At 35.0% G+C, this 72,089-nt stretch overlaps 1 long non-coding RNA gene across 1 annotated transcript; it reads left to right on the top strand.

Annotated features, from left to right (window-relative positions):
• Nucleotides 1–29,977: 29,977 nt before the first annotated feature.
• LOC309661013 lies at nucleotides 29,978–61,667 on the top strand. The gene is made up of 2 exons (XR_014263791.1): nucleotides 29,978–32,576; nucleotides 61,548–61,667. It is a non-coding gene; the product is annotated as an uncharacterized lncRNA (long non-coding RNA).
• Nucleotides 61,668–72,089: the final 10,422 nt, after the last annotated feature.

Below are 72,089 nucleotides of genomic sequence, written 5' to 3'. Positions count from 1 at the left end.
TTACAAAAGCATTGTCTAAAAGTTGTCATGAGTATACATAACTTAAGAGAAAAGAGAAAGGGGTTTCTTGTATTCAGAAAATAGAACATTAAAGCATCAGCAATACTAAAAAAAAATAACATCATTTTTGATCAGTTAATTCTGTCCCATGTAATCACTTCTTATTCCATTCAACAGTAGGTTAGCAATCTCCTGAATCTATCTGCTCTCTACTAGAGTTCTGGAAATCCTGACTCAGTCCAATGGTATAATCTTGAAGTTACTTAAGCAATGCCATCAGAACTGTAGCACAAGAGACCCTGGTATAGTCCGTTTCCATAGGACTCTGAGACAGTCATCCCTTATTAAAGATGAAACATTCTGGCCTGTATCTGATTTGCAAGCACTTTCAGGTAACCATCAGAGTAAAACAAAAAAATCCTTCTGTAAATGACAAAAAGCTAAAAATTTCTGTGGTTTACTTATTATTGATAATTTTCAGAAGTAGAATATCTGCTGAGGGTTCATCACAAAAATAATATAGCTAACAAGGACATTTTTGAGGCATTCAAAACAAAATAAAGGTAATCCAAAAAGGGTTTAGACAAAATATCTATAAACATAATGAACCCTATTTTCAAAGAAGAGTGGATATTATATCTAATTTACGAATATGGAGGAATATAATCTTTACAGAGGAAAAAACTTCAGATATAATGTATATTAACTCTGAGATTTAACATACCATGAACATATCATATGGCTAGACTATATAAAAAAATGTCAGTATTATCAGGAATAGAGATTAAGTCAGGAATAGATCCTAAACATCTGTATATTAACAAAATGCCATAGATAAGTGATGAGAATCCCCAGTTGAAAACCACTGATCTAAAACATATGGGATTCAAATAAAAGGGGTAAAATTGAGTTATTAAAAAAACCGAAAAAATGAATTTTATTGTCTAATATTAGGCAAAGCAGCACTAAGACTCTGATAAATAGAAACATAGGCAGGAATGCATTGATAATCTCTATATAGAGATCACATACTTTCTGAAATATTAATGACTTTTTATGCAAACAACAATTTAACATAGGGAATGCTAAGCAACTCTTCTGATTTGAGAACACTTCCCATTCAACTCGCATCATATCACATACCTTAATTGTTTGTAGTACCTTTTCTACAGGATGAAAAAACAATTCTTTTGTGATTCTCCAGGGACCTCTGGAGAAATCCTCTGGGAAATCTCAAATGCAGTTTTAGGTGCAAAATATATCATTTAGGATTTGTTTCGGGAAGGCAAAGATCTCAAAAGTTGTAAGGAGATCTGAACACTTGATTAAAGACGATCATAAGTTAGTGAGAAAATACATGGCTATGTATTAATCAAAGGGTCCATAAAGATTTTAAAAGTAAACACAGGAGGTACATGATATAAAGAAACTTCGTTCTTCTTAAGGTATAACGACTTGGCTCTCTTTAGTAATCAAGGTCATGATAAAGTCAACATAAAGCACAATAATTTTTTCTGATAAGACACAGAATTGTTGCCTTCTAGGCAGGTTACTCAGAATGTAAAGACAAAACTTTAAAAAATTCTTAATAAGACTACACCAATAATCCAAGAAACTTTTATTTTAACAGAAAACCAAATTTCAGTTTTGAATCAGTATCATATTTGATTCTAAAATTCTTTTATATAAATACACCAATAAAACTTCAGCCAGCTAAAATAAAATCCCCTTTCTGCAAACTTTCTACAACTTTCTATATATGCCTTGGAACAAGCAGTCATTTTACTTTAGGACAAAACTTTTTTTCCTTAACAAACACACATTCTCTATACCTTGCATGCTAAAGCTGTCCCTTTCTGCCATTATTTCTCCCTGTAGATTCTTATTTACATATACTGATTACAACTTATGACTGCAGTAACTTCTATTTCACAGAGAAAACTATCAAGTGGATAATTATGAACCGTCACACACAATATTTTGTAGCACACAAGCAGAGTTTACAAATATACATCAAGTTTTTATAGCCATTATTTACATATAGTACAACCTCTTAATTTGGCCAAAATTAGCATGTTCATTAATAGACTCAGAATATATATCCGGTATATGTACTATAAAAATAAGAGGCAAAAAATATATACCTGTTACATTTGGGTTAGTTTCTATAAAAATACTTTGGAAAGTATTAGAAGTTGAATTTTCTTACTATCTGGGAATCACAGGAAGATCTCATTTTTGTGTTTATTACTAAACCACTAAGAATAGCCTTCCTTGAAGAAAAAATTTACATACAATAGTTTGATAATACCATTTGAGGGTTAAGAAAATGTTCAGATATAACATATATTTGTGCACAAATATACACATGCACATTTATAAACATTCAGATATAAACAAATAGAAAGCATTTCAGTTTTTGACCATAATTTCCAGTTTTTAATTTTAGTCATGAGTCAGGCATAAACACAGAAATACTAATCTCACTGTCTTATATAAAGGCTCTGGCTCCACTCTTTGCTCCACCTGTACATTTTCACCAAGATCGTGTTTTTAAGCAGATGGGATAAGTTAAGGTGACCTAGCCAATACGAGAGCTAAAGTGTCCACACCAATACTGAAGAATATCTTTAAGATTTCTTTTGCCTTGATGTGTAATCTCATGAAGGCTGTGGACTCAATTTTGGGTGATGGACTGAAGAGAAAGCAAACAGCAGTTTGGGCATCTCCAAAGCCCATCTAAGTGGATAAAAAATTCAGCATGTTTCTACTTAGCTTTTTATGCCTCAGGTGAATGCGTTTAGGGTCCCTGGGCATCTCAAAAGCTCCTGGCATGGGAGCTTGAGTACCTATAGGAGTCTATGAGCCCAGAGAAAAGGAAAAGTCTGGCAGAGTGGATAGATGGGTGCAGAAAGAGGTAGGGATGTTGATGGAAATGAATTAAGGATTCAAGGGAAGGTCAAAGGTTGTGAAAAGGAGGGAGGGGGAGCAGAGATGATGGGAGGAGAGAGGTCTTAGAGGAGCCAGTTTGAGGACATACCAAGTTCCCAAGAGGTCGTTGAAGTTCTGAATGACCTTTAATAAAATGTTGCCATCTTTGAATATATTGAATTGAGTTAGTGCCATAATGGCAATGCATGCAGTGAGAAATGAAGGGTGCCAACAGACTGGAAGTTACCCATGGGATTAGATCATTAAGTCTGAGATACTGTCTTAAAGGAGCTAGAGAAAAGCTCCATTCAAATACTCCCTTGTAGGATCCCCATCCCAGGAGCCAAAGCAGCTTACCCTTCATCCCCGAGTGCAATCCTTAATCCAGGAGCTGAGGGAACACTCTTGCTCAATTCTCATAAAAGGAACAAAGGAAAACCAGAAAAGTCCTCACAAGCCAAAAAAAAAAAAAAAAAAAAAGTCTCTTTGCCCAAAAGAATCAAAGCACATAATTCCTTATGCTTTTCTACAGATAAGACATCTAGAGTACCAGATTAGAAGTGTAACTCACCACCACGGATCCTGATTTTCCTAAGCAGGAAAGGGCACAAAGTGTCCACGAAGCTGGCATAAAGACCTGTGAGAAGCCAGTGGGGGGCACAGGGGCAGTCAGTACTCCATCCAAGTCTCAACAACAGAAAACTATCAAACAAAATAAAGAAAATCTGGAGGAAAGACTTTTTTTCAAAGTCTACTGTAAAAGGATGGCCGTCAGACCTGCAGAAGTCTCCACAGTCAGAAAGAACCGGCTTTTCTTTTACAGGGAGGGGTACACAAGGCTTGAAAAACCAGGTGTGGGGAGTGGGATGAGAAGGGGGCATGACTTTTGATTAGGGACGTTTTTCTCTGCAGTCAGACGATTCTCAAGTGCGGCCACTAAAGGAGTTTTTCTGTTTCAATGTTTGTTTAATCTCAGGGGCAAGGGCAGATTCAGGGGTCTCTGGGGAGGAGAGAAACCTAACTAAATTTTGGGCATTTTGTCCAGATTGGTCAGGGGACACACAGTTCAGCTAAACACTTATGAAACAAAGAATGGGAATTTGGAGGGTCTGTGCCTGGCCTCATCCTAGGTAAACAAGGACATTATCCTCAAGACTTATCTAATTCACCTGCGAAAGGATGTTTCTTTGCAGTAAACCATTTCCTTGAATTCAGAGTGGTAGAAGTTTCTAAATCATCATAGTTTTCAAGGAGCACAGAGCTTGGTAAATTTCAACATTGCCAAAAGTATGAGGAATTAGGAAAACATGTTTTATATTCTATTACTATTTTAAACATCCAAATGGTGTCTATCTTCTTAATATGCCATTGACTATCTTAAAATCAATAAATTCTTATAAAATTAAAATATTTCTGTCTATAACACTCAGGTTTAGAAAAATAACAAAGGAACTTTAATGAATAACAATAATTGTGACTCTCATAAATATCCAAAAATTTTAAAAATCACAATTAAATACAACCAAATGAAGAAGTTAACATAAAATTTTAAATGGTGAAAAAAAGGTTGAAATCATTGTTTCTATGGCTATATGCATACTCACTAGAGAACTGCCTCAACTTTTTCTTAAAATTCTCATGAACTTACAGAGATAATAAAACAGTCATGGCTTTCAACCTTAGGATTAGTTTCACTTCCAATCTTGCCATTCCAGTGGTTTTAAGCATAATGAAAAATTTAACAATAATTAATGGATCTTTAAAATTTTTCTTCAATTGAAGGCATATGCTAATTACATCTCTGCTGGGGTAGAAGGAGGGGAAGTGTGCAGAGAAGAGATGTACATGAACTCACCCATGATGTGAGCATCTGTGAATAGCTCTTTCCAGGCAGAGTACATAGTTGGCAAAGGCTTGATATTAATAGTGATTTGCTCGTAACAATGTTTACTTCAATTCTGGGCCTATGACTAGATTTTAAAGCATGTTCTTCATGACTAAGAAGACAATTATTCTGTCAGGCTCACTAACTATCATGAGATATTTGATTAGCAGGTTGAAGCTTTTTTAACTATCTGAAACTGTTATTTCAATTACACTTTAACTTTTCATTATCTTGACTCCTAACAATGCCAAATACATCTCCCATTTCAATTCTTTTCCCTTAAGTCGTATCTGTCCTTTTGTTTTATTTCAAGCAGTAAGTCTATTAAATACTATGCAGAGTCCACAAATTGCTACTAGAAGTACCTATTGCCACTAAAACAATCAACATCAGATATTTAAATCTGAATATCTGGATACGGTATATACTGGCTCCAAAATGATACTTTCTATAACTCTTTTTACCAATTATAGAAATAAATAATTTAGAGAAAATAGTGATAATTGAACATTGGAATTAGCATCAGTAGTCTCAAATAAAATAAACAATATTTCTTTCTCAATAATTTCTTAAAACCTTAATTGAGAAAGACATTTCAAATTTAACTCCAGTTGATAAAAAGCTTTATGGAAGAATGAATAAAACACTTCACTTGAAAATTAAAAGAATGCAGTATTTCTGGTTTTGTCATTTCCTGATAAGTAACCTTACTCAATCGTTTATTTTTTAATATATGCCAAATGGGGTACAATATCTAGTTGATAACACTGTGAATACTAAATCGAACCATATCTGTCATACAGCCATTGAGATAATTTGTAATATTAATGACATTAGTTAAATATTATCTATCCCAAAAGTCCTATTTAATTTTTAATGAAAACAATGTAGTTAAATATTTGATTAAAATGGTTGTCTCATTAAATATAATATTTAAATTATAAACTGGTCATTCTTCATCAGAATTCCCAAGTGCTTTTGAGGCTGAGAAGGTCTGAGCAGATTTCCCCTAAAACTGCAGTTCAAGGTACGAAAACTGGTATACTCTTTAATATCCAAATCACTGTAAGTGCTCCTCTGCTGTTATTATAAATATTACTAATTAGAGTCCATTCATTCTTTTGTATAGTCACAACACAATATTCTGTCTTCCCATTGTACTCCTCCCAACCCTCAGAAACCCTGACATGGCCATCTGGCCAGACTTCTGCTAAAATGACAACTGGGGATATTGTAGTCCCTGAAAGGCACTTGAAATAGCAACCATGGCAACTAAACACCATGACCCAAAACTGGAGTCTTCATGGACACAATGAAGACAACTTCCGGGCAGTCCAAGCCTTCCATGATGCCCAATAATTAGCCCCAATACTGCCAGCCAATTAGTGGTATTGAGACTTTCCTTTCCTGATGCGGGACAGGAATTTTTTGAAGTTTTAAAACCTTTAAAGACTGTTTAAGAACCTACTTTATTTTCTCTAGCACTTTATCATAGAGATTATGTTGGGTTAGGTTTTTCCTTCGAGACAATAAAATTTATACACAGTGCTCAATCTTTGGTTCCAGAGGTTTTTATTTTCTTTTTAACACCCTACAAATTCTCACACACGTCCCACCTGCTTAGACTGCCTTCTCCCAGTGCAAATCCATCTTGTGAACTCCTATTCAACCTTCACATTTTGGATCAAATATCTACTTATCTGGGAAGGTTTATATGAGATGTCTAGACAGTTTCTGTAGCATTTATCATTCCTTTATAACAGTTGTTATATTTCGCCCTGTACAATGGTGATGAGCATGTGTTCTTTGTATCACAGTTGAATCTTCATACCTACCACAGTGCCTGACACAGAAGATCTTAATCAATGTTGATTTAGGAAGTATTTATTTAGAATTTACTACGTGACACATGCTATTTTAGATGCTTCAAATAGAGCATTTAAACAAATAGCAGTTTGTTTGTATGTGTGTTTGTTCATTTTAACCTCTGTGGAGGTCTTGGCTGGCCTACTCATCCCAGGGACCCTACCATTTCCCTTTTGTCAGGGTGAGATTCTAATGGTCCTTCTCTGTGTGAAGTTCTAATGAGTCCCTTGGGATGTATAACTTCACAAGTTGGAGCATACGATAATCTCTGGTCCTGAGACTGTGGAGTTAAATAGGAAAATAGAACGTTTCTATTCTGAGGTGCTCAAAAAGAACAAAGAAATGCCGTGGAAGAAAAGATAAAAGCAAACACAGTCACGGTCAGTCCAGAGACCCTGGCTGATTGGTGAATACTGCCAGGCAAGAAGTACTTCAGCACAGAGCAGATTTCTCCTAAAGCAAATGTTCTAAACTGAAAAATGATTCAAATAACTTACAGAGGAAGTAGAGGAAGAAAACATCTACATGGACCCTCCATACATAAAACAAGTCATAGAGGCGTCAGTCTGATGGAAGCGGACAGGAGAGAGAGCACAGCCCTACTTCCTCCCTACCGCTTCACATCCTGAAAGCCCACCATCCTTGGGGTGGATGATCAATATTGGAAAATCACGGTGTATGACTTGCATTTGTGTATGAACAGAAATAGGGTTGTTAAAGGGGTTTTGTTAAATGGTGAAAATGGGACCTTAGTTTTGAACACGTTAAACTGTCTTGTTGGTAGACTATCCTTGTATAAACCAGAGACTTTTAATCAATCTGATACGTCTGTAAAATCTCCACACCAGCTGTACTTGACTAAGGTGTAATGATGCTCTTGAATCAGTGGAAGTTAAGGGGATAGAAGAGCTGTCACTACTCTATAGGAATTCAGAATAACTCAAAGATTATGCAGTGACTCATGCTATATTTCTCTTTAACGATCATTTAATAGCCTCTAATTCGTTATATGATAAAATGCAAAAATCTTTTTATGGATCATTAGTCAAAATAGGCTAGGCTGTCTTGTATTAAAAATTAACCCCAAATCTCAGTGGATTCACCAAATAAACGTTCATTTTTCACTCACAAATCCAACATGGGTCAGGTACACGCCTTCATCTGTAACTATACAATACGGATTCTTGGTATCCTCCAAGGTCGCTATAGAAGTGGAAGAAAGAACATGACAAAAGCCTACTTGTCTTTAACTGTTCAGACCCAGAAGTGACTGTTTTATATTATCTTTATATGAGACATGTCACATGTAACCTTTGTACTTTTATATCACTGCTACAGAAAATTATTTGAATAAATCTAATCCCAGGTTCCTAGAAGAAGAAGCTAGGAAGTATATTCTTCTGAAGCAGCTACCATGAGTAAAATAAAATGAGATATTTCAATGCATAACATTTTCTCTTTCATGTCTGGTACCTAAAATCTTTCTTGATCTACCCTTTGTCTATCTTCCAGCTTCATATTCCTCCATTTTCTTTAGCATTTTTTGTTCCAGCTATAAAAGAGTACTTTTAGATGCATCGTGCTCTATTTCATGATTTTATGACTTACAAAATGCCTAAAATGCCATCTTAACTACTCCCTCTAGCCCCTCTGTTTTTCTACAAAAATCTTACATATTTTTAAGATTAATTTTCCACTCTCTACCTTGCAACTACAGAGTCAAGAGCTGTTATCTGAAAGTTTATTTATGGTATGGTGTGCTGAGGACAAGATTAGTCAGTGTTAAAACCTAACAGAAGAAAGAAAAGAAGAAAGGAAGGAGGGAAGAAAATATGGAAGGGGAAAGGGAGGCAGGGAGGGAGGAAGGGGGCGAAGGAGGAAGGAAGGAAGGGAGAGAGGAAGGAAGGAAGGAAAGGAAGGAAAAAAACAACAGAAGGAAAATATTAGATTTTGTGTGAAGCTGGATAGGAAACAAGAGCGTAAATAGTTTCTGCACGTCGCAACTAAAGATCCCGCATGCTGCAACTAAGACCCGATGCAGCCAAATAAATAAATAAATAAATAAAATTTAAAAAAAATTAGTCAAGAGCATAGAGAAAATAGGGAAAGAATAATTTGGAAAAGAATTTAAAGTCGGTGTTCAACTAGAGGAAGTAGAACCAATGAAAAACAACAGACTTAAATAGAGATACAATTGTACAATAGACGAGAGAGAGATTTATTACGGGACATTAGCTTATCCAATTGTATTGATAGCTGGCTAAACAAGCCCAAAGTTCACAGGCAGGCAGTACAGAAGGAAGGATTCAAGGGAAGGGAAAACAACTGCAGGCCCAGCTGCTGCTTTATGCAGCTCAATGAAGTGAGTCAGCAGACTTGCAACAATGAAATGACTGTGGAAGTACCAGAATGTAGAAATATTTTACAATCTTTTTTCCCTCTTAAGGATTCTGATCACCAACTAAAATTCTGGTCATCAATTCTGATGCGTGAGGAGTTTTCTCCACACATCCAAGCAATTCTCTCACACCAGTGGGGTGCCCTACAATTTAACTCGGTTCTGACATCATCTTCCTGGAGACAGCATCAGATCTTACAAGACTGCTCCCCAGCCCCGCTTCTGCTGCCAATCGAAAAGTCAGGTTATCACCTATGCTTCTAACCAAAGGGCTACAGATTGGAGGTGCCAGTGACTCCCTCCCTGTGTTCAATTAATTTGCTAGGGCAGCTCACAGAATTCAGAGAAACACTTTACTTACAAGATCATTAGTTTATTACAAGAGGATATAACTCAGTAATAGCTGAATGGAGGAGACAGATAGGGCAAGGTATGGGGAAAGGTCATAGAGCTCCCACGCCCTCTCCAGGCACACCACTTTCCTTGTGTTCACCAACCTGGAAGCTCTCTGAACCCCCTTTTTTTAAGTTTTTATGGAGACCTCACTCCATAGCCATGATTGATTGAATAGTTAGCTATTGGTGACTGTTTCAACTTCCAGCCCCTCTCCCCTTCCCAGAGGTCAGGCGGGTAGAACTGAACGTTCTCCTAGTTCCTCTGACAGTAGCTCCCATCCTTAGGTAGGGTCCAAAAGTCACCTCATTAGCGCAACAAAAGACACCATCATAGCTTGCATCATAGAAAATTCCAAGGGTTTTAGAGCTCTGTGCCAGAAAGTGGGAATAAAGACCAAATATATCTGTATCATCTATACCTATAGCTATATATCTATATCTATGTATATAATTTTTAAATCACAATATCACACCTGTGTTGCATGCAGTCTCTAATTTTTAGTCCTTCTCTAAAGGGCTTCCCCCTAATTAAGCCAGCCTACCCAGGATAATCTCCTTTTTGAAGAACTAAAATCAACTGGTTGTGCAGACTAATCAGAAACATACTAGAAAGGGAGTTCTGTGGTTTGTATTTCAGCCTAGCCAAGTTGACACATCACAAAACAATCAATCTAAATGCACAAATACTGGATGTACTAGAATAAAACTTCTCAGAAGCATCCTTGACACTGTCTCAGGCAGAGTGAGGCGCTCACTTCTCCTCCATCTGATACTGGCTTGTATATAGAGTCTATCATTGTTGTTTGCATGAGTTAGCGTTGTATAAAGTTGCTGCAGACACTGAATTAGTGAATACTGAACCATTGCTCCCAGGAGAAACACAGGGTTAGGTTCCTATGAGCCTCTGGTCTCAACAGTTTCATCAAACAAGATGCTATTTGCTTTATACATGTTCATTTGCAGTGCTGTTGAAAAACAAGCCAGTCTCATCAGTGTGGAAAACTGCTTTTTCTATATAACGCTTAGCAGGTATTTAAAAAAATTCTTTTTCTACAGCTTCTTGATCTGTAGAACCTGTGTTGCTTTTTCTGAAAGTTTAACATTTTCCATGCTGTATCACCTTTTGAAATATGCAAGCCAGCACTAGCCAAAAAGAATTTGAAATTTTCCTGATCCTGGGTAATGTCTCTGTAAATTTCTTTGGCTTTTAATGTCACAACAATGTTATTCATTATGCTATTTTTCCTCACTCATGACATCTTAATCCACAAATTTAGCCACTTTTCCATCTTTTCCATAGCTATAGCATGCCCTGCATACCCTTTGTAGCCATGGAAGTAAGCTATCTGCTTTACCTACGCTGAAGATGCACATTAGTGAGAGTGGGACTTAGAGTGACAGTTGCTTGAATATGGTCCATGGATAATACTGCAAATGAATACCAAGCGTGAAAATTTGTTAAACCTCATAAAATTTGTTAAACCTTTATAGAAGCATTTCCGGTGGGTGAGATCACTCATATCACCTCCTTCAAACTGAGCAGTAGCACATATGTCCTGTATGGGCTTCAGATAGCACTGGAGAGTGTTGAAATCTACAAATATTAATGTGAAGAGAACTAGAAGATAAAGCTATATACTAATACAAAGCTACGTCATGTTTATCAACAACTTATCCCTGTCTCAACATAATACCTTGAAAGGTAAGTTGTCTAATGGTATATTTTATACAATAATTTCCAGTACATCACACGTGCAATAAAACAAGAGTGACGAAGAAATATATGTAACTCCCTGCCTACCTCAACCTAAATGTAGGAGAAAGTGACAGAACTACTAAAATCCAGGGACCAGGGACATTTTAAACACCCAATTCACTCAATTCTATTCACTGACACAATTGTCTATAGAGTCTCTGCTCTCTAGACACACATACAAATTAGCTGCAGAAAGAACTATTGAAGCTGAAGAAAATTGTCTTCTATCCTTTCTGGGCAAAAAGGGAATAAAGGTGTGACTGGTATTTTACACAGGAACAGGAAAGTCAAGTGTAGTTGTTCTAAGCTATTGTATAAAAATATGGTTATAGTTACATGTGTAAGTGCACATTTCCAAGTTTTTATTTAGAGTGAATATAACACTTTGTAAATAGAGCTGATATTAATAAAAAACATAAATATAATTTATGTTATAGTAATTGCTTTTCCACCTTCTTTCAGAATAGCATACATCTTTTTCAAGAAAGAGCAATTTGGATTTATTTTGAATTTTTTTTCCATTATGAGAAAATCACCTGCAATTTGAATGTATATAGTAGGACTTATTCTTGAAGAAATATTTTAAAGTGGTCAAAGTAGGTTGTGGGTAGCTGAAAAGAACAGTAGTTGGTTGGCTAACAAAGGAAAGGACCAGAAATGTCCTGAGTGGCACAATTTCAGAGATTCAGTACAACCTAACTGTCCCCCAAATACTTCCCCACTAATATTTACCATACTATCCAGAATTTCATTCATTAAAGACATTGTTTTGGGCTGAACCATTGTTTTCAAAAGGTCTTGATTCAAAAATATGTAGTAATAGTAGCAGTAATAACAACAACAATAATAATAAAATGATGTTAACCTACCATATACCAGGCATTCCTGGAAGCGCTTTATAAATCTTTTTCCCTCTACCACATTTCCTTCCCCATCATCACTCTCAGCTAATGAATTTGCTTTTCATTTCAACGAGGAAACAGGAACAATAAGAAGAGAACCCTCACATGCCTCAACCACTGCATTTGTCTACGGAGCTGCATCTATACATTCACTGTATCTGCCATCCTGTTCTCATAGAGACACTAACTTTGCTCTTGCCTGAGTCAACCTCTTCTCTTGAGATATTAGGATATTTCCTATGCTTGCCTCCTATTAAGGCTATCCCTCCTTTCACTCCTACGTAATCAATGTTTCCCTCTCTACTGAATCTTTCCTTCAGCGTGCAACCCTGCTGTTATTTCTTCTATTAAAAGAATTAAAATTCTTCTTAATTTCACAACCCCTTCAAGTTACACCCCCATGGCTCCCCTCCTCTTTGCAGTAAACACTGATGATTTTCCACTTCTCGTCTTCCCTCCTGAACTCATTCCAATTTGACTTTCACATCCACCCCTCCACCAAAACAGCTAAGCTGAGGTCAGCAATGACCTTTACCTTTCAAAACCCGGTGATCAAGGATTCTATCCAGTGGTCGATCCAGTGATGGCATAGTCCCTATGCTATTTTAACTAGCAACAACATTTGCCACACAGAGTTTATCACTCTGTCCTACCTACCTCCATTCGTTTGGGACAGCACACACTCCCAGTTTCCCTGCTCCCTTCTCTGCCCTCGTCTTCTTTGTTTCCTTTGCTGGTTCCTTCTAACGGAAAATACTGCTCATCATTTCGGTGCCCCGGAACTGAGTCGTCATCACTTACGGTTTCTCCCTCTTCTCTCTTGGCGATCTCATCCAGACTCATGACTTTAAATATTATCTATATGCTCCTGACTCACATCTTTCTCTCTACAATCTACACCTCTTCTTGAACTCAAGTATTAAATATCTAGGTGCTTAGTTGACACCATCTTTGGGCTGTCTAACTCTATATACCATTGCTTCTCTAAAACGGAGTTCTTGATTTCCCCTAGCCCCAAGCCTGCTCTTCTCACAGTCTTTCACATCTCAGTAAGTCTCTACTCCTTGCTTCTAGTTTCTTAGGCCAAAATCCTGTATCCACCTTTCTCCCAAATGCCACATACATCAGCAAATTCTCTCAGGTATGTTTTCATCATAGGTGATGAAAGAATCTGACTACTTGCTACAATCTTTGTCGACACCCTGACCCAAGCACCTATCAGTTCTCACCTGGTTTATTGCAGTTGCTTCCTGTTTTCTGCCTGTGTCACACATACCTCCACCAGCTACATCTACTGTCCATGCAACAGGTAATCAGAATGATCATTTTAAGACATAGTGTATGTCATTCCTCTCATCAACACTATCTTCCTAGTTCACTCAAATGTACAATCAAATCTTGATCTCCAATATCTTTAAATACCAAAGTAAAAGAATAAAGCCCAAGATCATCTAGATCATTTGTATGATCTTCATTAACTTATCTGCTACCACTTTCTCTCACATCTATTCTAGCCACACTGGCTTCCTCTTTGTACCTTGAACATCCTGGGCCAACTTAAGCCTCAGAGGCTTAGAACATTCTGATCCCTCTACATGGAACCCTTGCTCCCTAAATATCAGTTGGCTTGCTATGTCATCTTTTCCCAAATGTCTATTCAGTGGGGCCGCCTTATTTAGAATTGCACCCCCCTCCACACACATACACCCCCCTTTTCTTTCCTATTTATTTTTTTTCTACAGAAACTGTCACTGTCTGACATACTATTTATTTTACTCATAGATTTGTTCATCTTTCTTCCCCTACTACAATGTAAGTTTTATAAGGGAGATGGTTTTCTCCTTCTGTTTGTTGCAGGATATTGGATAGGACTCTGACATTTTGCCAGCACTTGGTAAATACTTCTTAAATGATGATGATTATAACAATAATAATGATAATAATAATAATAATAATGGGTACCTCTATATTTCCTGTACTGTTTTTACAGGGTTATTCAGTTCTCTCAAAAAGTCTCATGGTAGGTATTGCTATTCTTATTTATAGACAATCTCAAAGAGCTTAAGCAACTTGAAAAAGATAACAGCAAACAGGGTGTAAAATTTTGAACCCAGATTATGTGTGTGAATGTGTGTGTGTGCCTGTGTGTGTGTGTATTTGTAGAGAAAGAAAGTGAAAGAGACAGAAAGACAGAGAAAGAGAGACAGAGAGACCAAGGCTGCTTCTCACCCAGATTCCTCTCATTCTGAATTAGCAACTTTTTGCAACGATGGGCATTTGTTGGTTAAAAGAGTTTTAGGCCACAGCCATAGTCTTAGTTCTATAGTTCTAAAGCAAATTTTCTTCAACTCTTCCTTCTTATTTATTCACTTCTTCTCCTATATTTACTTCTCCTTTACATATAAACAGAAAATGAGCTTAAAGAACAAGTAAAGTACATGATGGCTTTAGACAACATGGGAGTAGAAGATAACTTAAAAAAAACTATGAAATTAGAATTCTCAGATACATATTAAAAGATATTGTATCCTTAAAAGCAGGAAGGGGAGAGCAGGACTCAATTGAGCTGGTTTTCACAGAGTAATAAGTGCTGTTGCTAACTTCTTTCTAGCTATCAGGAAAAATGGTGTTGTTGCATTAAGTAAATACATAATAGTATCAATTAATCAATGTAATTTGAGGTGTGCATGTGTTTAGTGCCAAAATCAAAACAAAAAGTCTATGCCCAATTTACAGGTGCCCAAAATTACTTCCAAAAATAGTAATTGTCATTAAATGATTTACTAACAAGATTAATACATTTTGTTGAGCGATGCTTTTACAAAACAGGCTTTTAATCTGTTGTTCTACTTCACCGTAAATTTTTAAAAATATGATTTAAGAAACTTATTTCTGTGTTCTCAGCAGTATTTTAAATAATTTATTACTTCAGTTATATTTGTTTTGAGAGTAAAATCTACTGCCCAGTACAGCCTTTATGTCATTCTTTGTTTCAAGAGTTTATATCTTAATGTCGCACGTAAACCAAAGTCCATGAAAGCCCACAGTGATTATGCCAACTCAGCAATATTTTGTTGGCACTTATTTTTCTTTCTTTTTATTTTCACATGGGAACTTTACAACTTCTAAGGTGTAAAGAAATTTTTAAAATCATTCTTAGACTTCCAGATCAAGATTCTGGGATGCACACCAACAGGCAAGTGTTCTTGTAAATCCCCACTGTAAGGGAGGTGTAAGGTACAAGGGGGAAGGGAGCACACAGTGAAGGAATGCAACTGTATTGTGGCAGGGGAGTTACACACCAGGACTTGGGTGGCAATGGGGGTGAGGGTGGGATGGCAACAGAGGCAACTGAATCAGTAGTCTCTACTCTTTGCTGAAGGCTTATGAAACACCTAGTTTGAAGTTAAGTGTGGAGGTGAAGAATTAAGTATGAGACTGAAAAAATAAGGATTAATTAAAGATTCTTCTGCACAAAAGATGCTCCACAAATTATTTCATCTTTACTTTGCACTAGAAGTTCTTACATATGGGGGAGGGGTGCAGTCTAACAGCCAGCTCCCTGCCTAAATACATTCAGATAAAAGAGGTGGGCTCTCACACCCTGCTTTTGTTTTCATGACGTTTCCCACCAAGGGGGAAGAAGTTTTGGAAAAACAGTTATATGTATACTGCAGCACAGGAAATTCCCCTTGACTGCATTGTGAAATTCTGTCCAGTCATTCATTCCAGAAAATGAATTAACAACCAGGATTTATCACATTGATTTGGAACACAAGCAACTTAAAAGACAAAGACCAAGATGGAGAAGCCGACCCTGATGTATCAGAGACAACGTGGGAGTAGAAGATAACTTAAAAAAAACTATGAAATTAGAATTCTCATATACATATTAAAAGATACTGTATCCTTAAAAGCAGGAAGAGGAACAATGAGAAGAAAATAGAGAATTCTTTAAAAACCATACATATAAGGATATCTAGGTGACCTTGGGTTTGGTGATGACTTCTAAGACACAACACGAAAGGCTGGATCCAAATAATTTAAAAAAAGATAAAATGGATGTCATTAAAATCAAAATCTTCTGCTCCTTGAAAGGCAAGCTACCGACTTGGAATAAATATTTACAGAACATGTACCTGATAACAGACTGGTATCCGAAATATAGGAAAGGCTCTTAAAACTCAGCAATGAGAAAACAAATAACCCAATTAGAAAATGGGCAAAAGATCTGAACAGACACCTAACCAAGGAAGATATACAACTGACAGATAAGCATATGAAAAGATGTTCCACGTCACATATCATTAGGTAATTACAAACTAAAGCCACAGTGAAACGCCACTACATACCTAATAGAATGGCTAAAATCTGAAACACTGACAACACCAAATGTCAATGAGGATGTAGGGCAACCGGAACTCTCTCACTCGTTGGTGGTGAAAATGCAAAATGGTACAGCCACTTTGAAAGACAGTCGGTAGTTTCTTACAAAATTAAACATACGCTTACCAAAAGATCTAGTAATGTACTCCTTCGTATTTACCAAGTGAGTTGAAAAGTTATATCCATACTAAATCTGCTCTCAAATATTTATAGTAGCTTTATTCATAATTACTAAAAATTGGGGGGGAACCAAAATGTCTTTGAGTAGGTGAATGGATAAACAGTGGTACATCCAGACAATGGAATATTATTCAGTGCAAAAAAGAAATGAGCTATGAAGCCATGAAAAGAAATGGAGGAGCATTAAATGAATATGAATAAGTGAAAGAAGTCATTCTGAAAAAGCTTCATATTATATGATTTCAACTATAGGACATGCTGGAAAAGGTAAAAATATGGTGTCAATAAAATGATAAGTGGTCGCCAGGAGTTTGGGGGAGGATGAAGGGATGAAGAGGTTGAGCACAGGGGATTTATAAAGCAGTGAAACGATATGAATGATGCTGTAATGGTAGATACACATCATTAAACTCATAGAATATATAAGACAAAGAGTTAGCCTTAATGTAAACTACGCCTCAACAAATGACCCAATTTCATTTATTTTTATGGCTGAGTAATATTCCATTGTATATATGTACCACATTTTCTTTATCCATTCCTCTGCTGATGGACATTTAGGTTGCTTCCATGTCTTAGCTATTGTAAACAGTGCTGCTATGAATATTTGGGTGCTTGTGTCTTTTTGAATTATGATTTTCTCTGGGTATATGTCCAGTAGTGGGATTGCTGGGTCATATGGTAGTTCTATTTTTAGTTTTTTAAGGAACCTCCGTATTGTTTTCCATAGTGGCTGTATCAATTTACATTCCCACCAACAGTGTAAAAGGGTTGCCTTTTCTCCACACCCTCTCCAGCATTTATTGTTTGTAGATTTTTTGATGATGGCCATTCTGACCAGTGTGAGGTGATACCTCACTGTAGTTTTTATTTGCATTTCTCTAATAATTAGTGATGTTGGGCATCTTTTCATGTATTTGTTGGCCATGTGTATGTCTTCTTTGGAGAAAAGTCTATTTAGGTCTTCCACCCATTTTTTGATAGGGTTGTTCGTTTTTTGATATTGACCTGCATACCAAGTGAAGTAAGTCAGAAAGAGAAAAACAAATATCATATATTAACGCATATATGTGGAATCTAGAAAAATGGTATATATGACCTTATTTGCAAAGCAGAAATAGAGACACAGACGTAGAGAACAAATGTATGGATACCAAGGGGGAGGGGGGGGATGGGAGGAACTGGGAGATTGGGATTGATATACATATGCACTATTGTACTATGTATAAAATAGACAACTGATGGGAACATACTGTATAGCACAGGGAACTCTACTTAAAGCACTGTGGTGTCCTAAATGGGAGGGAAATCCAAAAGGGAGGGGATATATGTATACCTAGGCTGATTCATTTTGCTGTGCAGTAGAAGAGACCACAACATTGTAAAGCAACTATACTCCAATAAAAATTAATTAATAAAAAATGTTAACTATAGACTTTATTTAATAATAATGTATCAGTATTGGCTCATCAGTTGCAATAATGTATCATGCAGTGCAAGATGTTAATAGGGATAACTGTGTGTGTCGTGTGGGTGGTAGACGGATAGGAGAATTCTCCAAACTTTCCATTAAATGCTTCTCTAAACCTAAAAGGGCTTCCCCAAAACAAAGTCTAATATAAAAAAATAAAGTCGTATATGTAGAGTTTTATATACACACACACACACACACACACACACACACACACACACACGTCCTTCAATATCTGCGGGGGATATTGTTTCCAGGAGCCCATGCAGTATACCAAAATCCATGGATGCTCAAGTCCCACAGTCGGCCCTCTGTATCCCGGAGTTGGCATCCAGGGATTCAATCAATCGCAGATGGAAATTTCAATCCTCGGTTGGTTGGTTGAATCCTTGGATGGGAAACCCATGAATACAGAGGACTGACTGTATATATATTGAGAAATATCCACTTGTGAGGGGAACTGGGCAGTTCAAACTGTGTTGTTCAAGGGTCATCTGGAGAGAGACAGACAGACACAGAGAGAGAGACGATTAGTTTCAATTTAGTTTTGTCTTAAGTTCTGGGAAATATCTTTGATTTTATCTTCCAGCACTTTTATAGGCCGGTGCTGTAAAAACCAGTTTCTAGGAGGAAGACACAAAAGGAAAACAAACATTTTTTAAGATGCTCACCCTCACCGTAATTAAATTTAATTTTTTCAAACCAAGATATGCCATTTTTCATCCATCATACTGTAAATATTTTATAGTTTCATATTAATCAGAGTTGATGAGTGTGAGAAAATTGTCACATCTTATTCACTTTTTGGATATATAAATAGATTTAACATTTGTAGAAAGCAATTTATAATATTTAGTCAATTATAAAATGCATGAATAATTTGGTCTAGTAGTTTTGCAGTCAGGCATTTATCCTAATTTTTTCCACAACATGTTCTCCAAAGTAGGATTTCTGGGACAAATGATTTATGTGTATCCATAGATACAGGGAGATGCCAGCTAAGAAGACCAGATGCTACTGTCCTACAGGCAGTCGCCAGCAACTTAGGCAGGGCCGTCACGTAGTGTGAAGCACACCACTGTTACCACACCCAGATGTAAAGCCAGTCATGACTCAGAAGTTTTGTCCACAGGAGGCATAAAAGAGAGAGCTATGAAGCTTTTCCCAAAATAATCAAAACAGCGTAGGGCATTTCAAGCCTAAGGGAGCTCTTAAAGACATTAGAAGTTTTTGGTTTTAATTTTTTTTCTATTTCTTCATTTATTTTGGCTGCGTTGGGTCTTCGTTGCTGTGTGCGGGCTTTCTCTAGTTGCAGTGAGTGGGGGCTACTCTTCGTTGCGGCGCGCAGGCTTCTCAATGCGGTGGCTTCTCTTGTTGCAGAGCATGGGCTCTAGGCGTGCGGGCTTCAGTAGTTGCAGCACGGGGCTCAGTAGTTGTGGCTCACGGGCTCTAGAGCACAGGCTAAGTAGTTGTGGCGCACGGGCTTAGTTGCTCCACGTCATGTGGGATCTTCCCGGACCAGGGCTCGAACCCTTGTCCCCTGCATTGGCAGGTGGATTCTTAACCACTACACCACCAGGGAAGTCTGACATTGGAAGTTTTGAAACAAAGGAGTTAAGATGAGACTTGTAGCTTCATTAAAGTTATAAGCTAAACCACCTCTTTTTTTAAAAAATATCTTTATTGGAGTATAATTGCTTTACAATGTTGTGTTAGTTTCTGCTGTACAACAAAGTGAATCAGGTGTATGTATACATATAAACCACCTTTTTACTCTGGTGGCATCTTCCTTCTGATTCTCCTCTCTCTTTTCCTATTTAATTTTTCCCCTCTTATGGTACTGTCCATTTTTGTTTAATATTATCTATTCTTTTGCTTACCTCTAGGAAATTTCACCCATTCCCATTCACTCCTCTCTCCATGTGTATCACCCACAATCCTGCACCTTTTAGTTAAGAAGCTTTCTTGAACACTAGTCCTAAATATCCAATTTCTACATCACTACTCAATTCTACATTGCTATAATAGTGATCCTACTGTCTTCATGCCTTAGCTCAGGTTTATTCCATTTCTTGCCCATGTTATTTCAGAGATATACTGACCAGTCATCTGGCTTTTAGTTTACACACTTTTAATCTATCAGAGTGCTTTCCTGAAACGAAAAATTGATCTTATCATTGCCTACGGTTCTCATTTTGTAGAACTTCAAAATGGAACTATAACGTATATGTACACCACAATTTGCTGATGATGTTTTTCTCTTTCATGCTTTCTGGTATTATTATATGCTAATAGAATTTGTAAAGAACACATCATGTCCTCTTATTTGCTGTTCCAGCCTGATTAGGACCTACTGAATTCAGAAAATCTCACATTCTTTCTTAAAAATGTGGTTTAGTTCTGAAATGACTGACCTAATTTTTGAGTTATTTAATCATAAAATCTGCCTTGGTCTATCAAATGGGGCGGAAAGTATTGTTTCCTCTATATTATCACGTTATTATTGTCTAAAACTGCCAATGTCAAGGATAAAATTTTTTTACATCATGATGTACCAAATAAGAAATTAAAAGTATGACCTCAGGAAAATGTTTTAAAAATTATGTTTCAATCATATTGCTTCTGTAAACAACTTGATTCTACTTGATATCCGAGAAGAAAACAACAACAACAACAAACATTCAAACTAAAAGCCTAGCACTAGAGTCCCAAGTCCACCACCAAGTGGTTGCATGAATAGCTCAGGAAAAAATACTTAAGTCTCACTCTCATCATCTGTAAAATGAATTTGTGAAATAGATAAACCTAAAGCTCTCCTCCAGTTGTATGATTTATTGGCTTATTTTTCACATGTATATATTTTGCCATGGCAGTAAAAACTATTCTATATTTTGTTCTTTACTAGAATGTATTTTCTCAATGTACTCATTCTTTTCTTTATCCTTCTCAAATATTGTTTTTGTTTGTTTTCTGTTTAATATGTATATACACACATATATTTATATATATATACATACACACATGTAATCTGTTATGCCTGTGATTATACAGGTCTGAGTGAAGGGAAATAAAATAATTCAAATAATTCAGATATTGTACTTGAGACAAATAAAAATGATAAATAAGTAGATTCAAATATTAAAGTCCCCAGGCAGAGAGCTAGCTAGAAGTATAAAAAAATCCTGAGAACCAAGAGACAGACCTCTCGAAAACATAATCTAGACCAGAATTTGTGTTTGAAAATCAAGGAAAACCTTCAAGGTTCAATTTCTGTCAAATTGACTTTCTTGTTGGTTTCCATGAAAGTTTTAAAGGATTTTCCAGTATATCTTATATGTCCTTGTGACAGGAAAAATAAAAAATTGTAAATATGTATGGTGATAAATGTTAACTAGGTTTATTGTGGTGATCATTTCCCGATATATGCAAATATTGAATCATTATGTTGTACACCTGAAACTAATATGTTATAAATCAGTAAAAAGTAGGGCTTAAATGTTATACTCAGAATGACTGGCAAAACAAAAAGAAAAAAAAGCGAAGTAAACTATGCGATTGATTGAAAACTGGAAAAGTATACTCCAAAATGTTAGTTGTGGTCTTCTTTCTTGGGTAGTGGAACTGTCGATTGCTTTTAGTTCTGTCTTTCTTCAAATTTCCCAAAATATGTTCAATAAACTTACATTTTTTAAAAATCAAATAGAAGAAGATCCACCCACCAGGAGCCAAAAAGGAACATAGAAATAAATATGCCTAGGTCAGAAATTACTCTGTGGGCCAGACTAAGTAATTAACCACCAGTGTTAACACTTTACATAGAAATACTTCAAATTCAAACCAAACTGACCTGGGTGGCTGTCTTGAATACTACTATTTGGACTTATACGTCAATTATATACAAGGACTTCTTTGGCATCATATTTCTTTTGTTATTTTTCATTCCAATGAGAAAGTATAAAAGTTTATTTAATTTAAATTGTTGAAAAAATATGGGATGATAAAGCTCTAATTAATAAATTAATATTTATTTTAATAGATAGATAGATGTCCCTGTGACTTTTAATAACTTGAGAGATGAATCCTGTTTAAATATGATCATGGTTGCTGAATTACATAATGTATATATGCATTTCGAAAATGTTTCACCAGTGTTTGTTGATTTTGGAACAGACAGTTGAAGGCTATAAAGTTCCAAAAAGGATATAAGTTCTGTTGAGCTGGTTTCTAATATGAAGTATGAATATATAAGTATGTCAGATTTTCACAGCTTTTCGTACTGATATTAAATAACAGGTGTAGTGTCTAAGTAATATATTCAGATGATGCTTATGAGCTCAAATTTATTTGAAGCATCATACTTCTCACAGCAAATAACAATCCTGTCTAGTTGCACAGTACACACTCAAAAATGCTCCAGGTTGAAATACCTTCTGTTAAATGTATCTGTAGGTGTTGAACCTTTTTACTTCCCTGTAGTGTTACGTTCTCAGCTGTCAGCTGATGTCATTTTTGTGGGATTGAATTTTTTTAAATCATATGTCATTTTAACTGACAGTTATTAAAAATCTTTTAAAAACCTTGTTTGATTCATTTCCAATTCATAAAGATTTATCTTCAGTGTTCATCTTCAGGTCTAACATCTGCATATAATACTAAGATAATGGCCTTCAGGATGGTCCCTTTCTGTTTGCAAATTAGATCGCCACTATAAATATGTAGGGATTATTCTGCATAAGATTTACTGTGGTTATTGTTTCATGAAAACATAAAAAATTTTTAAATGAATAATGAATGTAAGAACTGTATTAGCTAATTCTAAAAAATTGCAAACATTCTCCAGTTAAAATGACTGCCCTAACTATAAGTATTAGATTGCTTATGTTCAATTTTTTTCAATTTTTTTCCTCCAGAATCTAAACTTGCTCAGTACCTTCCCCGTAGCTAAATTCTAACTAAAGACTACTCTTCAAAAAGTATAGAATAATCTTTGAAATTATGAAAGCTAATAGTTTCAAATGGTAAATATAGTTATCTTTTTCCATTCCTGTAAAAGTTCCCTATATATCCTTCTCAACGGCAATGTCAACTGCAGTGTTTCCCTGCCTCAGTGGAGAGAATTATACATCTCTGCTCCATTATTATCAGTTGTTTTTTGTTGCCATCTTTTTATTCATCCTCATCTATTTTTATGAAGTTCCCAAACTGAATCTACCATATTTTAATTAAAGTTTTACTTCAGACATTGCTATTATTCACCAACATATCTGGATTTTCTCATTATTTGGAAATACGAATTCTTATACTCCTCTGTCCTTTTGAAGATAAGTATGACCAAGTAACTTTCTTTAATTTAAACATAATTTTCAGAAATATATATTTAAGAAGAAGCATTCAGTTCCTCACACTCCTTTTCCTCAAAGGGGGTATTATCATAATATTTGTTGATTTTGAGGTTGTACAAAAATAAAACTAAATCCTTAGGACAGCTACATTGGAGAGACACCTGAACCTGGAATGGGTTTTACGTGAGTGAGAAATAAGTTTTGTTTTGAAAAGCCACTGAGCAATACCCATTCATGACAGAAACTCTTAGTAAATTAGGAACAGAGGGGGCACTTCCTCAACTTGAAAAAGAATATCTACACAAAACCTACAGCTAATATCATACTTAATGGTGAGAAACTCGAAGCTTCCCACTAAGATCAGGCAGAGGCAAGAATATCCCTTCCCACCACTCCTTTTCAAGATTGTACTGGAAGTTCTAGCTAATGAAATAAGACAAAAAAAGGAAATAAAAGGCATACAGATAGAGAAGGAGGAAATAAAACTGTCTTTGTTCAAAGATAATATAATCATTTATGCAGAAAATCCAAAATAATTGACCAAAAACACTGGAATTAATATGTGATGATAGCAAGGTTGAAGGATACAAAATTAATATTCAAAAGCCAATTCCTTTCCTACATATCAATGATAAACAGTGGAATTTGAAATTAAAAACACAATACCACTTACATTAGCACTCAAAATATGAAATAGGTATAAATCTAACAAAATATATACAACATCTATATGAGGAAAACTACAAAACTCAAATGGAATCAAAGAAGAACTAATAACTGGAATGATATTCCACATTCACAGATAAGAAGACACTACTGACAAAATATTAGTTCTTCCCAACTTGATCTATAGATTCAATCTAGTCCTGATCAAAATCTCAAAAGTTATTTTATGGATACTGACCAACTGATTCTAAAGTTTATGTGGAGAGGCAAAAGATACACAATAGCCAAAAACAATATTGAAGGAAAAGAACAAAGTTGGAAAAGTGACACTACCCAAATTCTAGACTTATTATAAAGCTGCAGTAATCAAGACAATGTGGTATTGGTGACATAATAGACAAATAGATCAATGAAATGGAATAGAGAGCCCAGAAATAGGCCTACATACATATAGTCAACTGACAGTTGTTTGGCAAAGAGCAAAGGCAATACAATGGCGCAAATATAGCCTTTTTAACAAATAGTGCTGGGAAAATTGGATATTCACAGGAAATAAAATGAAACTAGACACAGACCTTACACCCTTTGCAAAAATTGACTCAAAATGGATCACAGTCCTAAATGTAAAACATAAAACTAAAACTCCTAGAAGATAATACAGGAAAAAAACCTATATGACCTTGCATACGGCAATGGCTTTTTTACCTACAAGAACAAAGGCACAATTCATGAAAGAAATAATTGATAAACTGGATTTCATTAAAATTTTAAACTTCTGATCTGTGAAAGACAATGTCACGAGAATAAGACAAGCCACAAAAGAAAATATTTGCAAAGACACCTCTGATAGAGAAATTCTATCCAAAATATACAAAGAACTCTGAAAACTCAACGATAAGAAAATAAGCAATCCTATTAAAAACTGGGCCAAAGACCTTAACAGACACCCCACGAGAGAAGATATACAAAGAGTTAATAAGCATATAAAAAGATGCTCTACATTATATATTATCAGGGAAATGCAAATTAAGAAAAAATGAGATACCACCAAAATGGTTGAAATTCAGAACACTGACAACACCAAACACTGATAAGGATGTGGAGCAAAGGAGTTCTCAATCATTGCTGGTAGAAATGCAAAATGGTACAGCATTTTGGAAAACACTTTGGCAGTTTCTTATAAAACTAAACACACCTTACCATGTGATCCATCAATCACACTCTTTTGGTATTTACCCAAAGGATTGAAAATATGTCCACACAAAAATGTGTGCACAGATCTTCACAAGCAACTTTACTCATAATTGCCAAAACTTAGAAATAATAAAGATGTTCTTCAGTAGGTGAATGGATAAACAACCTGTGGTACATCCAGACAATGGAATATTATTCAGCACTAAAAAAATTTTTTAAATTAAAACTAAAAAAAAGCTATCAAGCCATAAAAAGACATGGAGGAAACTTAAATGCATATTACTAAATGAAAGAAGCCAATTTATAAAGGCTACATAGTAAATTATTCCAACAACATCACATTATGCAAAAGGCAAAATTATGAAGACAATATAAAGATCACAGGTTGCCAGGGGTTTGGAAGAAATGGGAAGGGATGAATAAGCAGAGCACAGAGAATTTCAGAGCTTGAAAAATATGTTACCATAATGATGAATATATGTGATTATTCATGTGTCCAAACATATATAACACCAAGAGTGAACCATAATGTAATCTATAAACTTTGGGTGATTATGATATGTCAACGTAGGCTCATAACACCTACGTATAACACCAAGAGTGAACCATAATGTAATCTATGACCTTTGAGTGATTATAATGTGTCAATGTAGGTTCGTGAATTGTAACAAAGGTACCACTCTGGTGGGGGATGCTGATAATGGAGGAGGCTATGCATGTGTGGCAGTGGGGGATAGATGGGAAATCTCTGCATCTTTTCCTCAATTTTGCTGTGAACCTAAAAGTGCTGTAAAAAAAAAAAAAAAGTCCTTAAAAAAAAGAATGAACAAACAAAGAAAGCCACTGAGCCAATTGTGATTCTAAGTGATACATTCTCATAGCAAGAACTTCTCTACTCAGGCCATTCAGTTCCATGCCTTCAGTATATATCTGCGGTGTTTATTGCTAAATGTTCTTTAAGTTAAACCAATCCATTTATTTCCAGTTCTGCTATCCTTTCTTTTGTAAAGATTTTCCCAATTATGCCAGAATTTATCTCTTCTTTCTATATGCTCTTATTTTATCTGTAATGTATGTCATTGGTTTCCAAAATGGTGACTAAAACTCGGTTGCAAAAGTAACTTATTAGATACAGAAAAGAACTATTAGAGGTTTAACTTACATGTATGTTTCTTATTAAAGATAAAAGAAATAAGATTCTACATTTGCTTGTGCATACAAGGATTCCACATGTCAGATGCTCAGTTGCTGTGCATCTCATGTGGTACATGGAAGGTCACAAGAAAGGAATGGGAGCTCCACCATATGGAGGGGTTGAATGCAGGTTCCTCCAACTCTTATTTTCTTTCAGTGCTTTGAAACATATTACAGTTAATATGTAATGTAAGTACATAATGTTGAAGATCACACCAATAAGAAATACAAAAACAGCCGCTAGAACATATACTTGTTGTACTTTAATCATATTTAAAGATTAAAAAATGAGATCTGATAAGAAGACTGACAGAAGATTATCAAGCCTACTTGAAATATGGCCTCCAAATTCAAAATAATCAGGAGGATTATATGCAATTAAGATCTACTTCATAAAGTACATTAACAACCTAAATATACATTTTTTACCATTAATTTATTGTATTTTTATATCTTTTCAATTTCTAATTTCTATGTATTTTATGAAACCCATATGTGTTAATACAATTGTACACATATAGACCTTATAAATATATATATACATATGCATGCTAAATAGTTTTATAAGGATACACAAAAAATTGGAAAATAGTAAGTGATAAAACAAACTTTTACTTTTAAAATATATTTCTCCATTATTTTAACATCTATTGGTATAATACGAAAATTATTTTTCTTATTTTTCTTCTGTATACCCTACCAAATCTAGGATTCTGTTCTTCATAGAGTAGATGGTCAAAATATATTATATATGATTATGGTCATTAGAAGGAAAAATGTGAATGTGCTTCTGTGATAACTGACATTTAATGGTTTGCATTTCTGATAACAGCACTGTCATAATTTATCAACAATCAACTTTTGCATTACCTTAACCAGGCTGAAAGAATAAAGAAAAAAATATATTTATGCACAATGAGGGTCACATGTTTATTTAGAAAAACAAATAATCCACTCCTTTCATGATGCTGATTCATAATAGAATTCCTGATCTATACCCTTTGGAAAGGATTTACGTTTTCTAAGAAGAAAATCAACCTATCTGTAAGATTTTCTTCCATTATGAACTTATTTTATATTTATTTATTTATTTCCTTTATTAAAATTTTATTTATTTATTTATTTATTTTTGCCTGCATTGGGTCTTCACTACTGTGCATGGGCTTTCTCTAGTTGTGGCGAGCGGGGGCTACTCTTCCTTGTGGTGCACAGGCTTCTCACTGTGGTGGCTTCTCTTGCTGCAGTGCATGGGGTCTAGGCACGTGGGCTTCAGTAGTTGTGGCATGTGGGCTCAGTAGTGTGGCTCGCAGGCTCTAGAGCATAGGCTCAGTAGTTGTGGAGCATGGGCTTAATTTGCTCCGTGGCCTGTGGGATCTTCCTGGACCAGGGCTCGAACCCGCGTCCCCTGCACTGGCAGGCGGATTCTTAACCACTGTGCCACCAGGGAAGTCTCCATTATGAATTTAAAAACCCCAATAATCTAAAACTTTAAAATGCCTGTTTTACTGAGAATTTATTTCCTCTCTATTTCTAAAAATAAAGTTAGAACATACAATATTGCAACACCTGTAGTTCCAGGAAAATATTGGATTTTATTGGCTGAGGGTGGAGGGGCTTTCTCTTTTGTCTGTTCCCTTAGAAATTTCCAGTTTCCTGGCTTCTTCAGCGCCAAGTGTGCAATACATGAATCAATAAGAAAACCAGGTAATTCACCACCAACTAGTTCCTTGGGTCTACATCCGAGGGTCCTCATCCAGCCTTCTCTCCAGCTTTCACAGTGTTCTTATGTTTATTTTATATATAATTTAAAGGGTTTTTAGTTATACTTAGTGGGAGGAATGGGAATAGTATATCTATTCTGTCTTCTGAGAGTAGAAGCACGGTAAATATATTTCTTATTACTAAAGATGCATTTTAAACAAAGGATCCAGAAAAGTTAAAACAAATGTTGAGTGAAAGTATAATATAGATTGCAAAATAAATAACAGATAACAGAGCATCTACACTCATGAAATAAAATCCTCAGAAAAGGCAAGAGATTAGAAATACATGGTAGGTGATTTAGTCCATGACAGATAGGTGAATGAAAAAGATGACTTAAGAAACCTAAATAAGGTAATTAATAAGGAAACTATTATATATATAATATATATACACAGAGACATATGTTGCTTTACTGTGCTTTGCAAATACTGCATTTTTTTTTACAAATTGACGATCTGTGGCAACTCTGAGTCAAGAAAGTCTACTGGCACCATTTTTCCAACAGCATTTGCTAATTTTGGTTTTATGTCACATTTTGGTAATGCTCACAATATTTCAATTTTTTTCATTATTATTATATTTGTTACGGTAATCCGTGATCAGTGATTTTTGGTGTTACCATTTAATTGCTTTTTGTTTTGTATTTTTAAAGTAAGGTATGTACATTGTCTTATTAGACATAATGTCATTGCACACTTAATAGACTACATTATAGTGTAAACACAACTTTTATGTACACTGGGAATCAAAAAATTCATGTGACTTGCTTTTTGAGATATTTGCTTTACTGCAGTGATGTGGAAGTGAATCTCCAGGTAGGCATGTGTATATTTATACTGATATATCTGTATCTATGTATGTATCTATATAGAGAGAGGGAGAGAGAAAGAATTCAGAGACTACACTTATTTCCTGGCATCCTTAAGATGTTTTCCAAGAAATTAGTATATGCAGAAAAACTCGATAAAATCTCAAAGTTAACTGAGAAAGACCATAAATAAAATGGAAGGGGGAACAGGTGAAGGGGAAAAGGTCATTAATGAGCTAAATTACTTATGTTTATTCATGGAATTCCTAGAAAATGCTTTCATATGATAAATTAAGCAATAGCTATATAAACAGCGCTGGTACTCAGGAGGCAAATATATTGGCATAACTTCAGGACTAGTGAGCATTCACTCAGATGGGGATATGCTTTTGCTGTGCTGGTTGTTGAGAATATTGAATATTACCTCTGAGTATAAGTGCATTTTTTAGAGTTATAAAAAACAGAATAGAATAGCTAAATAGAAACAAGGCCTGAAGTGGTTATCTCTAAGGAATATTATTTATAATTTTGCATACTTTACTGTTGGTACTTTTCCATAGTGCTTCAATTTTTATAACCTTGAGGCTAGATTGCTATAATAACTCCTAATAAAAGCATTGCTCCCATAACCAAACTTGAGCAGTTCCTTCCCCTCTATACTCACCACACAGACTTCTTTAAACTTTTCCTTTAACATGTTTACTTTTCTGAGAATTATTTAAATATCAGTTCTCTTAAATTATATTCTTCTCTTCAAAATTTACTATTAACTATTTATATTTAATACAATTTTACTATTGTAAAATAGTATTTACATTATGGAAGCTAGTATTTTAAAATACTAGCTTCCATAATTCTGTTTTTACATAAACTCTAGGGATTTTGAAAAACAATTTACTTTTTTTGTAAATATTTCTAAACGCTAATAAATAAAACTATTGTACTTTATATTCAAAACTGAGCTGGAAGAAGCACTAAAGTGCTCAGATAGAATAAGACCTGGATTTGGCCCTGGATCTTTCACATTAAGTCACCTTATTATCATTTCAACTCTGTATCCCTGCTTCTTCTGGGGAATAATAATAATAATAATAATAATAATGGCTACTGCGTGGTGTTATTATAAATATTAAATATTTGTATCCTTTGAAATCACTTGTAAAACATAGAGTATTGGGTGTCTTCTTCTGACAAGATGCATATTACTTGCTAGGGACACACAGGTTAACAGGCAGCACATCCTTCCTTGGAGCCATGTATTCATATACAAAACCAGACACTTTAGAAAGCCCTCCTATGCTTTGCATCTATGTTTTTTTAACTTTGCCAGTTTTGTCGGTAGCCAGTATATTTAATTTCAGCTAGCTGTGCTCCTGACAGGAGTCACATCACATTACAGTCTTGCAGACTTTGTTGGTACCTTCATCTTATGTTCTAGTAAAAAATATGCCTGTTTCCTTCATCATGCAATCCATAATTATCTGAATATCAGCAGCCTGCTGTTGATGTTAGCAAAGGAAATGAGGAAAGAATAATATTCTTCTCTTCTCACATGCCTGGAAGACTCTTAAGAGACATCTGATGTGATGGCCAGTAACAATCTTACACTGATGCTCCTTTACACATCTACGGTTTAAGCCTTAATATTTTTTTATCCTCCCTGCAAGAATGAGCTTCTTGATGCATCTATTAAAACTGCATGGTCCTTTATTCTGCTCAACAGAGATGATGTAAATCATGGCACAATTTTCAGGCCAACTGCTTTTTGTGCGGTGAGATAACAGTGCTCTTTAATTAGGAGCGCTTATATATGTGGCATCAATATCAAGATGGATTTCTAGTCACTGGGACTTAACGAAATCATCACCTAGGAAATCATGGCTGGGAAACTGGTCTCAGTAACATAAGACTTACTTGAATTATACCAAGGTTACCAAGTTGGGGAAAAACAACAGGTTGTTTTTCTGAATCATGAATCATAAAAAAGAATCAGATAAAAAGTGTTTGCTATTGAAAACTACTACATCATCCTTCTGTATTTATAATACGCAGGTTTAAGTGGATCCTCATATTTCTCCCACATAGCCAGATCATCCTTGCTTTTGACTTCTTCTAGTAGATTCTAAAATGGTCTACACCTTTCATTTAACTATCCTTTATTGCCATTCCTTCATGTCAGCCTTACGACTTTAACACCTTATTTCACATTAATATATTTAAATATTGGACTTCTGATTTATCGATTTTATGTAAATATTGTCAGATGTACACTTTCACAATCTCCCTAGATGTGATCTTGTTCCTTGTGTTTTTATCAACTCATCATATATCTTTTCTTTTTCATCTTCTGTAGTGTTTTGAGCTTTATAAGAAATGGTAGACAATTAATTAGGTATTAAAATATGCAATACTGTATTTTCCCTAGCATTTATGAAAATTTTAAATTTATACATGAAAGGTCCTGGAAGGACAAACTATCGAATGCTTAAACATTATGCAAGATTTAAAAATTAGTCCTTTTAATATTTCTGAAGTATTGTTACTCAAACAAATTGATTTATTTGCAATACATACCCTCAGGACATGAGAAAAGATGTTTATATTACAGGCATACCTATAATAATAAACCTCATGTATATATTGCATCAGCAGATAATGAGTCTCTACCAGTATGACTTCTGTATTCTCTGACCAAAGTCCTAAATTAAGAACATTGTACCAAGAGGCATCTCATATAGCCAATAAGCTTGTTTTTCTTTTTGTTCCCGCAAATAATTTTTCTTTTGGAACCACTGTTCTCTTGCAAACTGACTAATATAATAAATTACATGAAAGTAGATAATCAATTTATATTCTTTGAATTCTTAAAAGAAATGATATTTTTAAACTCTGAATTACTTTTGTAACTGCTGTAAAGTTATTTCCTTTTAATCCTATAGCCTGAGGCTAAAAGTTTCACATCGCTCTTTTTAAATAGCAAAAGATGACACTCTTTCTCTGATCCCTAAGTAACTGATGGGTATGTCATGTTAATGCCATGTAGATGATCATGTGAATAAATCATAAAAAATACTACGCTCAGAGGAAAATCTGATAGCATCACAGCCAACTTCATCATTTATAATTTTTTCTCATTTCCAGATATTTTAATGTATTCTTCCTAGTCTGTTTCTTGTGATGTTTCACTAGTTTCATTTATTTAATAACTCCAAATTTGGATGTAATTTTTTTCAGTGTTTAATTTTTCTTTATATTTAAAAATAAGTCATGTTTGAGGGCTTCCCTGGTGGCGCAGTGGTTGAGAATCTGCCTGCCAATGCAGGGGACACGGGTTCGAGCCCTGGTCTGGGAGGATCCCACATGCCGCGGAGCAACTGGGCCCATGAGCCACAACTACTGAGCCTGCGCGTCTGGAGCCTGTGCTCCACAACAAGAGAGGCCGCGATAGTGAGAGGCCCGCGCACCGCGATGAAGAGTGGCCCCCGCTTGCCGCAACTGGAGAAAGCCCTTGCACAGAAACGAAGACCCAACACAGCCAAAACTAAATAAATAAATAAATAAAATTTAAAGAAAAATAAATAAATAAGTCATGTTTGAAAGTAAGATGGGTTTGGCTATGCATTTTGGAACTGGGCTTAGAATGTACATCAATATGATTGGTTTTTTAAAATCCTTAGAGGATTTTTATTAATTCCGCAATGTGCTAGACATATTAACATGACCACATAATAACTGTTTTCTCTTATTCACCCAGGATTATCTTAATTATATAGAGACATGAGAATCAGGATTTTGTATACAAAAATGTGCTATAACTACTGATTAAATTATTTTCAGTCAGATCAAATTTGTTCATATTCATAGAGCCAGGGCTTTGAGGCTATCTCTATTTGTGATCTATTTCACACGAAAGTCCATGTGAGTGCAATAATGAGGGAACACTTCATATGCCTTTCAACCTTTGAAAAGACTTGTGTGAAGAGACACAAAGGAAATCTCTTATACAAGGAAGTAAAGAATGATCTAATTCAAACTTCTTTTATGTGCACTAATGCTTTGAATGTTTGAAAACTATTATTCCATATGATTGTTAAAATAAAAGAGCTATTTCATTATTAAACATTAAAAAAACATGTGATATTTCCATTCTACTGCAATCTTAAATAAACATGACTGTTATAGTTCCTATACAGACTTGTTTCATTGTTTAAAAAAAAAGTAAAACTCCCTAAATCACCAAGTCTCCCAGCAACACACATAAAAAAAATATTTGTGCTGCAATTTAAATGGACTAGTAAAAAGAACATTCAACCATTTGGAACTGAAATATTCATGAGCTACTCAGAGAACAATGAAACTAAATATCTTCAGATGTCCTGGAGGAACAAGAGTCAAGGAAATACAAGAATAACGAGAGACTATTCTATTTTAAACTTTCTTCTTTTTTTCCTTTTTCTCCTCATTAGATGATTTTATACAATTTAATCTTGCTACATTATGAATAGGATGTGACAAGCTCACCATTCTATGCTAAAAATTCTCTTAAAGCTTTTGACGTTTAATTCCACACTTCTAGGGATATTGGAACTTTAGTTGGCTCAAAGTGTTTAAGTGGGTAATTAGAATTAGGGACAAAATTTTCCCTCTCTAGGTAAACACTAAAGCGTATCTTACGGCATATCTTTGATTTAAAAAAAAAAATCAACATCTACCTTAATTTTTATTAATCTTAATAGGATAAAGACTCAGATTTTTGGAAATTATAACTTCCATAATCTCTACAAATATTCTTCTGCAAATACCAATTACTCTTTGAGCTATTTCAACATAGTTCTATTTCCCCATTTAAAATTTTAGGGGCTTCCCTGGTGGCGCAGTGGTTAAGAATCCGCTTGCCAATGCAGGGGACACGGGTTTGAGCCCTGGTCTGGGAAGATCCTACATGCCGCGGAGCAACTAAGTGCGTGCACCACAACTACTGAGCCTGCGCTCTAGAGCCCATGAGCCACAACTACGGAGCCCGCATGCCACAACTACTGAAGCCTGCGTGCCTAGAGCCCGTGCTCTGCAACAAGAGAAGCCACCGCAATGGAAAGCCCGCGCACCACAACGAAGGGTAGCCCCTGCTCGCCACGACTAGAGAAAGCCCACGCGCAGCAGTGAAGACCCAACGCAGCCAAAAAAAATAAAATAAAGATATCTTTAAAACAAAAAAAATTTAAATCATCTACATAGTTTTAAAGATTATCTATTATAAGTAAACACATAAAAATGAAACTTTGAAAAGAGAATTGATTATTTGGGAGTTTTAATCAGATTGTAATTCTTAGTCAAACAGGATGATTTTTAAGTGAAAAATTGGTCTATTTGAAACCAAGATGACTGTGTGTTTTTTCATATGCTCAGTGACATTTAGAGAAAGCATATGCATGTAAAACTTTTTGATTATTTTATTATTAAAGCTGAATCCATGAGTCAATTCCCCCTACGCACCCTGTTTCAAATACACCTTTGTTCCTGTAATGCTTTCCTAGTCAATTTTACTACCGGTGGTCTTATTAATGCTAAATCCTCACCGCCACTTACCTTGATAAACCACCATCATCTTCCAGGCTACATGCAACAGTCACAATCATTATTCGCATGGGGTTCAACAGCCTCCAAACGGATCTCTTCATCGCCACTTTAATCCCCAACAAGCTAATCCTTACACACAGGACGCAAAGTGTTCACTTCAAAAAATATATATGTATGTTAGTGTTCACTTAAAAAAATATATGCATATTGTCTCAAAACTCACCTAATTAAAAGAGTTCACAATAGGATAAGAGACTGTTCTCCATGATGTGTCTGCAGGTCTTCTACTACCTTTTGTTCCTGATTATCTTTTCAAGGATGTGTGTAGAGCAAACAGCCTGGGAAGACAGCGGTAGGGTCTTCCTCTAAAGGACGGGGGAGATTTATTTTCTCCACAGAATGGAAAAGATAATGTCTGCTACAAAGGTGAGTCTGGCTTTGTTCGCAGCCTCCTTTTGAAAGGTGGGGTTTCCTAGACTTGGGGGTCCTTAGCTGTGACACAAACCCACTGTGTGGGCAACATCCACCTGGGCCTGCTTTCTCATGGCCCCGTGGGACTTGGGAGGCACGAAAATATGAAGCAAACGCTGCCTGCTGTGCTAGAAGTCAGTTTTCTGTCTCAGATCCAGGAGCTTCAGATGTTCTGCCAGCTTCCACGCAACTGCCGCGGGCTCACATGTTAGCTCAAGGGAAGGAGGTGATCTCAGCCCCGTCACAATTCTTGACCATTGCACTTAGAATAAAATTCCAGTTCTTGAATTTGACCCTTAGACTGTGAATTCTCAAATCTTCATTTGTTTCTTCCTCTGACTCACCACCAGCCCCATCAACCTTATTTTAGCTTCTTGAACCTACTAAATGTTTTTTAATATCAGTGAAGTTCATCACCGTGTGCCTTCTGTCTCATAATCTCTTCATTCTAAACTTCACCTGACTATTCCTGTTTTATTCACCTACCATTTCTTGACTCTCCAATATACATGATTAATCTGCCATATTATCTTTCCAAGTATTTTGTTCTTTTCCTTTATAGTGCCTTTTCCTTTTTTAAAAAACTATGTATTTAATATACCAGGGTTCTGCTAATCAGAAAATCCCCTACAGGTTCATGCTTGGAACATTTCTGTCTGAGGATATTATTGTCCAGCAACTTCACATACAGTTTCTAAGTTGCTACCCTCTGTTCATAGAGATTTACACATTTCCATGTAGGTTGTTCATAGGTGATAGGTTACATCATTGATGAGGAGGTGGGGGGAGAATTGGAAACGCACTGGAGGACAGTTTGTCCTACTGGTCTTTTTCACTACACCTCTTATTTCTCTGTGGGAGATGGTTTTACCTTTAGCATCTACCTACTCTCCCTTTTACTTTTGAGTTGTTTTGGTTTTTTGCATCTCTTCTTCCTTCTCATCCTCTAGGCCTTGATTTACCTAGTCTTTCCAACCAAAAACAAACAAACAAAAGCCAGTTTCTTGGTCTGAAACTTTGCAGTTAGTTCTGACCTTGTTTTCCACCCTCCAGTGTAGATGCGTGGAAGGAAAATATCATCGTATTACAAGTGTGAGAGGTAAGGGAACATGAGGGATATTAGTTGATTACTACTTAGTAATATAACCCAGGCATATATATTTCTGTTTTCATTTTTTTTTTTAAATATATTTATTTATTTATTTTTGGCTGTGTTGGGTCTTTGTTTCTGTGCAAGGGCTTTCTCTAGTTGTGGCAAGTGGGGGCCACTCTTCATCGCGGTGCGCGGGCCTTTCACTGTTGTGGCCTCTCTTGTTGTGGGGCACAGTCTCCAGACGCGCAGGCTCAGCAGTTGTGGCTCACAGGCCTAGTTGCTCCGCGGCATGTGGGATCTTCCCAGACCAGGGCACGAACCCGTGTCCCCTGCATTGGCAGGCAGATTCTCAACCACTGCGCCACCAGGGAAGCCCCTGTTTTCATTTTTGCTTAAAGTCTGTTGCTCTGACTTAGCTTCCGAGGGAATGTACTATAACTGCTTTCAACTCTATGCCAGTGCTAAGCACAGTATCAAACACAAAGAAGGCACATAAAATGTATATGCTGAATGAATTACTGAAGAGTCCCCTACATGGTTTCTCTGCCCTGTTTTGTCCCTTTTCGATCCACTGTGAACACTTCATACACAACGATTTTTCAGAATGAAAATATATTCTTAGGCATCTGTTTAAAACACTTAAAAGATTTCACACTGTATGAGAAGTTCCAGCTTTTTTTCCATAATTTAAGAACTTATGCCTCAACTTCTCTCTCCGTATTCATTGGAAACCATCTTCCTCAAATGCTAGGGGCCCCCCGTGGCACCCTGAATGTATCCTATCTTTGTACTTACTGAACTGATTATATTTGCTTTTTCAGTTTTGCGTTTTCTCTATAAGGACACATGTTTATATATCACTGTATCCCCAGCACCTACCTCAGTCTGAGCCCAAAGAAGACACAAATACATATTTTTTGAATGAATTAATAAAGCAATCCATGTAGCTCTAATGCACTGCCTTTCATAAAGCAGATGATTAATAAAATCAATTCAGCCCCTCATTTATCTATGTGTAATGATATATAACCTTAATTTTAATTTTCCAAAGTAAGACTGTGCCAGTGATAGTTGTCACTTACTGCTTTCATCTAAACTTTCTTCCCTTATACACGAACAGCAGCTTCTACTAATTTGAGTGGCCACTACACAATTTAAGATACCTTCATCCATATTGCAATAACAAAATAAACACAATATTAATACTGTAATATACGCACAAAATAAATATATAAATAGATATTTTACACCCCCAGAGGCTTAAGGATATCAATGTTGTTTTAATACACTATGAAAATGCGAGTTATTATAATTAAATGACCAACTATACCATTAAAGAAATGTTGTATATAAATTCCAGGATTTCTTTCAAGTCTCCTGAATTAATAAATAACACAATAAAAGGCTTGATCTTTTAAAATACGCTATGAAAAATGCCAAAAATGTCTTCCAATAATTGCACATTATTTAAAAGAATTCTGCCTTGCATATTGCATATTATTTAACACAATTCTACATTGTTCACATAATACAAATCATCAATTACATGCTTCTTTGTCTGCCTAATGGGAATTTGTGAGAAGACACCACATGCACATACAATGTGGGGCAATGTTATGATAATCAGGTTGTACAATGAGGATAAATCATTCAGAATCCACTTATGATATCATAGGTGGCCACAACAATGTATTTGATTTTATTGCCTAAATATTCAGAAGAGTAAAGAAGCAACAGTGCCTGCTATTGTAACTTAGGCTACAATAAATATTGTATATGTTCAGTTATGTTGTTCTCCCCGTTAGGTTGGATACTTACAGAATGCCATTGGCTTCTCTGGAAATATAATCAGGAAAAAATTCAATTGAAATTGAATTGTCTCAGTGGAAAATTCCTGGAACTGCTTTCATGCTGAAATTGAACAAACTATTTTTGTGTTTCTAACAAAAAAAAGAAAAAAACAACAACTCTCTATTACAGACACAACAATTCTTTACCCACCTAGGAGAATATCTATGGCACACAGACTGATGTCTGAGGAAATAACCTCCTAAGAAACAACATCACATTAAAAGATACAAATATTTTGCTTACTAATTAAAAGTTATTTAATTTTTAAAATAACCCCATTTTGGTCAATCTTCCAATTAGTTTATTTTTATCACTGCATTTAGGATATGAAGAAAATGAAATAATCTGGGCCTTTTTTTTAATATTATGTCTTTATCTTAGAATGCACAAATATAGGGACTTCCCTGGTGGTCCAGTGGTTAAGACTCCGCACTCCCAATGCAGAGGGCCCGGGTTTGATCCCTGGTCAGGGAACTAGATCCCACATGCTGCAACTAAGACCCGGTGCAACCAAATAAATAAATATTTTTAAAAGTTAGAATGCACAAATCTAGTAATAATTACCTTCTCTCAATTATGATGAATTGGACAAAACATAACCCAACAACCTGGCAAAAATAGTAGCTAGAGATAAACTACTGCAAGGGACCACATCTTCTTTCCAGTAGGGTCTAAATGAAGGTCAGGACTAACTCTGAGACTGAGAATAGCTGACATCTCCCTTCGCTTCTCACTATCAGTGGATAAGCAGTTACTGAGGAGAGTTCTGCATGTATGTGGAGGACTCAGGCTGTGAATAGGGAACAGATTTTTCTCACCTGCTTGTTTGCTTTAGGGTTTACTTCCATCAGGTAATTGCGTCAGTCAGAGCCGGTGAGGCAGTGTGCACACACACACTTGTTTATGCCTACACCACACTAAAGTCCATGGCTCCATGATAGGCTTGCAGAACCCACAAAACTCCAGAGCTTCCTAGTTCAATGCATTTCCGTTTTATTTACTGTGGAGACTAGACAATTTATTTTTCTTCTTTATTTAACTCATTTATTCAAATCCCAACATTTTCCTCTGATTTAATCTTTTATTCCGTTACATAAATACCTCCAAATGCCTCCCCAGTTCTTCTTCCCTAAGTGGAATTAAATCATCTATTTTTTGATACCTGATTGTTTCTTACTCACTGTTATGTAGACTATTTTAACCACAATTTTATTGACATGAAGAGTGTGTCTCATTTCCATGGCAACCAGGAGAAGCGTCTGGCCAGTGTAATCTCATTTATATTATGTAATCCATTTAGTCGTACTTAAACTCTAAAACTGTGTTCATGGCTCATTTCACTCTTGTAATTACAACAGTGCAAACTCTCTGCGCTTGTGCAATGTTCTTCTTGTACTGATTTTACCTGCTGAGGGCTAGAATCACATTTCTCTATCTTTATCTTGCCTTGTGTTTTTAGCGCATCCAGTATAATGATAATATGTTAATATTAGGAATAGTGAGTGTCCTTGTTTTACTCCTGAGAGTAATAGGAAGGACCTTGGTATTTCCATCAGGATTATCCTGATTTGGGGGTTGAAACTCATACATTTTTAATGTTAAATAACTATGTATCTAATCTTGATAAATTAGGTGTTTTAAGCAAGACTGATTATTTAATTTGGCCAAATCCCATTTCAGCATCCATGGAGATGACCATGCTGCCGTGTTACAATGGAGGGACTGTGGAGCCAGTCACTTGGGATTCAAAATCCAACTTCACCATCTACTGGCTACACAATCTTTGTAAAGCTACCTACCCTTGCTTTACTTTAGTTTCCTTCAGTTTTCTTTTATAAAATAAGACTTATATGGACCTACCTTATAGGATTGTTACGATGATTAACTGAAAAATGCTCAACTAGAGCCAAGTACATGGTAAGTACTGTGTACATGTTTCTGTTTATTATTATGTTTTTCTTACAAAGATGAAAATAATGACTATATAAATATATTTTAATAGTTAACCATCCTTGCATTTATGTAACAAATACTACTTGGCTATTATGAATTACCTTTTTAATCAAGTAATGAATTCTGCTGTTAATATTTTACTTAGAATATTTGCATCAATATCTATATTAGTTACTTAAAGCTGTTATAACAAATTCTTAAAAACAGGGTGGCTTCAAATAACAAATGTATTCTTTCACAGTTCTGGAGGCCAGAATTCTGAAATCAAGGTGTTGGCCTGGCCACACACCTTCCAGAGACTCCAGGGGACACGCCATTCCTTGCCTCTTCCAGCTTCAGGTGGCTCCAGGTGTTCCTGGGCTTGTGGCGGCATGACTTTAATCTCTGCCTTTGTCTTCACATGATCTTCACCTCTGTCTCAAAAATCCCTCTTGCTTTGCCTTATAAGGATTTAGGGGTCACTCAGATAATCAAAGGTGATTTCATATCAAGATCCTTAACTGAATTACATTTGTAAAGGTCCTTTTTTAAAAAAATAAGGTCACATTCACAGTTTCTGGGCAGAAACAGCTTTTTAAAAGTCATTACAATATTCAAAATCAAGATTGTAACTGTATTTATTTGGGTAATATTTGTCAGGTTTTGGTTTCAAAAATATACTTGCATTCAGAAAATTCAAGTATATTTTTTCTTTCACTGCTTTGAACAGTTAAAGTAGCATTTAAATGAGCTTTTCTTAAGGAGATGTATTCTATGAAATGGTTTATGCTTTATGCATTTTATTATTTTCTTTAAGGCATCTCTTACACAATGTTTTCTGTTACTCTTTTTGTAATAAATCTTAGGCCATTTCTTCTATGGTCTGTTTTGTTAAATAATTCTTTCCCAGAAAATTTTCCAATTTGCCCAAGGTTTTCAAAATTATTTATATTGATTGAGCAAAATGATTTATTTAATATTTTAATTTTTAAATAAACTTTTCTATTTCCCTCTTATCTTTTCATCTTTTATCTCAATATATTCTTTTTTTAAATAGACTGGATAAACTATTCTATGGGGTTTTTTTTTCCTCCCCAAAGATTCACCCACACTACCCTTCACAGCATGAAGACTGGTGTAGGTAGATCTTGATGCAAATTCGTATTCCGATAAAAGTCAAAATCTGAGGTGGAGGCACTAAAGTGTCTTCAAGCATACATGTGTTCATCCTAGTCTTTTTGTTTCAAAACCCAGTGGTAATGGGGGCCCAAATAATTAGTGTCACTTCAGAGACAGTATTCAGTAATTCCTGAAAACTCTGTGTATTTTCCTTTCCATAGCATTTATTCATTATGAATATGAACTAGACATCCCTTTTGGAAAGGAAATATATACCTATGGTACATATTTCTTAGCTATGGTTTATAGTTCAAGGGGCTCTGAGTCTGGTTGTTATCTTAGGTCTGGGAAATCAGAGAAGCAGTATCATTTTATTGTGGGGAAAGATAAAATGTTCATCAGATGTAGAGTATTTTGTTCATTTCTATTCTGTTTTGTTTGTTCTTTTTAAATTATAAAAATCTATTAAGACCTTAGTAAGCCATCAATGTATTTCAATACTTGGTCATCATGAAGATCCTGACCAGTTAAGCCATTCTCATTTTCATTTAGGATCTGTAGACCTTTTGAGTACCATGTTCACCTGGCTCAGGTTTTAAGAACAGGCATTTGACTACTGCTACTCTGGATCTCCTCATCATCATGAAATTAGGGAGATTCTTTTTTTTTTTTAATATTTTTGAGTATTCTCTTTCTTTAAAATTTATTTTAATTAATTAATTAATTAATTAATTTGGCTGCTTTGAGTCTTCATTGCTGTGCGTGGGCTTTCTCTAGTTGCAGCGAGCGGGGCTACTCTTCAGCTGCAGTGCGTGGGCTTCTCATTGCAGTGCCTTCTCTTTGTTGCGGAGCATGGGCTCTAGGTGCATGGGCTTCAGTAATTGTGGCGCATGGGCTTAGTTGCTCTGCGGCACGTAGGATCTTCCCAGACCAGGGCTCGAACCCATATCCCCTGCATTGGCAGCAGATTCTTAACCACTGCACCACCAGGGAAGTCCGGGAGATTCATTTTATGGTGACATCTTCCAGGCTGTAGAAGACATCTACTATACCGTGCTCTAAGAATGCTGGCATCCATCTTAACAATAGATTTTTCCATTTCTTGATAATGGTGGTTCACCTCACCACTTCTTGGGGACAAGGATTCATTATAAGGAGGAGAGTGAAAAAATCAGAGAAGAAAAATTTATTCCAAAATTTTTATCTTCCTAACCTTTAAATTTCTGTTTCTATATTATACCAAGACAGTTCTGGCATTCAGAGTTTATTTAATTTGGGCTACTACTGAGTCATAAATCAGCCAACCAGCTAGGAAAACTCTTAGAGACAATATCAGATTTGTAAGTTAAAACATAAACTTACCATCTTTGGTAAGTACACTCATGTTGATACATTCAGCTTGACATTCCTCCCTATAGGGTCTTAGAAGCCATCTCCATTCGTTTCCCCAGGTTTCTATATGTATCAACTATTTCCTTCCTATTCATATGTTGTACTCATTATCCTGAAATATGACAGGATCTACTCTAGTTTTAGGTCTGGATTCATAAATGGTAGTGTGGTTAGACTTGATTAGAATCAACATCCAAATAAAGGTCAGTGTATGAATTAAGATCATTAGAGGATCTTTACCCCAAGGGATTCTAGCTTCCTCAGACAGTGGTGCTTATTTATGCTGAGAAGATACATTTCGCAGAATTTGGAATTTTTAGGAACTTGATTTTATCTGAATCCCTGAAAATTACCCTTTTTCAATTTTCCAGGTGCCATTCTTTCTCTACCAATACAATTATATCTATATAAGAGACGCGGTGAGCCTATAAACCCAACTTAAGTTGTAATTTGGCAGTCTGAAAGATCAAATGTGTCTTAGTAGGGTAAATCAGCCCTTAGGTTAAAAATGATAAAAATATTATTTTTAAGGCAAACCTAAAATCTTTGTCTTTTCTGGACATGCTTTGAGCTCTGTATATAAAGCCCAAACATGCTATATTCTATGTAAGCCTTCTTATGTGCAGTACAAAAAAGAGAGTCCTCCTCTTAATCCTAAGAATCATAATACCTCATGTAATACTCCATTTCAGCAGCCATTTGATCACTCATACACTTGCTTTAAATAAATACCCCATTCTAGAACTCACTGTTGGTGGAAATGTAAATTGGTGCAGTCACTATGGAAAACAACATAGAAGTTCCTCAAATAATTAAAAATAGAGTTGCCATATGATCCAGCAATCCCACTCCTGGTTATTTATCCAGACAAAACTATAATTCAAAAAGGTACATGCACCCCTACGTTCGTAGAAGCAGTATTTCACAATAGCCAAGACATGGAAGCAACCTTAATGTCCATTAACAGATGAATGGATAAAGAAGATGTGATACACATATACAATGGAATACTACTCAGCCATAAAAAAGAATGAAATAATGCCATTTGCAGCAACGTGGAAGGACCTAGAGATTATCATACTAAGTGAAGTAAGTCAGACAGAGAAAGACAAATACCATATGATATCACTTATATGTGGAATCTAAAATATGGCACAAATGAACTTGTCTACGAAAGAGACTCACAGACACAGAGAACAGACTTGTGGTTGCCAAGGTGGGGGATGGGATGGGGGAGGGAAGGATTGGGAGTTTGGGAATAACAGATGCAAACTATTACATATAAAATGGATAAACAACAAGGTCCTACTGCATAGCACAGGGAACTATATTCAATATCCTGTGATAAACCGTAATGGAAAAGAATATGAAAAAGAATGTGTATACATGTATAAGTGAATCACTTTGCTGTACAGCATAAATTAACACAACATTGTAAATCAACTATACTTGAATAAAATAAATTAAAATAAATAAATAAATATTCCATTCTAGGGAAATACACATTATAATTCACATGCCCGGTTTTTACCGAATTATATGAACTAATAATCAGTTTTACTCTGGTGATATGCTCATCACTGTCTTCAAAATTAACCAAGACATTAGCACATACCAGATTTCTATTTTTGCAGATATGTTTCCTAGAACCACTTCTATCATAACTTTATCAGAATTATATCTAGTAATCAGAAACAAGTCCAATATTTCAATCTGAAAAATATTAAATACAGGGAATTAGGTGCTTACAAAACAGTTGAAATGTCAAAAGAGAGAAGGTCAAAAATCTTGAACTTCGTTTTTACTCGTCCCAACATTTCAGGGAACTTTTGGTCAATGGTCACAGCTGCCTTTAGCACTGACGTAGGAAATTCCTCAGGGAGTTCTCAGAAGCCATTGCAAAGCCACAAAATGTACTGAAGTTTGCACACAGATCTGCCTTTCTCAGTCTACTGAACAATTCGGCTCTGTCTTCCGTATCGTACATGTATGCCTCTCATTGGAGGAGTTTACACTGAAACAGAGAATTCTCAGCAGTAAAGTTCACAGGCGCCTGACCCTTGTGATAGGAGAGCACATAAGAGTTTTCAAACATGGTGTTGCATGTCAACTGGGAAATGAACACACATTTATTTTGGTGTCTTGAGATAACACCTATCTTCCAGCCTCACTAACAATTGATGTTGTAGGATAGAAGTTTTTGTGCATTTCTTTAACATCATTTTTATGATTTCCTAGAGGAAATCATAATTTATTTAGCTCTGTTCATATTGGAACAATTAATATCTTAATATAAAATACTGCATTTCTTAAAATAATTTCTTCTAAATATATCTAATTTGTAAGGATGTACCTAAATAACTCTTTTTAAACAAGGTGAACCATTGATTTTAAAATTAAGGCAGGGGCTTCCCTGGTGGCGCAGTGGTTAAGAATCCGCCTGCCAATGCAGGGGACACGGGTTCAAGCCCTGGTCCGGGAAGATCCCACATGCTGCGGAGCAGCTAAGCCCGTGCACCACAACTACTAAGCCCGCAATCTAGAGCCCGCGAGCCACAACTACTGAAGCCCGCACGCCTAGAGCCCGTGCTCCGCAACTAGAGAAGCCACTGCAAGGAGAAGCCTGCACACCGCAACGAAGAGTAGCTCCCGCTCGCCACAACTAGAGAAAGCCCACACACAGCAATGAAGACCCAACGCAGCCAAAAATGAATGAAAATAACAATAAATAAATTTATTAAAAAAATAAATTAAAAAAATAAAATTAAGGCAAATGCTTCATAGTCCTTACACTGGATATCAAAGTTCAATACAATGAAGACATGATGTAAAGTTATATATCCAACTTGCTTATTGCAACCACTTAGTGGATAAAGCAAATGGATTGTGTTTAAAACTAATTATTTACTAATGACCACAGAATATCAGTTATTTGGCCACAAAAAACAAGTCAATGTTTCCTTACAAAATATATGTCATCAACAAACTAAATCTTAGATATCACTGGTTCAAATAATTTATGTAAAGCTTAATATTGTGCTTCATTTAGATAACTAATCAGAAATACAGACTGAACATTTTAAATACTATCACTGATATTAATGAATATTTCTACTGAATATGCCTTGAAATTATATGTGTTACATAGCAACTAGAATTCAGATAGCTGCTAAGCCTTTAATGATGGCACTTATTCACTGGAGGAGAAAACTAGCCATAATGATCTTTTTAAGACTGAGTGTTAGAGCCCAAGAGCCTGAGTTCAAACCTAAACACTGTCACTTACCGTGTAACTCTTGGCAAACTGCTTACAAATCAGGCACCTCACTTTTCTTCATATGTAAGATAGGTAGGAAAATGTTATCTACTTCATATTGCTTATATGAGAACTAAATGAATTAATACATAGAAAGTGGTTACAGCATTGCTTATTATGTAGTAATAAGCTCTCAAAACATGTTAATTATTTTATTATAAGGTGGCAGTAACAATAATAATAGTAGTAAGTTGTGCCTATTGCTTTCATAACTTAAAATCTCACTATACAGAAACATCTATATTACTTGCACTGAGAAAAATCCCACTAAAAAATAGATGCCTGAAGGTGAGTTTAGGCTAAACAGGTAGGCTAGTTCTGAGAATCTGAGGAAACTTCTGAATCATTTCTTCTAAATTTGAAATGTAATAGACCTGTCAAGCTGGGCTGAAAAAGTTTACATTTCCTTTTCAAAATCTCAAATTTTCTCCAAGCAATAAACTCAATGGAAACAAACAAATTCTTCACAAATCTATTCACACTAAAAAGTGTGTTTGAGTATATAAGGGAAAGAGAAAGAGCCGGCGATAAAGATAGAGTATGACAATGACACGAGAGTAAAACAATAAAACCAACAAAGAAAAAGAGAGAGAGAATAGATTACATTTCCAAGAATAACTTCTTTGAAAGATTTTAGCGTGACATTTATAATGTGCATGTTTATCTATTTTAGGTTACAATTTGTTCTTTCTTCTTCACTGTATTTATGTGATAGAAGAGATATAATACTTTCATAAAGCATGTCTTATAATTTCACTATTCAAACATATGCTCCACATATCACTCATTCTTAGAAATTTTCATGTAATAATAAGGATGACATTCAAACTAATTCATAGCACATATTAATAAAGATTAATGTGAGTCAAATAGTCCAGCTATAAGGGGAAAGTTGTGATCAAAGTTCATCAACCAGCCAGACACAGTGCAGTTCAGGGATTGTTTGTTTGATCCACTTCATCATCGCCTTTAAATATTGTTAAAATTCAAGCATATACGATTTACTTCCTGGGTCATTCACTAGGAAAACCCAAAGACACAAAATTCACTGTTTCTCTCCAAAAATAATATAAATCACAAATAAAAATACCAAAAGCTAGACACTTGCACAAGCAAAAAGGTAAAGTGTCATTATGTTTGCTTTCTAACTTACTTTTCATATTTCCACGGCTCTCTAATCCCACTGAAATTCCCTTAGGTCAAAAACTGTTCATTCACCCCTAAATTACTCTAAGAGCAGCCAGACTCATCTCCTCCCAGTTATGATTATCAGAAAACTAGTTTTTTTTTGAATTCCTCCTGATTACCCACCTTCCAAACATTGTTTCATAAGTCCCAGAGGAGAAGGAAAATATCTGGATAAGTAATAAGAAAACTCTCATCAAATTTGATAAAATTTGATCTACCAAATAAGATAAAAAGAGCCATAGAACATGAAATAGATTAACAGTAGAGAAAATCAGTGAAATCTAAAGTTAGTTCTTTAAAAAGATCTAAAATTGCTAAACATATGGGGAGATTAATGAAGATAAAAGAGAGACAACAGAGGTTACCAAAATTAGAAATGCAAGAGACATATAACTGCTGATTCCACATATGTCAAAAAGCTAATATGGGAATATACAGACAATGCTATGCTAATAAATACTACAAGCTTGATGACAAATATAAATTGCTTAGTAGATGCAAATATAAAATTTAACCAAAAAAATAGATATCTTAATTACATTAATTATTACAGAAATGATGCTTATAATTAAAAAATCTTCCCACAAAGAAAATTCTGGCCCACATGTGTTCACTGGTTAGCTCCATCAAACATTTAAAGAAGAAAATTGCACCATCCTATACAAACTCTTTCAGAATTTAGAACGAAAACAAATACAACTTATTCTGTGAAGCCAGTATAACCTTGATTCTAAAACCAGACAAGGACATTGCAAGCAAAAAAAAAAAAAAAAATTACAGACCAATATTCCTCTAGAACACAGACACAAATAGATAATACAAATTTAACTTGTATTTAGCTATCTATCTCCCCCATTCCCTTGGAATGAAACTTTTCTTTTGTACCAAATACCTTTAATGGAGTTTTAATTTTTTTGTTTTTTAACTTTTTTACCTTTTGACCCCCTTCACGCATTTCTCTCACCCCCCACCCCACCTGATACCTCTGGTAAGCATAAATCTGTTCTCTGTATCTATGAGCTTTCTGTTTTGTTTTGTTTTGTTTTTTTAAGATTCCACATGTAAGAGAGGTCATACAGTATTTGTCTTTCTTTGTCTGATTTATTTCACTTAACATACTGCCCTCAAGATCCATCTATGTTGTTGCCTATGGCGAGATTTAATTCTTTTTTATGGCTGAATAATATGCTATGATGTGTGTGTGTATATATATATCTCACAATTTCTTTATCCATTCATCCATCCATGGACCCTTAGGTTGTTTCTATATCTTGGCTATTGTAACTAGTGCTGCAATGAACTGTGGGTGCACATGTCTTTTCAAGTTAGTGTTTTAATTTTTGTTGGAAACTTATGGAGTTTTATATGTATATTCCTTTTATTAGAAATTATATTTGATAGGTTCATTTTGCCTCACAATTATTTTGTTCAGAAACCAGCTCTCAATTGTATTAACTTTATTTATCATGAACTGAACCACATCTTTTATGTTATCGACTTTATATCACCTAATACAGTCTCTCACTTGTAAACATACTGAATAAATGAGTAATTGCTGATTTCCAGTCACAGGCTGCTCTTTGAGCTTCATGTTACCAGACTGAGTGGCGGTATCAAACTACTTTCTAAGAAAAGGATCCACTATATTATTTTGGAAATCATACAAAACTATTTCAATATTTAAATGAAAAATGAATAATAAAACATTTAAAAACAGTTTGTGAATGAAAACATTCACTTGATAATCATAAAGATATCAAGGTATCTAATGACAAATACTGAACAGATAGCAGTTTTCTTCAGAAGGAAAACCCATTACAGATAACATGCATTTGATATATAATTGTTCCCTCTGAGAACTAGGGAAAAATCCCAATCAAATAATTATTTGTCATATCTATGCTCTGACAAATAATACATAAGGAAGATGCTTCAGTGACAAAATATCCATGCTGTTTTCACTTTCCAAAACTTTGAATGTTTGGACTGCCCTATAAAGGACTAAGTTTTTCTTCAGTAATAAATATGAGCAAAGTGAGCAAAACTTTCTACCTTGAACAAGTCTTAACAACACCTTGGCAACACTGTAAACTTCCAGCATATGGTTCATTTACATGAAGAGCATCTTGGCAGAACATTTTAAAATATCTAAGCCTCAAAGATGATGAGAAGACAAACAACCTGGCCCACGGGGTGATTAATACCATTGTAGACAACCATGACTGAGTGCCCAGAACATGTTCTTCTGTCAAATTTCTCCAGGTAAAACTCAGTGCAAATGAAACTTTTTTTTTGGTCATTTTGAATATTTTAACAGCTTCATTTCCTTGGGTAAAATGACTAGTGCATTATAATTAGCATATATCCTTGGGTTGACTATCATGAAAATAAAGTTAGTGCACACTTTCAGAATGTAAAATACTATAATTTAATCCTATTTTTGTTTCTTTTGTGTAGCACTTTACAGAGATGTATTCTTTTGTTGCAATGTGGAGGGCAATGTAAAAGCTAGCAAATACCCAGATTCACCTATAAAAATCTTGACAAATGCATTGATACATATCCTAATGAAGAAATGTATCTGAATAATGGTTAGAAATTACTAATTGTGATTGATAAATAAATCCTTGATTTCTATATGATATAGCAGTTTAATTTTCACTATACTGTAAGCTTCTGAACAAGGTCAATTATATATTTACTCATGCTGTTGAATAAATCAGATCCCTTGGTTACATCTGTAATGCTGTATTTCTTTCCATTTTACAGAAAAAAATAGTTTACAGAAATAAATATTTTGTATTATTGCTGCTAATAATATTTTTTGCTTTCCTTCTTTTTCAAAAATAATTCAACCAGCTTGAAAGTATCTACCTTGTCCTAAATATCAAATCTATCTATCCATCTATCTATTAACAATATCTAAAGACTAATATCTAAGCAGGTAAGAATAGACTGATCAAATCTCTGCAAAATAATATGAATATATTGTTCTGCCAAAGTAAATCCCCCCATAATATAACTTCTTTATGTAAGATGTTATCTAGAAGATGAAAAGAGAATGAATATTAAATGAGTTTTATGCCCTTGACCCTCTAATATACTGGTAACAGAGACAGGCATGTGAACAGATAAAATAATATAGCAAGACTTGCATGACTTTGGGCAAAAGTTAAGCTCCTTTAACAAAGAGACCCTCAAATGCACAAGCTTCAACCAGGTATGCCTATTTCCCTCTCTTGTAACATTCCAGAGGTAAGCAATCTAAAAAGATAGAGAATTCATATTTTCCTCATATGTAGCTTTCATCTCTGATTTGCCCAGGTGGCTGTTCCATTTATCATTATTTCCAATTTCAGAGGGTTTAGAGAATAACAAATAAGCATAACTAGAAATAATAAGTAAATACCTAGTTGTGACTTAAGTTCAGAAGAAAATTATATGTTTCACCAATTTTATTAGTATAAAAAAAGGTAGGGCTTCCCTGGTGGCGGCGCAGTGGTTGAGAGTCCGCCTGCCAATGCAGGGGACACGGGTTTGAGCCCTGATCTGGGAAGATCCCACATGCCGCGGAGCAACTAGGCCCGTGAGCCACAATTACTGAGCCTACGCGTCTGGAGCCTGTGCTCCGCAACGGGAGAGGCCGCGACAGTGAGAGGCCCGTGCACCGCGATGAAGAGTGGCCCCCGTTCGCCACAACTAGAGAAAGCCCTCACACAGAAACGAAGACCCAACACAGCCATAAATTAATTAATTAATTAATTAAAATGTCCTTCTTTAAAAAAAAAAAAAAAGGTAAAATATATGAACTAAGTTTTAAAATAAAGAACATAAAAAAGAACTAAGCCTGATAAATCAAAAGAAATAAACTATAAATAAACAAAAATTAGTGAATTTCAGAAGATTTCTTCTTTTAATGATTATGGAAATAAAAGCATTTGATAATCATTTGAGAGAAAGCACCATAGACAGGGCTTAAGGGGCTATGATATCTAAGAGAAGGGACACATAACAATGTGAAACTAGCATTCACCCTGGTCTTTTCTCTGAGTGCATTTTCTAGTTCACTTCAGAACAGAATAGAGTTAAAGCACTAAGTGAGAACCTCATTATTTGCTAGAAATAGAGGTTGGTGTTTGTGGTGTGTGTCAAAACACTTGGGACTTGACCGGCAAAATCTTGAAAAGGAGGGAACCATGGAGAACTGAGCCCAAAATCCATCTCAAATTTATTTTTGAAATTTATGTCAAATACACAGCTGTTCATATGTAAGGTGCAATTTCAAGAAACTCAGCAAAGAGCAGATGTTGGTAGGCTAAAGAGCTGAGCAGATATTTTTGCTGCTATACAATACAGGTGAGGCAGTGGATTGAGGTCTAGGCCTCGCAAAGAAGAAGGGCTCCTATGAACAACTTAGGATTTTCTTTGAAACCCCAGAAGCTCCACATTGTGTGTGGAAATACTACACTATTAAAGATAAAAAAGATGTATATCAGCCCTAAGCAAGTCTAAATTAAATTTAGACAGTGTCACATTGATCCACCTATAATCATTCTGCCTGCCAGAAAAAATAAACAAACAAAAAAAAAGCATTTAATTGTCTGTGGAGAATGATAACATTACCCAGAATCAACACAAATTTTCATATTAGCATTCAATTAAAACTTCTGAGGCATGTTTAAATGCATGATTAAATAATCAAAAACAAAGTTTAAACAGAAATACAACTAAAGTTGACTCACATATCAGTGTAATCAGACATATAATTTAAAATAACCATAAGAATATGATCAAAAAAGGGAGAAAATGAAGAAATTTATCAGAGATTAGAAGTCAATAAAAATAGGGAGTCAAATAAAAATGTGGAATAAATATATATAACATATAACTTACATATGTGTGTGTATATATATGCACATACACACACATAAAAGAATTATAAACATTTAATAGAGAGTACAGACAGCAGATTAAACATTAGACACAGTAGGAAAGGTGATTAGTAAACTGAAGGATAGAGAAAAGGAAAATACCCAGACTAAAATATAAAGATAATAAGTGGAAAATTATTAAACAATGTAAGAGACATTTGGGACACAGTGAAACATTTTAAAAATGTATAATTGGAGTCAGAAGAAAAAGAGAAAGACCATGAAACAGAAGCAATTTGAAGAAACAGTACCTGAGAATATTAAAAAACTGACAAAAGATATCAAATCGCTCATTCAAGAAGCTGCATGAATGCCCTCAAGCTAGAAAACCTGCCCCCTTCTCACACAACCATAAGCATTCACAGTCAAATGCTTGTAAATAAAGACAAATACTGTGTTAGAAACATTTTTATATGATTTTGTCATAACATATTTGGTTAATACTCTTTAATGGATATAAACAGTTTCCAAAATTGCTATTATGAAGAAAAAAACTTGATATGAATATATTTGTAGCTACCTCTTTTTATTCATTTCCATTTATCATAATAGAATATGTATATATTGTTAAAATGCCAAAAAGAAGCTGTGTTAATTTGAATAAACTAAATAACATATAGATGTATTTATAAGTATAAAATATAGTAATGGTTTTCATCAGTATATTTTTTGCCAATCTAAAAGTCTAAAAATTACATCTCTGTATTAACATTTGCATGTCTTTATTTTCATGTGAGTTTGATTAGCCCATGTAGGTTTTGTTACATGTTTATATTCTTCACCAATAAAGTATCATTTTAGCCTTTTATGACTTTACGAGACTTTCTTCTTCTAATTTATTGATGTGAAGAAATATTTTCATTAGGAATATTAAACTTTCTTCTTTAAATGGATATGTTATGATTGATTTTGCTGTACAGGATATATTGACCTAAATATGTCTTGTGTCCTATGGTTTCTGGATTTGGTGTTACATTATTTCTGGATTGTGTGTTTTGCTCAGAAAGATTTCTAAATCATTAAAATAATACTGGGTATTTAAACTTAAAGTTTCAAGTTATGTGCTTATATTTTGTTCCATCTAGATATATTGTCAAAATAGGAATGAGTTAGGGACATACATTTGAAATATTTTGTTTCTCTTGTGAATTGGACATTTTTTTTCTTGTTATTTGTTTTACTCATTTTTCCCTAGAATGTTATAACTGTGCATTTACTTTTAAAGATTGCATTTGTTGAGTTTAGAATTTTATGCATGCCAATATTTCAGCACTTTAACAGTTTCATTCCATCGTTGTTTAGCTCTATGGACAAGTAGGCTGTTAGTATTTTTTATTTCTTGTTTGAAGCTTAGGGCTCTGTTTTTTCATCTCTTTTTAAGATTTTTATCTGTAACTCTTTTCTCAGTTTTTAAAAAAACTATATGTGCCTAGCTACGTGTTTGTGTTCATGTGTGTTACTGTGTGTTTGTGTTTGTATATATACTGCTAATGGTGCGTATTCCTAAATATACACCTGTTCCTGCACATATTCCTGAATATGTGGCTTACTTTATTTCATCAGTCTTAAACATATTAGTGCTATATCTGTCCAAATATTGCTCTTGCAGTATATAAATTTTTCTGTCATTTCATCCAACCTAAGATTCCAAGTTAATGTATGTTAGAACCTTCAGACAGATGCCAAATGCCCCTTATTTCCTGTTTAATATTCATAATCCATTTTTCTCTTTATGATTTAGCTGGGATACTATCAGTTGGTCTAGCTCAAGTTACTAGTCCTCCCTTCTGCTGTATCCAATCTACTCTTAATGCTCAGTTATTATATCATTAAGTTCTAAGATTTCTATTTGGATCTTTTTTTTTTTTTTTTGCACTCATTGGTGAAATTTTCCATCTTGCTGTGTATTGCCTTGAATATATTTAATTATAGTTATTTTCAAGTCCTTATTTTACACGCCAATAACTGTGTATTCTGCAAGTCTTTTTCTATTGACTACCTTTCTCAGAGTGCTGTTTTTAATGTCTAGTCACTTTTTATTAAATACCAGTAATTCATATGAAAATTTTTGAAATGTTCTTTTTTCCAATTATCTTTTGGTAGGAAACAAACCAACACAAAACTTAGTGGCTTAAAAGAACAATTTATTATTACCTTTCAAGATGCTGTGGTCTGACTGAGGCAGTTCTGCCTTGGGGTGGAATCAAAAGGCAACTGAAGCTGCTGTGCTCTTAGAGCTAGACTAAGCTAGTCGTTCAGGATGACCCTCACACATACACATGGCTGGCGGCTGATGCTGATAATTTTGGTCAAGAATTCATTTATTAAATGCAAACAAATTCAATGTATGATTTACCATAATTGATTGAACAATTCCTACTTATAAATATTTAGGCCATTTCCAGTTCTTTACGATTGCATTATATTATTATATTTAATATTTAATTCCAAATTGAGACTTCATTTCAATAGATCAATTATCACATTTATACTTATTGTTATGTCAGACCTATTTAGTACTAATTGTGTGATTTTGTGTATTCAATGTAATAATATTGAATACGCAAATTTGATATTTAATAACCATATTATTCCCATATTACTTCTTTTACAGTCATCTCTATGAGTGCTTTCATATTTTAATATTGATCATTTTGTCCCTTTTGATGCTTAGGTATTCTGATACTTTTCTTTGTAAATGTATACATTCACTTTAAGTATCTATTTCTTGTTTTTTTTTCAACTTTAGACAGGATTTATGTATAGCTCTTTGCTGGAAAATTTTAGAGATGTTAAGTGCTGACATCTCCATTCATCTTCTCACTAAGCTCTCAATTTGTTTTAATATGATTATAACTTTAATTTCTTAATATTTAATATATTTATTCTGCTTAGTTTTATACAGAAATGGATTCACTACCCATCAGAAAAGTTTTTGATACTCAGTTACTCAGCTCCTGAATTATTTATTTTTATTCATCATTTATATAAAAGTCAAGTATTTATTTCAAGAAAGTATCATGTATGCCAAATCCCCTGAATCATCTTCAGATTGAGACAGTCTTTATATTTCCTTTACATGAGAGGTGAAATTTCATCCAAGTCTATGCACAGCAAGAGCAAATCCTGGGTGTGAGGAAGTTGTCAGAATGCAGTATAAAGAATGGCTTGGGACAAGTGTGTCTGAACAGAGGTTGTGAAAATTTAGTGTATGCTATGCATCTATTTCATATACTGCAATCCAGTGGCCAGGGAGATGGATTAAAAGAGTTGTGCATAACTAGGCATGCAGTACCCTTATTCTTCCTGCTGACTTTGAATTAAATAGAAAAGCAAAATCATTAATGTCATAAAAGATATTAACCTTTAAGTCAGTTGTTAGATAAATAGAAAAGTCAACATTTTCTATTTGTCTTTATCAATCATTATGCTTGCTTTAAAATATGATAGGGAAAAAAGAAATGATCTATAAAAGTGACAGATAATGTAGGCTTAACTTACAGTACATACATAAGATCCTGTAAAATAATATGCATTTAAAAAAAAATATTTGGACACTAACACTTTCATGGGACTTGTGCCTACTGTTTCATAAGACTCAAGGATAGTTATAACCCAAAAATGTTTACAAATCTCTCTCTAGAATTCCATTTATGTAATATGAATATGTATTAATTTGCACTGCTTTTGAAACACAGGTAGTGCAATCCATTTTTATTTGAAATACAGTTGGGGCAGAGGTGGAATAGATAAAAGTGATTTTGAAGTGTTGTGCTAAACTTTCTAGAAACTCAGATATGTAATTATGAAGAGATAAAGCCTCTGGCAAGAAGGCAGGCATAACTATGTTGTGCTTTTCTAGTTCTCACCTAATGGGTCACTGAATGTGATAACAGGGTGCCCAGCGCAGTGCTAATTGGATGTGATGTTCTCAGTGGCGCACTGGCATTTTTGGGGGGGGGAAGGTGTGTAATAAACATATCTGCCTTCAAATTGAGGCTTCTGGTTCAGAGAGACACATGATTTCTGAGTCTTTTCTTTTCTAATATAAATGTTTGATTTTCATTTTTTGTGTGTGTATGTTTGGTACCTGAGATTATTTGATAACCTTTTTTTCTTCTGCTTTCTTATTTTTTTCCTTAATTTATTTAATGCTTTTTATTAAAACCAAAATAGAAATCAGGACAAGGGCATCTCCTCTGCCAATTCCTCACGGAAAAAAAAATTATTATCCTTTAAATTGCTTCTAGAAGGCCTGACTGAACAGTGAGGTAAGTTCGTGAATGACTGATTAATGTGGAAGCCAGTACTCTGGAGAACATGCTGTAATACCAAGCAGGTGAGAAAATGCGTGCTGAATTGTTGTTATGATAATCATCCTCCACTGAATTTATCTTGGTGTTAAAAAGTAACAATAAAAATCTTGAATAGGTAGAATAATTACACTTAACTGCTGTAATTAATAAATTAAATTTAGAAAATGATTCATATCAGGAATGAGTTATAATGACTGAAATTTGAAACCTCTGTGCTAACTCTTTCTACAATTTTGTAACAAATTATGTTTAAATCATTATTAAGAAGAATATTTTTCTGGCTTGACTTTTTTTTTTTTTTTAAATTAATTAATTTATTTTTGGCTGCGTTGGGTCTTCGTTTCTGTGCGAGGGCTTTCTCTAGTTGTGGCGAGCAGGGGCCACTCTTCATCGCGGTGCGTGGGCCTCTCACTATCGTGGCCTCTCTTGTTGTGGAGCACAGGCTCCAGACGCGCAGGCTCAGTAGTTGTGGCTCATGGGCCCAGTTGCTCCGCGGCATGTGGGATCTTCCCAGACCAGGGCTCGAACCCGTGTCCCCTGCATTGGCAGGCGGATTCTCAACCACTGCACCACCAGGGAAGCCCCTGGCTTGACTTTTTTGTATCTTAGTTTTTATTCTCATAACTACCCACTGATATGTAATCAATGTCTTCATATTATAAGTATGAACAAAGCAAATACACTTTGAGGAACAGTTAACACTCATTCACAGGGACAACTGTGATTTACTATATGTCCCCAGACGCATATACATAGGTCAATGCAAGCACACACAAAGGCTGTACTACACACAGCACATGAACACCACTTCCATAGACGGATTCTATTACTTACCACTAAAGCTTATAGAAACTTCATGAAGACTGGGGTAACTATAATCTATGGTAATCTATATACTTATTATCGAAAATTCCACAATAATTTTGGACAGGACTCATATAACTAGGGAAGAAGGCATAATAGTCAATTGCTTTTGACTCAAAATTTTATTTAAAAATATTTTTATAGCTTTTAAGTAACTTGCTTTAACTATTCATTGGTCCATATTTCTTAAAATTTCACCACGTTCTGTGAGAATTTTAGCTGGACAACTGCGAAAATTCCTAAGAAGGAGATGAGATATAACGGGAATAAGAAGGTGCCTGTTCTTCCTCTGTCGTTAAGATTCCTTGGACTCACCATTGGGTTTCTGTAAAATCTATCAAAAATGACTACTAATTAATGTTTCATCATGTTATAATAAAACAAATAATCTCAGAAAATATGTTTTGGAAATGTTAAAATATATTAATTTATGCAACATTATCTTCTTCTTATAATTAAACATTTCCAAATTTAGCATGCCATAAAACAGTTACCATCTCACAAACATTGGAAAAGAGCACATATTGCTTCAGAATAATTTTAATTCAGCAAATAATGATCCCTTTATTTCTTTCCATGGCTAAGGAGAGTGCCTGGATTATCAACACAACTTTTCTTCTCTCCTCCCTTCCTTCTATATTATTTTTGTTGTTGTTGAATTTGTTCTTTCATTCATTTTTTTCCTGCCAATTACAATCCCAACACTACAGCGTGCCCTGCTGTTCAGACCCAACAACTTTATGTATCAGAGAATAATCAATGCTGAAATGAAAATGGAAATATGTTCAATACCATTTGAATTTCCATTTAAAATAATGCCCCCTCCCTTGCCTTTTAAGGCATGTTTCTTTCTCTTCTTAATGATAATTTTTTAAGTAGATGTGAAAATGAAAGTAAAAATTGGAACAAAGCTTACAATGAGGAGTATCAAATGAAAAACTGTGTATTTAGTGGATCTTCACTTAACCCGATTTCACATATTTTATTCACTTACACTCATTCCTAAAAATGGATGGAAACTAAATATCGAAGGTGTTAAAGGGAGGCAAGGAAATGAAATTAACCCTTCTTTGAGATTATTTCAAATTAGTGTTACTTTGAGTTTACTTCACAACAGTCATGAATTAATTCAACTCTATGCTTGGTTTCCAATTTCTTGTATACATGACATGTAGTGGCAATAAAAGCGAAATAAAGACAGATTCAGACACTGATATCTGCAATACCAGCTTAGAGACCAACTAACCTCATCACGAGATCTTTAAAAAATACATTCAGCATGGCTGAATTCAAAAGTAGGAGGTATTTTGCTTTTTGTTTTATTGAAATATATCTCGACAAATAGCCGAACTTTCTAGCATCTGTTTTTATTAGGTGAATTACTAGGATTCCAGACTCACATTAAAGCAAGTACTCCCACTGTCAGTCAACTTCATATCCTGTTTCTCCACAGCTAATTTTTACTAGCCGTGCATTTCCTTTCTGATCACTAAAGGTTTATTGTAATCAAAACATATTTTCCAAATAGCACCATTCATGCTAAACTCAACTGTCACATTCCTGAGTTTATAATAGCTAGTATAACCAAAGACATTTGGAAAATTACCATTTCCTGTGTTTCATATTTCTTGACTAGTATTAACTTATCTTTCTGCCCCAAATTTTACATAAGGCACAGTATATGCTATTTGGGAGCCCATAAAAGTTGAGCATCAAAGTTTTAAAGATACTTTACACAGGCAAGTCTAGTCAAATAACAGTAAAATAAAAAGGGTCATTTATAGTGAGACTACGTTTTGACAACTGACGAGGTTGCCTGATTCTTCTAGCAGCTCTAAATGTAAGATGCTATGTCTCTGAACTCATACACACCCAAACAAACAAAGACAAATAGGAAAACAGAATAGTAAAGTTATAATTTTAAGCAATCTAGAAAATTCAGTCTGACATTCCATTCTAGAATGTACTGTAATTGACAATAGAATCCCAAGATATACTTTGCCAATGAAAGATTTATGAAATTTGATCATTTCAACCTTAGTGCCTATTAATAGGGGTGGGAGTTGGGGTGGACAGGGTAGGTAATATTTTCAGTCTTTGTTTAATTTTGTCATAACAGAACTTCTTCTTATACCCTTACTTATACTCTCAGTTCCTGCTGCAAAGGAAAGGGAGATTTACAATATGACACTTTAAATTCAAAGAAATGGCTTCAGACATGTTTGCTTGGTAACGAGGCACTGTGTATTAAAAGACACATGTGTATGCTCTTTTTTCTCTCTTTCACTTTCTGCTACTTGCTACAGAGAGACTGGCTGACCCAGTACCTCTGTGGCAATCTCTTAACATTCCTTCTCCCAGGTGACTAGTTAGATGGTGATAAAATCCTGTATTACTCAGACATTTTTTGTTGCAATGGAAACCCAAATAATTCTTGCTTCAGTTAAAATTTAAAAATATATATATATTGGCTTATCTAATAAAAAAGTACTGGTTTCAGATACAGCACACCCGAAGTCCCAATGATGTTCTGAAAGTTGTCATGGATACACTGTCTCTTTGTCTCTTAGATTGCCACTATCAATTTGGTTTATCAGCCCATCAAAAAGAGAAAGACTTTTCTAAAAACTGTGATGAAAAGTTTCTGGTAAAATACTGGCCCAGCTTTGGTCCATTCCCAAAGCAAACACTTAAACTGGGGCTTGGACTACTCTGGTTGACCATGCCTAGATTTTATGATCTGAGTAGAGGTCATTCAGAGAAGCCTCAAGCATATCATCTGGGATAGGCAGTACAAAGGAGAGAGGAGTTAAGCACCCAGTTATGTCATTTAGTTATTTCTGTGTAATGAAACTCTTAAAAAATTAGTGGCTTAAAACAACAAACATTTATTATTTCTTAGAAGTCTATGGACATCTGGGAGAGTCTACTTATCTCAACTGGATTCAGCTGGTCTAAACTGTGCCTCTTCTTATGTCTGCAGTTGTCTGTTGGGTCAAGTGGAGCTGGGCCACCAAAGATGGTCTTGGGTGTTACGACTTGGCTCTGCTCCCATGTTGTATCTCACTCTCCAACAGAAGAGTCTGTACTTCTTCTCATGGCAGAGGCAGGGGGTTAAAGGAGAACGTGGAAAGTGTAAAAGCCTCTTGAGATCGAGGGTCAAATTGGCTTGTCGGATCTACTGCATTCTATTCTCCAGGGCAGCCCAGATTCATGGAAGGAGAAATAGACTTTGCCTATTTGATGGAAGGAGCTGAAAAGTCACCATGCAAATGGCGTGGATAGAGGCATTACTGGAAAACTGGGAACATTACAAACTGATGTACAATTGATCTTAAACATCAGTAAAGGAAGAAAGTAATGCTGGGCAATAAAACAAAAGCTTAAAAGGAGTCTTTTTCATTGACTTTAAATTTGGATTACTACCCATCATATACCTGATAAGGGATTAATATCCAAAGTATAAAGAACTCATACAACTCAAGAGCATAAAACCAAATAATCCAATTAAAAAACAGACAAAGGATCTGGACAGACATTTTTCCAAAGAACACATTCAAATGGCCAACAGGTCCAGGAAAATGTGCTCAGCATCACTAACCCTCAGGGAAATGCACATCAAAACCACAATGAGATATCATGTCGCACATGTTAGAATGACTATCACAAAAAAAGACAAGGCATAACAAATGCCTGCAAGGATGCGGAGAAAAGGGAACCCTTGTGCACTGTTGGTGGGAATGTAAATTGATACAGCCGCTATGGAAAACAGTATGGAGGTTCCTCAAAAAATTAAAAATAGCACTACCATACGATCCATCAATTCCACTTCTGGATATATATATGAAGCTGATGAAATCACTGTGTCAAAGAGATATCTGTACTTCCATATTCACTGCAGTATTATTTATGATAGGTAAGGCATGGAAACAACCTAAGTATCCATCAGCAGATGACTGGAAAAAGAAGATGTGGTATATATATATACAATGAATACTACTCAGGCATAAGAAGGAAGGAAATCCTGCCATTTGTGACAACACAAATGAACCTTCAGGCATTATGCTCAGTAAAATAAGTCAGAAAAAGAAAAACAAATACTGCATAATCTTACTTACATGTGGAATCTCAGAATTTCTCAGAATCTCAGAGAAAACTCAGAATAAGACATCAGATTTTGGGGCTTCCCTGGTGGCGCAGTGGTTGAGAATCTGCCTGCCAATGCAGGGGACACGGGTTCGAGCCCTGGTCTGGGAAGATCCCACATGCCGCGGAGCAACTGGGCCCGTGAGCCACAATTACTGATCCTGCACATCTGGAGCCTGTGCTCCGCAACAAGAGAGGCCACGATGGTGAGAGGCCCACGCACCGCGATGAAGAGTGGCCCCCGCTTGCCGCAACTAGAGAAAGCCCTCACACAGAAACGAAGACCCAACACAGCCATAAATAAATAAATTAATTAATTAAAATTAAAAAAAAGACATCAGATTTTTGATTGCCAGAGGCAAGGGTTAAGGCGTGGGGGAATTGGATGAAGGTGGTCAAGAGACACAGACTTCCAGTTATAAGGTAAGTCAGTACTGGGAAGGTAATGTACAACAAGATGACTATAGTTAACAATGCTGTATGCTATATTTGAAAGTTGCTAAGAGATCTAAAAGTCCTCATCATAAAGAAAAAAACTTGTAACTATATGAGGTGTTGGATGTTAACTAAACTTATTATAATTGTTTTGCAATATATATTGATGTTAATCCATTATGCTTTATACTTTAAATGTACATAGTGTTGTATGTCAATTATATCTCAATAGAACTGGAAGAAAAAAGTTTAGATTGTGGCTTTTGTGGTTGAAGGCCATGTTTGAGCCTTTGGCCTAAGACTCCTACCCAACTCACTTTAAAAAGCCCTACATTGAATTCTTCCCACAAAAATGTTGATACCTCAAAGATAATAAAACAGTATCGTTTCCCATTTGTTTTCTCTTTCATGCCTATATCCCCCTCTAAGAGTCCTTACAAGCAGTGTGTATTTGTCAGGGAAGATGTGGGCATTCTTGTGTCACAGGATGTTAAAAATCAAAACCCACCTCTGATTTCTAACATTGCCTGAGATATTGATCTCAGACACTGTCTTAATTCTGAAACCGAGCAGGACCCTGTGGGGCTCCTGGGCACGGAAGCCTTTCAAACTGTTGCTAATCAGGGAAGGGTGGCGATGCAGAGACAAGGGAGGAGTAGCCCAGAAACAACAGTGTAGCCTGGGGGCAGGGTCCTGGTTCTGCCTCAAGGGATACACATAACTATATCTTTGAGCTCTTTATAGAACTAAACCCCCAACAAATTGAAGATGTTACCATTCTTCATTCCAGAGAAGATCACAGTTTGAGAACCTCAAGAAGCTCATCAGGAGACCACCTGAGACCAGATTAAAGGAGTACAGGTCCTGCACTCACCCCGACCCTTATCAGCAACCCCACTCTTGAACCATTGCTATAAAACTCCTCACCAAATCCCCCCGGGGTTGGGACACACAATTTTTCAGGGCATGAGCCTGTTGTGTCCCCCTCTGCCTGGCAAAGCAATAAATCTATTCTGTTCTGCTTCACCCAAAACTCTGTCTCCGAGATTCGATTCAGCACCAGAGCACAGAGGCTGAGTTTTTGGCATCAGTTCTGTAACTTACCCAGGGCTTTTTACAAAAAGTGACTTTTTAAATCCTCAAATAACTCAGTAAATTACAAACTTATTTTTGATCATCCTTTTTTCAAGCAAGAAAATGAACCTTCTCAATTAGCAATCTAAGCAAACCGTGGGACACTTTGGGGAGGACTGGCTTACCAACACTTTTCAATTAAACATAGAGTTTATGTAGAAAAATAAGAACAATAGTACCGGAGCTAAGAAATCTAAAGAAATCATTCTCATCATAACTTAAAATAGAGTTAGTGCTTGTGGAGTAGGGCACCCTGGGAAAGGTGAGATCCAAAGGACATGTATTCTAAGTTAATGAAAGTTTCTTCCTTTACATTACTGCTAACATGATTACAATTAAGGCATTAATACCAACAGGTCTGTTAATTTGTCCTTATTTTCTCATGATCACATGGTCATATATTTTCAGTGGTCTCCTGGAAATCTGATGCAATTCAGATTTATATAAATAAATACACACACATATGTGTTTCTCTGTGTGTGTGTGTGTATATATATGTATATGTATACATATATATGGTCCCTTATCATACAATAGTAATTTCTAAGAAAAGGGAGGTCAGGGAGCAGAGACATGCATGCATTCTTTGCAGCTACTAAGTTACTCCTCCGTATACTTGATAAGCAATGCCTTATATTGAGCTCCCTGAGCTTTCTGTCCTCTTGTTCTCCTAGTTGATTCACAAGTTGGCATCAGCTCAAACTCTTGCCAGACTCATTGTGATATGGCACCCAATACAGTATTTAGGAATACACTGAGTTTTATGTTTTTACTGTTGAATAAAATTTGAAAATGTATGCATATTGCTACCTTACGATAGAAAAAAGTTTGAGTTATTACTGGTCAGGCTTTATTTTAGGTTGAATTAAAGTTAATTATTTAAAAACTATTTTAATGCTCCTAAATCTTGATATTTGCAATGCTGAAGTAATTAAAGTGAAATAAGTTCATCATTTCTCAGGCAAATTTAAGTAAAATTGAACATTTCAATTGTGTTTGATTTCACCACTGCTGTGAAATGTGGTGAAATACTCATCAATGTGTATACCTAATGTCATATTCACTTTTTGAATGAGAAGAGGAAAAAGAGGACATGGGACAAGGAAGAAGAAAGCAAAGAGAATGAGATGAAGGAAGGTAGTGGGGGCAGGAGGAGGAGAAAGAACAGAGACAAGGATACCAGATGACTTAAAAGACATCACTTAGTTATCACTGCATTTAAAACTAAATCTATACAAAATGGCATTAAGTTAATATTGAGAATTAGACAGCTAATTATTTTAGTATAGAGGGTTATTCTGGATTCAAGTCTCAATGAGCTATTTTGATATCTAAGATTTTCTAGTTTGTGTTTTGTTTTTAATCCAGTGAATATTTACTCTACCTAGTGTACATAGATTCTGCTTTAATGATTCATAGTTTATGCATGCAGTGGAAGAAGAAAACTAGTCAATTATTAAGCTAACTTATCTCCGATGCTACTTTCCAAAGCTCAGTTTGGCTATATTATTTTTAAATGAGTTTCATAATCTCCCCCCACTTCACTTGTCACAAATAATTGTAAAATTATACTGTATGGCACTAGAGAGATAACGTGATATCAATTTTTGTTGGAAGTAATAAATAACATATTCATATATATTGTGTGCAGAAAGATTATGCATACATATACATGTATAATTATATTGATATCTGGATATTTTTGTTATTATTTACTTGGAAATCAGATCATTCTGACATTTGTGATAATGCTCAAATAACTGAAATGCCAATCACTAAGATTATTTCACATATATAGACATAGTGTGAGTGCCATGCAGCTTTTCATTTTACAAAATGATAAAGACAGCCTACCTGATGTGCAGACTTAATCTGGAATTAAAACTGATCACTTTGCAAAATAACTAGAAAGATAATGTGTATCCTTGATAAATTACCAAGATTTATTTTCTCCCCCATGGTGACAAATTCATGGCATCTCACATCCTTCATATTTGTCTGGAGAAAGCTTCTACTCAAGTATATTTTAATCAGATGTAAAGTTATTATTTTTTCTTATTTTGAGCTTTTAAAGTACTACATCTGAACTCTGTTTTTGCCAACAGTAGCAAAAAAATGCAGCTCATTAGGTTATCCAGACCAAAGGAAAACTGAAAATGCAACAAATTGAACAATAAAAAGGATATTAATTATCTACAAAATTTTTAAGCTTCTATTAGTAGTTCTTTCTATCATAACTTCTGGTTTGATCACTGCCAAATTACTGACTTTCATCAGAAGCAATTACAAGCATCCTTTGCACCATGATACCACAGAACCTAGGGAATATGATCAAGTTTTCAGCTCATTCATGCTGTGCAATAATTCACTCTTTACATTATAATTGCATAGGAGATTGGAAAATGTGTGGCTAAATCTAACCTGACACAAAACCTGACCATAAATCTAATTCTAAATAGCATAAATTTAAACTCCTATATATATGTGTGTATATATATATATATATATATACACACACACATACATACATATACATATATATATTCTTAAGGTTGGTTTCCCTGACATTTCTGAAAATCTAACACTGTCATTTTTTAAAATTTAGAACATTTTACAAATATGTGAAAAGTTTTATCAAAATATATAAAATTTGAATTGTTATAATTGTGGGGTGGACACCATATGTTACTTTCTCATATGTCTTCTAAAAAAGTAAGATTTGTTAGGATCCAAGAGCTGGATTCTTCTATGGTATAATGCATAATATATAAAACCTGCACAACTGAAAAAGAATTAATATATGTTACTTTATTACTATATAGGTTTTTAGCAGACATCTCTGTTATGCCATGGATTATACATATCTCAAAGAAACTTGAGATTTTTGCCTACTGACCACTGCTCATATGTGTTTACCACCTAGTTTTCTGCTTTCCCCAAAGCAGTTATCAATGCATGCTTATGTCTGAATACTTAAATTCACATTATTTTTGCAAATCAAATAATTAAGCTCACCTCCTTGCTGACCAAGAAGGCAATTAAAGATGCCCTCAGCTTGATTAAACTTCAGACAGTCTTCTGACTATAGGTCCCTGACCTCCCTTTTCTTAGAGTGTTTACTTTAGAAAATTGTCAATTAGAAAGTCTTTCTCTGCCTCCTTGAGAAGCAAATCATCAATAAATTAAAAATGTCTTCATCAAAGACCTGGGAGCTATCCCTTTGAAATGCAATTATTGAAGGAGATATTACCCCTATCTCTGATTCTTTGTGGGAGGGTAGGAGCCTAACCAGCAAATTACAATCAGCAAACACAGATAGTCTAATCACACTGACCAACCTTCCTCCAATGCTCTCTCATATTTTTCCATTGGCTCAGCCCAGCATTTAAAAATTCTCCTGCCTTTTGTTTCAGTGGAGTTGAGTTTAATCTCTCTCCCCTATTGCAATAATCTTAACTCCTGTTGCACTCATCTTGCATGAAGTCTTTCTTGCCACTTTTAACAAGTGTTGAGTGCAATTTTTCTTTTATAGTTCCCTGGTTGAATTCTTAACCTACAGAGTTCATGTACATTATAAAAGAGTTATTTTATGTCACTAAGTTGTTAGGATATTTTATTACACAGCAATGGTAGCTAAAAAACTATTCTGCAGAAATTACCAATGTAACTTATAGTTTAAATAAAATATAAATTTAAAATATGGGAAACAATATTATTTTGAGGCAAATAATTAGAAGAGGAAAAGGTAAGATTCAAAATTTTAAATTGGCTTTTATTTAATTATGCCCTAATTTTCTTTTCCCAAATTAACCTTAATCACATAAACCTAGCACCATTCATCCCTAAATGAAGGAAACTCTCCACCTTCTCTTGGTCAGCAACCGGATAGAAGATTACTGCTAGAAAACATTCATATGCAAAAAGATGAGAACCATCAATGATCCTTTATCACAACTATTAATCTGGACTGATCTTTAGTCACTCCGATGAGTTCCCTTGTTACTGTAATTATTATCTCACTTTCTCAACCAGAATTTCAAACCCTCTCCACTTTTTTCAACTGCTCCCTTTTCAACTCCCTTCTACTTCTCAGAGTAGATAGAAGTCATGAAACCACAATAATGTACATTCAACTAATACTCCATTTTTCTGGTTGAAGTGAAAGAGATGTCTTTCCTCCTGTTTTAGGCCAGTTGTATAAGTTTTTGAGACAAAGAGTTATACAGCAAAGTAACATATTGATAATTTACACAGTCCAACAAAACAAGTAGTGGGTCATAGTGACCCCTTACAGGATAGAGAAAGGACTGTTATCTCCTAAACAGTTACCTTGCTGGCTCGAGAAGGAAATTTTTTGTTGCTGGTGGTGGTGAGTGGGTATTCCTGTTTTTTCTAAGGAGGTCTAGTTAATGTGTAATGCAGATGCACAATGCACACTACAGGGGAGGGAGTAGTGGCTCAAAGAGCAGGGAAAATTTTACGTTAATTTTTTTTCTTGTCCTGCCTTAAAAATAGTTTTGTTTTATCAAGGTGTTATACTTTGACTAAGTTCATGAAGGTAATAAGTATTAAGGCTGGAATTTAGACACAGGCATTCTGACTCCAGATTCCATGCTTTATTGTATATTTCTCAGTTTTAAAATTTTGGGCATAGTCTAGGTGCACATCACTTCTCCACTTCAGCGTAAAGAAATGAGGGAGTTGGACTGAAATCAAATAAAAACTACGAGCGAAGAAAAAAGACAGAGGGTAGAGAGAATGGGAAGGAAAGAGAAGGAGAGAAAGACAAGAAATCGATCCAACTCTTTGTTTGGGAGGCTACACAAAAATGTAACTCCCTATTAGTCTTCCCTGAGAAGATTTCTTACCTCTCCAGAAACAACATGCTGTTGTTTCAGAAAAAGCTTAAGCAAGCTTAGGCTTCAGGCTACCCTGTGTTAGAATACTGCCTTTGAAGAAGACAAGTGGGACCAACTAAGTCATGCTCCTTAGACTTCATGATATTCAGAATGAATGAGAAACTTTACAGAAGTCACCCAGCATATGGTCTAGCAATAGGAATTTAGTAAGAGGTATGTTTTGTTTTCTCTATCATGCAAACTATTCTCCAACCAAATCAGTTTATTTCTGAAACTTCCTTCAGTATTTCCCAATGACTCAAGCTGCACCACAGAATACATCCTCATGCCTTTGCTTCAGCTCTCCCTATGCTGGAATGCAGCATCCAATAAGGAACAAAGCAGTCTCGGAGAACAGTTTGGCTCATTTCAAATACTCACGCAGCCCAACAAATATAAATGCATTGACCATGAAGTACTTCTAAGAGAAACACTGAATAATGTTCTGTGGTGCCTCAGTTTCTTTCACATGATGACAAAAAGAGAGTTTATTAACTCACTAAGGCCAGCATTGTACTATTCAGTAAATCATTCCATAATTGTGTTAAGTTGTATCCAAGTCTGCTACCCTTCAAAGGAAAGGTCAATTTTCTTCTTTTTAAATCTGGAATGTTTAGCTAACTTCAGAGCCTGATTTATTTAAATCCGATTGGATGGAAGGCTAAGGTTTCTTGCTATAGTATTCTGTATCCAAAGCTGTTTTCTTTTTAAAAAATTTAAACGCAAAGAACTCCGAAGCTAAACAGATAGGAAAACAGAGAAAAGCAACAGTTCTAGGATAAACGAAGTAGGCTATTATTAATATGATAAAAGTTAAGAAATCTTAAAGAGTTCTCTACAGGTGCTAATTTTACTACTTGAATGAAATTAATAAGACTCTAGAAAACAGCAGGAGATCCTTAGATTACACGAGTAATCAGCAAGAAAATTTATTGTGGTTTCATGAAGCATAAAATGTTTGTGTAATATATGCAAAAGTGGTGCTTTATTCTCTGCAGTGAACAATTCTCAGTCCTTATAATAGAAAAATATTTAATAGTTTGACACCTCTTGAGGAATAGTTTTTAAAAGTTGTTCATGTGTGATTAATTTGACTCAATACAAAATATCAATGCAGGAATGCTGAGTCATGTAAAACTACTGGAGGATCGTATACATTAATGTAATGAGAGCTATAAGGAGAAAAATGTAAAAGAACATCTGGATTTTCTCTTTGAGATCTAGGCCAAAGTCTAGAACAATCCAGAACACACAGTTATGTCTCAGAGAACATGCATTTAATAAATAATGAGAAAAAAATGAATAATCGAAAACTAACTAGAAAGAGTTGATCTGAAACCTGGAAAGGAACTGTTAATGAAGCTAACTGGTACCTAAAATATAATATTTCCAAAGAGGATTAAAGTAGGTAATAATTTGATTTAGAGTATATATTTTACACTTAACTGAATTTAATCCAGTCCTAGGTTATACTTTGCTTCATATTGCTGGAAGAAATAATTTTTTGAATTAGGGTCTTTTTTTCCTATATTTTCCTTGATCCAATGCATTTGGTCTACATGAAGTTCCTTGGATTTCATATGCTTAGGCTTGGGCATGGGTAACGTTGGAGAGGGCTATATGTAAGTGTTGACACTGTCACATGGCCATGCAATGTTTAGTAAATACTGTGTCCTCTCCCTTATGAAAGCAACCAAGATCCTTCAAAAAGGGAGAAGATTTCAGTGAAAACAGTACATAAGTGAGTACTAGCCTTGGGAATCCAATCTGGGACTCCTTATGCAACTATAGTTTCAGGACAATTCTTAGGAATATAAAAAATAGAAAATATAGATGGCCAAGAAAAAGCATGGTCATGGCAAACTTTATAAACATTTTTTTTTAACAAACATTTTTTAAATGAAAATATTTAAACATATGCCAGAAACAATATGTACCGTTTACAGATAATTATTAGGAACATACTACATACCAGGCACTTTTCTTAGATATTTTCGTACTAACTTATATAATTAAATAATAATAACTTCATGAGGTAGGTACAGTCATTAACCCCATTTTATATACGAGGAAACTGAAGCACAGGAGATCAATCAGCCCAAGATATTATTTGGTAGAGTCAGGATTTAAACCTTTGGTGTACTGGCTTTATACTTTGGTCTCTTAAACAATATAATATACGATAGGCCCTCCTTTCTACATATGCAGAACCTGCAGATCCAGCCAACCAGAAATCAAAAATGTTCAGAAAAAAATTTCAGAAAGTTCCAAAAAGAAAAGCTTGAATTTGGCATGCTGACAACTATTTCCACAGCATTTATATTGTGTTAGGTATTATAAGTAATCTAGAAATGATTTAAAGAATACCGGAGGATGTACGTTCATTATATGCAAATACTACACCATTTTATATAAGGGACTTGAGCATTCTCGGAATTTGGTATCCGAAGTGGGGTGAGGTCCTGGAATCAAACCCTGGCAGATACCAAGGGAGGATTGTACTGCCTTTCACACAGTGCAGCAAGAGACATAGATGTTGGTTTTATTTGAAAGAATGTCTTGTTAACCAATTATGTCCTACATCTATTTGACTTATTTTGGAAACTCTCAGATTCCTTTCTCTATCCTTACTGCAGATTATTTTGTTTTGTCTCTTCACATTTCTCCAAGTGCCCAACTCTGATGCTCAGTAAATGCACCTTGCTACACAAAAGTTTTGCTTATCTAAGTTGTTAAATGACTCTAAAACTGGATATTTTCAAGTAAGCCAGGAAGAGAATATACCTGAATGAGGGAACATAAGTATGAGTTGTATGAGAACAAGTCTCAACAATCAAATGAATATCTATTCTGGACTGAACTTCAGAATGCTTCTAATGAAAAAGGATAAAATAAAATGGAAAGCTGCCCTAATAGCCTATCAATCATTTATGTTAAAACATGCTTGTCCTAATTAACCTTAGAGCGTTCTAATAAGCATAGTAAGGCAGCTAAGTAATTAATAATAGTTCACTATTAGATATTCACACAAAGTATGCCAATGATCATTAAAATTTTAATGTCCGACTTCTTTGTATAAAGTTGATTTGTTATTATTCATAAATATAGGCTTTAAACTTATGAATATTTGTAGTTTGGGAGAATTTAACATTCACTGATTTGAGACTAAATGCAATTTTCTGCACTTGTTATTTTAATTACATGACTGATAGTATCAATATAAAATAGCTAAGAATTTGAAGTTGGATTGAATTAGAGCTGTTGAAAAATTATTTAAAAATTGCAAGTTCTAATAAACTGTTTTCTCTAAAGTAATTTTTTTTTCATATTAGAAACATAGCTGCCAGATTTTTTTTATACTGATGAATAAAAGTGAATACTTTTCTGTGATCGCACTTTTATCTTGTGACTTCAATTTAATCAAAGACAGTCAAACTTATAACTGTATATATGAATATTGAAATATATTACATTTGTTATTTGTGCAACTACACTGTAAGAACTATCTTCACTTAATTTCTATTTTTAAATTCAAGCCCCTAGTGTTTGGAAGATAACTGGTTACTCAGGCTTGACCCGACCCTTAGTAGTGAATTAGGTCTACTCATCAACTTTGTAATTCCAGACCCACAATTTCAACAGTTCAGCTATGAATAAATACACTCTCACATCATTCTTAAAACATGCATTTATTCAAAATGGGCTATATTTCCAGTATGGTAAATGAGTATTTTTGCTCATAGTACTCTTTTCTGTTGTATAATTCTACTCAAGAGACATACTTGTGAGTCAGAAAGAAGCTCAGAATAAAATTAAACTAGATTTACATATTTAGGAATATTACACAAATTTATAACCTAATTACTCAGTTACTTAAATTAAATATGAATTTTTCTTATCTTTTACCAAATAATTACTGTGTGTCTTCCAGGTTCTAGGCATTGTCCCTGCTTTCCTATTTGGATTTCTTTAATTTCTTTTTCTTGTCTGATTGCTGTGACTAGGACTTCCAATACTATGTTGAATATAAGTGGTGAGAGTGGGCATCCTTGTCTTGGTCCTGACTTAGAGGAAATGCTTTCAAGCTTTTCACCTTTGAGTATGATGTTAGCTGTGGCCTTGTCATATATGTCCCTTTTTACCTTGAGGTATGGTCCCTGTACATCCACTTTGTTGAGAGTTTTTATCATAAATGAATGTTGAATTGTGTCAAAAGCATTTTTCGCCTCTACTGAGATCATCATATGATTTTTATGCTTCAATGCATTAATGTGGTTTATCACCTTGA

Source organism: Balaenoptera physalus (assembly GCF_965194825.1).
Source record: "Balaenoptera physalus genome assembly, chromosome: 5".
Classification (NCBI taxonomy): domain Eukaryota; kingdom Metazoa; phylum Chordata; class Mammalia; order Artiodactyla; family Balaenopteridae; genus Balaenoptera; species Balaenoptera physalus.
Note: the sequence above shows the minus strand (reverse complement) of the source record. Positions and strands in the feature narration are given on the sequence as shown.